Raw genomic sequence first — 70,429 nt, 5'->3', positions numbered from 1 at the left:
AATTGAGCCTTCTAGCTCAAGTTTCTGTCAAATTTCTCATTTTGTTTTCTTAGTTCCAACAATTGGTATCAAGAGCTCATTTTTTAGTGGACCTGTCATCTTTTCTCAATCCTCAAATCATGTCTTCATCCTATTTCTCTCCAGCTCCACCACTAGTGTTCAATGGTGAAGGCTTCCACATTTGGGTAGTGAAAATGAAGACCTACCTGCAGACATTTGACTTGCGAGAGGTTGTCAACTCGAATGTTAAACCACCACCTTTGAGAGCCAACCCCACTATGGCTCAGATTAGGCAACATTCTGATGATAGAGCAAGAGATACAGAGCAATGTCATGCATCCAAACAGTGTGTCAGACTTGATCTTCACAAGGATCATAGCTTGTGAGTCTCCAAAACAGGCCTGGATAAGCTCAAGGAGGAGTTTCAAGGGACTGAAAGAACGAGACAGTAACAACTCTTGAACTTGAGAAGGGACTTTAAAAGTTTGAAGATGAAAGAAGAAGAAACAGTGAAGCAATACTCAGACAGGATCATGTTTGTTGTGAACAACATCAAGTTGCTTGGGACCAGTTTAGTGAAGCAAGAATAGTTGAAAAGGTTATTGCAACCTTACCTGAGATATATGAAGCCAAAATCTCTTCCCTTGAAGACTCAAGATATATGTCAAGCATCACTTTGACTGAGTTGATCAATGCTCTTTATGCTCAAGAGCAAAGAAGAGCTAGCAGACAGGAAAAGCGTCAAGAAGGTGCCTTCCAAGCCAAGAGCAGAGCAGCCAAGAAGAAAATATCCACCTTGCCCACACTGCAGAAGGCTCAGTCATCCAGAAGCAAACTGTTGCTTCAAACCTGATATGTAGTGCAAGATCTGCAAGTAGATGGGCCATGTTGAGAAAGTGTGCAAAAACAAGGCCAAACAGAAGCAAAACCAGCCTCAGCAGCCTAGAGTTGAAGCTCAAGTGGCAGAAGAAGGTTGTGATCAAGAAGAGCAAGTCTTTGCAGTCTTTTGCTCAGTTGCCAGAAGAAAAGCTAAGAGAATGTGGCTGATTGACAGTGGTTGCTCAAACCACATGACTCCTGATGCAGCTATTTTCAAGAACTTAGACAAAAGCTTCAACACAAGAGTAAAAGTTGGCAATGGACACTACACAAATCAATAGAGAAAGAGGATGTTTATAAAGTGTGTCTGCTAGGAAAGCAAACTAGACAGTCGTTCCCTTTGAACAAGGCCTGAAGAGCCTCAAAAAAGCTACAGCTAGTCCACATTGATGTGTGCGGCCCTATGAAGACACAGTATTTGAATGGTAGCAGGTATTTCATCCTCTTCATTGATAATTATTCGAGGTTTTGCTGCATTTACTTTCTAAAGCACAAGTCAGAAGTGGCCTCAGTATTTTGGAAATTCAAAGCTGCAGCAGAAATAGAATCAAAGTGCAAGCTGGAGACATTAAGGTCAGATAATGGCACAGAGTACACTTCAGCAATGTTTCAGGGCTTTTGTGATGAAGCAGGCATCAAGCACCAGCTCACAACACCTACACACCTCAGCAGAATGGTGTCAGTGAGAGGAAGAATAAAACCTTGAGAGATATGGCTCGATGCTTACGTTTGAAAGGAATTTGCCTAAGAATTTTTAGGTTGAGGTAGTTAACACTGTAGTTTACCTTTAAAACAGGTTGCCAACCAAGTCTTTGTTTCAAAAAACTCCATTTGAGGCCTGGTTTAGTTTCAAGCCATCAGTTACTCATCTGAAGGTCTTTGGCTACATTTGTTATGCACACATTCCTACAGTCAAGAGAGGCAAGCTGGCAAAGAAGGCTCACCCTAGCATCTTAGTAGGCTACAATAGTGTGAAGAAAGGCTATAGGACTTTAGATCCTACATCCAATAGAGTTTTTGTGAGCAAAGATGTAATGTTTGATAAGAGATCGAATTGGAACTGGGATAAGAATGAGCCTGAAAGTACTGCTGAAGACTTGATGATAGATCAGACTGAAGTTGATCATAATGATCCTGAAATGGACATTGATCATGAGCCAGTCAGGGGAACCAGGCCTTTAAATGAGATATATGAGAGGACTGTAGTGGCTACTGTGGAACCAACTTGCTTTAAAGAGGCTGAAACTCAATAAGGATGGAAGCAAGCCGTGCTCGATGAAATGAGCATGATTAGCAAGAACTAGACTTGGGAGTTAGTTACAAGGCAAGTTGATAGAAAGGTCATAGGAGTAAAGTGGGTGTTTTGAGCCAAGCACAATGCTGATGGAACTCTAAACAAGCTGAAGGCTAGGCTAGTTGTGAAGGGATTCAATCAAAAGTTTGGCATTGACTACTTTGAGACATTTGCACCAGTGGCCAGACTTGATACAATTAGGCTATTGGTTGCTTTGGCTGCACAGAAGCAATGGAAGATACATCAACTCAATGTAAAATCTACCTTCCTCAATGGTTTACTTGATGAGGAGATCTATGTTGAATAGCTTGAAGGTTTCAAAGTAGCAGGCAAGGAAGAAAGTGTGTACAAGCTGAAAAAGGCCTTGTATATCTTAAAACAGACACCAAGAGTCTGGTATGATAGAATCGACAACTAGCTAGCTAGTTTGGGGTTCAAGAGAAGCATCAGTGAGCCAACCTTGTATGTGAAAAAAGAAGGTGAGGAAACTGTGCTCATAGTCTCCTTGTATGTAGATGACCTATTGGTAATTGGAGGAAATAAAGTCATGTTGACCGACTTCAAAGATAAGATGGAAAGCATGTTCGAGATGTCTGACTTGGGAGAAATGTCATACTTCCTTGGCATGGAAGTATCTTAGACACAACATGGAATTTTCTTGAGTCAAAAGGCATTTTGCCTTGGAAATTCTAAATAGATTCACTATGCAAAATTGCAAGGCAGTAAGCACACTAGTTGCTGTTGGAGAAAGTTGTCAAGCTAAGGTGATTTCGAAAAGGTGAATGAATCAACCTATATAAGTTTGATGGGATGTTTGCTCTATTTGACAGCCATAAGACCAGACATCATGTTTGTTGTAAGTCTCCTATCCAGGTTCATGCATTGTTGCAATGCAAGTCATTTTCAAGTTGCTAAAAGAATTCTCATGTACATCAAAGGTACACTGAGTTTTGGAATCATGTTTACCAAGATTGATAGCATGAAGCTTTTTGGTTATGTTAATAGTGATTGGGTTGGATTGATAGATGATATGAAAAGTACTTCAGGGTATCTGTTTACCTTTGGTTCAACTATTTTTTGTTGGAGTTCAAAGAAGCAAAGTGTTGTTGCTCAATCGACAGCTGAGGCAGAGTATGTGGAAGCTGGAGGAGCTATTAACCAAGATATTTGACTAAGAAAAATCATGGCAGATTTGAATCTACACCAAAGGGAAGCAACAGAGATCAAATGTGATAACCAATCTTCTGTTGCAATTGCAAAGAATCTAGTGTTCCATGGGAGTACAAAGCATTTCAAGATAAAGTTTCATTTTGTTAGGGAAATGGAACAATCTCAAGAAGTTAAACTGATTCATTGCAATTCTGAAGATCAGTTAGCTGACATCTTGACAAAGCCTCTTTGTGTGTCAAGATTCAAAAATCTGAGAGCAAAGTTGGGAGTTTGCAGCATGCATGACAAGGAGGAGTATTGAAGTTGGCTTCCGTGCAGGACAATGAGTAGCACAAGGAGCAGACCATGCAACCCGATCCATGCATGTTATAGCTAGAGCCTATGCTGCTGATTTTTGTTACTTCAAGGAGATATTTTGTTACTTAGTTAGATTTGAACTAAGTTGGTAACATATTTGATGTAATTAGGTGCTGATGGATTGATAAATCAGCTTTCCTATTTGTGCAAGTTATGTTTTTCAATTTACTAGGTTACTTAGTGGTGTTAGGTAAATGTTTAGGTGACATTTGCATATTTTGACCAGCTTATTGACTAGTATATGTAATGGCTTCATGCCTCAATTCATTTGGCAATAAAATCTTTCAGAAATTCTTCTTCATTCTCTGGTTTTTTACTCAAGTTCTTAAGTGGATTTTTAATGTTTTCTTAAGCAAGACATCGAGCTAGGGGTGAGCAAAACTCGATTCGACTCGAAATAATTGAAAAAAAATCAAATTTCGAGTTAAACGAATCGAGTTATTCGAGTTAATCGAGTTATTCGAATCAACATGAATTTGTTTTTCAAATTTCGAGTTCGAATCGAGTTGAGTTTTTGAATTCGAATAACTCGAATAATTCGAATATAAAACTATAATATTTTACATTTTTACCCCAAACTCTCAAATTTTTTTACTTTTCCCTCAAAACTTTTACTCTTTCCCACTTTCCCCCCAAAACTTTTACTCTCCTCCCCTCCCAACCCCCCAATCTACCCAAAATCCATTTCCCACCAAAATTTTACTCTCCCATTTACTTTTTCTCAAAATTTTACTCCAAAAAACCCTCAAAACCTTTTATTTTCCCCCAAAATTTTTATTCCCTCCCACTTTTCTCCTAAAACTTTTATTCCCTTTCCATCCCATCTCTCATCTACCCCTCCAAACCTTCCCCTCTCCAATTTTTTTTAATATTTTCCCTCCAAAATTTTACTCCTCCTATTTACTTTCCCTCAAACTTTTATTCCCCAAAACTTTTTATTTTCCTCCTAAACTTTTACCTCTCACCCTTTACTCTCAAATAAAAAATCAAAATTATCCAAAAAAAATCACTAAACATAAATAGTAATAATTTTATTTGTATCTACTATTTATATTATTAAATTAAATTTCACATTTTATATTATTTATATTATTGAATTGTTTAGTCATATTGAATATTTATATTAAAACTGAATTATTAATTATGTCATAAAATATCCGTGTTAAAATTTTATATTGGTATCAATTTCACATTTTATTTTTAAAATAAATTTTATTAAAAAATCATATTTTTTACATTTAATATATTTTTTAATTCTAAAATACATAGTGACAAGAATCTGAAGATAATTGAAACAACTAAGCAAGCAAAGAAGCTAACCAGTATATAAAAAATTAATAAATAAATTATGAGGTGATGAAAGTTAATAAAAAATTTGATTAAGGTGGAAAAATTTTATTACGATGGATGACAATGGTTACAAGGACCCAAAATTATTTTTTAAAATTTAACTCGAACAAATATATTCGATTCGATTCGATTTGATTCGAATTCCATCTCACTCGACTCGATTCGAGAAATTTTCAAATCAAATTAGGATGATAAAATATGATTCGTCAACTCGATTAACTCGAAATTTTTTTATTTGATTCGATTCGATTCGATCGAACGCTCACCTCTACATCGAGCCTTCTAGCTCAAGTTTCTGTCAAATTTCTCATTTTGTTTTCTTAATTCCAATACTTTTCACTAAAAAAACCCAATTGATTGAAATTTTTTATTGAATTGACTTATTAATTAAACTTTTCTTTTAACAACATTAACTTGATCGTATGACTTATTCAAACAATGAAAATGTCATGTAGCATGTCACAATGATATATACTTAAAATATAAAAACCTTAAAATTGTAACAAATAAATTATAAAAATTTAAATCTAGAATGAATTTGAGTAAATATGTTCAAATTCTTTTTAATTTAAACATTCATTTGTTGGGATTTATTTTGAACTTGATTTTTTAAATTATAAAAAATTAAATAATTATAAAAATTCTTAAAATTTATAAAATACAGAAAATTTGTAAAAAAAAGAAAAGAAAAGAAAAGAAGCTAGCTAATCATGCTTGTATGGTTTTCTTCTACTTGTTGTATTTCAATCCACCATGATCAAGGCCAATACTGTTCCTCTTCCTCCACTTCAGTGCAGACCAGTAGCGATTGGCAACTTAGACCGGTTTCAATACACATTTCTAAGTACTTGATCATATTTACACCAACTTTTTTTGTGTTCTTTAGCTAGTGTTGGAATCGATGAAGTATAACCAGGTTTGGTCCACAGTCCCATTCTCACTAGAGTCACTCTTGCCAATCTCGATAACGACACCCATGATGTTGCTCGGGAATTTGGTTTAGCTGGTGCCGGACATCCCAGGTTTCGATCCTTAAAGGATGGATGAATTTATATGTAGTAGTATATACACACTGGAGGGAAGTTCTTTATTGTTTGTTTCTAGTTGAATGGTATTTTGATTTATTTGAATCCTTTTTAACTATGTTTAAATATTTCTAATTTTTTTTAATATTTTTATAGTTTTTTTAAAAAATTAATAATTATTTATAATTAATAAAATTGTTTACAAATTTAATTGTTTATATTTTTTACAAAATTTAAATTTTTTAAATCCATGTTTAGAATGAACTTAGATAAGATATGTTCAGATTCAAATGAATTTGAACATTTTTTTGTCTAAGTTCATTCTAGGCTTATATTTTATTTATATATATTTGTTCAATATATGGCATGATCAAACCGGTTAACAACAGTTTATGATAACAAAGAGACTTAATTGATCTTTTTATTACCAATAATTGCTTAATTGGGTGAAATTTTTTTATAAGGGCTTAATAATTTTTTTATTTGTCGATAGCAGGTGAGAAACGGACTCCCTCCATACCAAATTTCATGGTTTCATCAATCAAGCTGATGGAGAAAAATTGAAATTGGTGAAACACTTATTCTCTAACAATGGAAGACTATGGAACATGGAGGGTGAAGAATGTTTCTCACAACCTCTTGAAGAAAACCAAGATGAAATAACTTCTAAAAATCACAAGATATCTTGCTAAGAGAGAAACTCAAAGAGTTGTATTATTCAAAGAATGAAAGATGTGTACAATAAGGGGAGCCATAGGCTACTTATAAGGAAAACTAGAGTGAAACTAAACATAAGTTACCTGTTTCATAAGTAGCAGATAAAAATCCTACTTAACTAACATGAAAAATAAATTAAGTATAAAGACTAAATGATGTTCGACCATGGACCGAATTTAACAAATAAAATAACCTTATTGGGCTTAAATAAAAGCTATTCATAAAACCCATTTAACAAAATAAATTAACTAAGTCCTAAAGATGACAAAAACGCTCCAAATGAGCTAAATAACATAGGCTAAGTGTGTAGGCTTGATTGGGACTATTGAAGTGTACCGCCTAAACTTGTTAACATCTTCCACATGAGCTTCTCTTTCTGGATTGAACTTTTAAGGCCACGAGCAGTGCTGCAACCTTCTAATTCATCTTCGATCTTTACTGAACTCCAAAGGCCATCATCTTGAAGTTTCAACTCCTTTTTCTTGAAATCATTTTGTCACAAAGTCTTGTACAAATAGGTTAATTTTTATTTAAATTGTCTGGATTTGGATCTCATGATTAGGCTTTAAGGGAAACTGAGCCCATTGCTATCATGGGCTTGAAATTGAGCCGAGCACTTTGTATCAACCGTAGTGGCAACAAATAGATTGGTCATCAGCATGGATTCTTAAAGCACCATAGAAGATTTAAATTTTCATATGGAAAGCATACTTGCTTTGAATGAAAATCATTCTAAGAGGCATAACTCATGATCTTCGGGATGTGCACAACGTGGAGGGGAACTTGAATCAATTGAATACATTTTCCTTTTGCTCGATAGCCCAAGCCATATAGAGAGCCTTAACGTTTCATTACATCCTAGCACTTGAAGGATTTGGATCCTTTACAAAGTGGCGGATGAAGATTAATCATGAACTACTTGAATTTGGATCTTGCTCAAGAACTAACTTGATCGCTTAGCTATGTTGGAGTTTATGGATCTTTCAAAATAATTGGATATTTTGTGGAAGCAGAGAGGATCTTGTTAAGGTTTGGAACTCTACTGCAGAAAGATTCTTTGAATACATTAAAGTCACAATGAGTCTAATTCAAAATGGGATAAGAATCATCAACACCAAATCCTTATGGCCGCCTCCACCCTAAAATGTCATAAAGATCAACACTTCTTTCATTGGAAGCTCGAACACAACTAAACTTGCAAGTCTTATTAGAAATAGCAATGGAGATGTTTTTGATGGAACTAACGCTCAAGCAAAGTCTTCTAATGCATTTGTGATTCAAACCTTGATCATAGGGTTAGGTTCCTTTTTTATTAATCACAACGGCTAGAAATTTGTTATTGTTGAATCAAATTGCTTCAAGGTTATCCAAATGCTTTGAGAAAACCCTAGTTGGACGTGCGACATGGCCACGATTGATAGGGATATTGTTTTGCACACTACTAATATTGGTTCCATTTGCTTTAATAATGTACTTAAGACGCAGTGGCAGAGCTAGAAAAATTTTTAGAGGTGGAATTAATTGCAATTTCACTATTTTTGTAATCTATATTTTTATACTTTTAAAAAGATTAAATTAAATTTTTATTATTTTTGGGGGCTAAAGTATAATTTTACCATTATTAATTTAAAATTTTATAAATTATAAAAAGGCCTAAATAAAAAATTTTCCATTTTAGGGGCTGGCCAGGCCCCTTGGCTCCGCCACTTTTCCTAAGATGTTTTAATATTACTAAATCTTATAATCTTAGTTATGGAAATCTTTTATATCATTAAGATTTTCTCTCCACTTTCGAACGAGTAACTTAACTCCAAAAATAAATAAAATTTGTATAATTTCTAAAAAGTTAAAATATGATATAAGGCTTTGTATTTTTTTTAAATATATAATTTAGTTTTTATATTTTATATTTTTAGAATTTTAGTCCTTTTATTTTACAAACTTCAAATTTCAGGTCTAACTGTTAAAAAAATTATTATTGTTTTGTTAAATTTTTTGACATGACATTCTAAAATAAAAATACATACTTGATAATCATGTAGCTGAAAACGACCTTATAATGAACTTGAATTTAAGAAAATAATTTTAATAATATTAACAGTTAGACTTAAAATTTGAAATCTAAAAGTAGAAAGGCGAATTCTTAGAAATAAAACTATAAGGACTAAATTACAAATTTAAGAAAAGTAAAAGAATTTATGTCATATTTTAACCATTACAAATTTAAGAAAAGTAAAAGAATTTATGTCATATTTTAACCATATTAAAATAATTTACTGAAATTACTTGCAATTAATTATCGCTAATTTTAATAATACGTGCTTTGGAATTATCTAAGAGCAGTTCAGCTCTCATGTGTCTATATATATTTATACTTTCACCCTAATAGTTGGATAATTTTCTAAGATTTTCTTAGTAGTGAAGATTTTGGGAACACAAATGTCGTAACGACATACATTGAATTTTTGCGCATATCCCATCATTTAAAGCTTATTTCAGTATCCTCCATTGACAGTTCCACCAAGCAAGCTTTAATGAATCAACCTCGAATTCGTTAAGGAATTCATAGGATTCGACTTGCAAAAATGATATCAACAATCGACTCGCTTGAGGGTTCATATCAGAGAAAAACAATTGTTTTTGAATCACCAAAACGCTATTTGATCCGCCCATGTTTTCAACAATATGTCATTTCAAGCCTTCAAGCAACAGTGGCTTAGGTGGATAAGAGGTAATGGGTCTCTTGTTCTTGTTTTTTTTTCTTGGGTGCGGCGTTTCCTTTTCAATCGGCTATTCTTCTTCTCCTTCATGAAGATTCGCTCTTGCATTTTTTCTTACTCGACTCTCACATCTATAATTGTCCATTCCTGTTCAATCCTTATGTTCTTGAAATCTTTAGAACTAAGAAGCTTCATTTTTGTTTTACATAATCATATAGCTATTAGGGTGGAAGTATAAATATATAGACATGAGAGCCGAACAGTTCGTGTAGAGTTAGATTTTTTGTTTTTTGAAAAATATTAAATTAATCCAAATAGGATTATTGAATTTAAATAGAAATAGGATTTGAATTAATTCAAATCAAATCCTTATCCATAGAACAATCCTAATAGCCCTAATGCTCAGCCGCATTCGAATACATCATGCGATGGAACTGCTAAAGCCAAATCAATCCCTGCAAGTAATGGGGGAGTATTGTGGGACTCCAGTGACAGTCATTGATTGATAGTTCAACAGAAATCCGAGAAACACCAACATTGAAAACGAATAATAGCAACTACAAGGAGAAATAAGCACCAATTTGAAACAAGAAGTTACCACACTCAGAGCCAAGTAAAGGTTGCTACAATTGGCCACAGGTCAAGGAAAGGCTGCTGATTCTTGACACACAATAGGTTTCTCCAAACTATCGGCAATGTCATTATACACGCTGGGAATGATGCAGCCAAGTTGACATATAAGGATCTGAGAATTCACCCTCATGTTCTAACTTGAATAGAGTTAGATTTAAGATCAAGTAAACCTCTTTTAAAAAGCTTAAATTTTGTTCCCACTTCACCTCTTACAAGTTGCATCACCCACCGAAAATATGGAAAACATTTTATCCAAAAAAAAAAAAACTTTACGATTGGTTTTAAGAAAGAAAATAGAAATACAATGTCTGATTCAGGTATTTCTCAACACAAATCCAAGAAACTATTACAATCAAAAGAACCACTGGAGAATGCTTTAACCCATTTTCCCAAAAACCTGCAAATATGTATCCAGAAACCTGACAAACTCAATTTTTCTACGGAGATTGACAGAATCAGAACCAAACAGGAAATCCAAACTAAGAATTACAAATATATATATATGGTTCCGATTTTCTTGAAGTTTATATACAATAGATACCCGGGAAATTTTGATAGAACCTGGAAAATTTGCCACGAAAGAAAACAGAGAAGAAAGAAACCCAGAGAAAGAGAGAAGAGACTGAAATTTCTTCAAATTTTTTGATAACCGTAAAAACCCATGCAGTACATGCAGATATTGAAGAGAAATAACAAACAACTAACGTGGCACAATTCAGTTGCTACAAAAACGCACCGTTCCACTAATTCACCCCAAAACTCCCCGTTTTACTAAAGCTAATTAATTATTTTCTTCCTGCTAACATTTTGACTCGTAACAACATGTCCCTCCCACAATAATTTCCTTGACCTCAAGGAAGAATCCAAGGAAATTTGGCCTGGATTATCGGAAGTGGTTCCCACGTTGCATCCTCTGAAAAAGAGTTGACCCACTCAACTAACACTTCTGTTGCTGCAGAATTACCTCTTTTGACCATCCTTCTGTCTAAAATGCGAACTGGTTCTTTTGGTAAGACACCTTGATCATCCACCATAGGCAATTCAGCTTGCGTAGGAGCCGCGCCAACGTGCTTCTTAAGTTGAGAAACATTAAAAGTAGGATGAATCCGCGAGTCTGGTGGCAATCGGAGAGTATAAGCTACAGCTCCCACCTTCCCAATAACCGAAAAAGGACCATAGTACTTGGGAGACAATTTCTAATTAATAACCCTTCGAAGAGACTGCTGTCTATAGGGTTGCAATCTTAGGTAGACTAAATCACCAATACGGAAGTTTCTTTCCGAACGATGTTTGTCTGCATAATGTTTCATACGGGTTTGAGCCCTTTTGAGACAGGAATGAAGCAACTTTCGTGCGGCCTCCCTAGCTTGTAGACTGCGATCTACCACGGCTACCGAGGTTGCCCCCACCAAATAAGGCACATGTGTAGGTGGGGTTTGATCGTACAAGGCTTCGTACGGGGTGAGCTGGATAGAAGAATGGAATGACGAATTGTACCACCATTCCGCAAGTGGCAGCCAATAGGACCATTGAGTAGGTGTTTCCCCCGACATGCAACGTAAGTAATTTTCAAGACACCGGTTTCAGACTTCCGTCTGACCGTCGGTTTGGGGGTGGTAGGCCGTAGAGAGAAGGAGTCGAGTCCCCGAATGTCTGAAAAGTGCTTGCCAAAAATGACTGACAAAAACTTTGTCTCTGTCCGAGATAATAGACTCGGGCATACCATGGAGTTTGTAGATATGCACCATATACTCATTAGCAACATCCTTAGCCGTATATGGATGGGATAAAGCTAGAAAATGGCCGTATTGGTAAGGTGATCAACCACCACGAGAATAGAGTTCTTTTTGTTGGAAGTGGGCAGTCCATCGATGAAATCCATGCTAATTACCGACCGAGCACGATTAGGAACAGGTAACGATTGTAGCAACCCAGGAGAAGCTACTGTTTCCCCTTTACACCTTTGACAAACAACACATTCCCAAATCTATTTCTTAATGTTGGTGGTGAGACCCTTCCAATACATGACACTAGAAAGTCGCTTCTTAGTAACATGAACTCCGGAGTGACCACCCATAGTGCTGTCGTGAAAATGAGAAAACAATTCATGTCGCAGGGAAGGAACCTGTCCAACTACAATCTTTCCTCTCCTAAACAAGAACCGACTATCCCAAGAATGTTTTCGATCCTGACCTGGACATTGTTGAATCTTCTGAATGATCTTCGTTAATCTATTGTCCCCTGCATAAGATTGTTGTACTCGTTCAAGGAGACTTGAAATCACAGAGCTAGCTGTAAGCTAAAAATGCTGACCAGCTTCTAATTGAGGTTGTCGAGAGAGAGCGTCCGCAACTCTATTATTTATTCCCCGCTTATATACCACGTCAAAGTCATAGCCCAACATTTTCGCCACCCAACGCTGTTGAAACGGTGTAATCGCTACTTGATCAGACAAGAACCTCAAGCTCTGGTGATCCGTACGAATTGTGAAATGTTGCCCTATCAAATATGAATGCCACTTCCGAATAGCGAGCAAAACCGCCAGCATTTCCTTTTCGTAAATCGACAGGGCCTGATGACGCACCCTTAGTGCCTTGCTAAAGAAAGCAAGAGGCTGACCTTGTTGCTGTAATACCGCCCCAACTCCAAATCCGCTTGCATCCGTATCCACTGTGAATTAAAATTGAAAGTTTGGAAGTGCCAGTACTGGAGCTGAACAGAGAGCATTCTTAAGGGTTTGAAAAGCCTCTGTAGCTTGTTCTGACCAAACCCATCCATTCTTCTTCAGTAAATCAGTTAAGGGCCTTACAATCACACCATACCCTCGAATGAACCTCCTATAGTAGCCTGTGAGACCGAGGAAACTACGCAACTCCTTAACTGACTTTGGAATTGGCCAGGAAGATATGCACTCAATCTTGGCAGGGTTCATGAAAACAGTACCCTTCTGTAAAATGTGTCCCAAATAATGTATTTGAGAAGAACCAAAACTACATTTTGATTTCTTGGCATACAATTGTTGCTCTCGGAGAATGAGAAAAATAGCTCTCAAATGATGTAAGTGCTCCTGCCATGAAGTTGAATATACTAAGATGTCGTCAAAGAAAACTAGGACGAACCTCCGTAACCATGGCTTAAAAATGGAGTTCATAAAAGCTTGGAAGCTGGAGGGGGCATTCGTGAGGCCAAAAGGCATCACGAGGAACTCATAATGCCCTTCATGTGTCCGGAACGCGGTCTTGTGCACATCAGGTTCCCACATGCGGATTTGATGGTATCCCGACCTCAAATCCAACTTAGAAAAAACCGTAGCTTCCCCTAGCTCATCAAGCAGCTTCTCAATAATAGGAATAGGAAACTTGTCTTTGATTGTTTGCTGATTTGATTGACGATAGTCCACGCATAATCGCCAACTTCCATCTTTTTTCTTAACCATGACGATCGGCGAAGCAAAAGAACTGGTGCTGTCACGGATCACTCCAGCGTTGAGCATTTCCTGAATTAACTTCTCCATCTCAGTTTTTTGAAAAACTGGATAATGATAGGGTCAGATCTTGACCACTGTCCCTTCATCTCTTAAAGGAATTTTATGGTCATGCACCCTTTTTGGTGGTAACCCTTTTGGAACCTGAAAAATATCATCAAATTTGACTAGCATTTTATTTAGTTGGTCCTCCTGCTTCCCAACCCCTAAGGATGCAAGCTGTAATTGTTCAGGCGAACTCAAAACAGCAGTAAAGGGTCCCAACGACTGGCCCAAAGAAGCGAAACATTTCGAATCACCATTACTCTCTGCCAAGGAACCAGGAACAATCCCTTGAATAATGCAGGACCGACCATCGAGGTGGAATTGCATGGTCAAGGAATTAAAATTCCACATGATATCTCCCAAAGACAGTAACCATTGTACCCCCAAGACCATGTCACACCCCTTAAGTGCTAAAACCATGAAATCAGTCTTGAACACACTCTCCTGCACTTCCCGTTGAACTCCTTTACAAAGCCCCCTAATGAACAAACAGTTACCATTCGCTACTGACACTTTAAGTTGCTCGTGACTTAACACAGGAATAGCTAGTCGATGGACCAATTTTGCGTCAATAAAATTATGAGTACTCCCCGAATCGACCAAAATAATAGCCCAACATGACCCCAAATGGGCCGCTACTCGCATCGTGTTGTGTCCTTGAAGACCTGTCAACGCATGCAACGATACAACAGGAGCTTTAGAGTCCTCTTCGTCAGCAGCAGTTTCATCTAACCTCTTGGGGCACTCCTGAAATTCCTCAGCTTCACTATCTGAAGAAGGTTCCAATAAAAACTGATACAGTTGGGATTTCATACATTTATGGCCCGCATGATATTTTGCTGCACACCAAAAACAAAGACCCTTTTGTTTTCTCTCAGCCATCAATGCAGGTGAAATAGTTTTGAACCCCGGTCTACTAGATGGTATATGATTGACAGATTGTACACCCGACCCAGATCTAGTTAGAGGTGCATTAAAAATAGATCTTGCAGGCGAAGAAGAATACCTTGAGGCAGTCGTCGTGGTTGGAAAAGATTTAGGAGTACTCGTCCCCATCACTGTTACCCCCTTTCCAGAAATAAGCACCTCTATTTTCCTAGCCAGCTGGAATGCTTCCAACAAAGTAGAAGGTTCAAACAAATCCAAATAGTGACCTATTTCGGGCTTCAGGTTGCTGATAAAAATGCTAAGTGCATAGGGCTCAGGGAGATGCAACTGATTCAATACTCCCACGAATAGATCCTGATAATGTTCCACCGTCCCTAACTGTTTCAAATGGACCAACTCTCTCATCGGATTCCCAAACTGTCCAAACCCAAATCGATCTTGCAAACTTTTCAAATATGCCGGCCAAGACAACATATGTAATCCCCCGTTCCTCTGCGAATAAAAATGGTGCCACTCTAAAGCACGCCCCTCCAAGTTCAACATAACCATTTGAACTTTGTTATCGTCAGGAGTTCCATCGGCTTCAAAAAACTGTTCCAGCTTGATCCACCATCCCCTAAAATCTGACCCATTGAACTTTGGACATTCTAACTTGTTACTCTTTCCCAAAACTCCCGAAACAAGTTGTTGCTCACTAAAATGCACACTGCCTCCTTCTGCCAAATATGGATCTGGCTGTACCTGAGGTGGGATGAAATCTTTGGGAGGAAACCCCAGAGGAGCCCCTAAAACACCTTTCCCTTTATCAGTTGTTCCTACAACCGGTGGACTCGTCGGAGGTGGCCCAAAGTATTGACTCAACAGAGTTTATAGGTCGCCTCAAAATTCCTTTTTGAACTCCTTAAACCGATTTTCCATCTTCGTTTCTAGGTGAGCCATTTCCTCATGCATTTTGGAAATTTCCTGCTGTAGACCTCCAACTTCTTTCTGTAATCGAGTGGATACGCCGTCACCCGCCATAGAAGGAGTCGCTGAAGCTCTGATACCTTTGATAGAACCTGGAAAATTTGCCACGAAAGAAAACAGAGAAGAAAGAAACCCAGAGAAAGAGAGAAGAGACTGAAATTTCTTCAAATTTTTTGATAACCGTAAAAACCCATGCAGTACATGCAGATATTGAAGAGAAATAACAAACAACTAACGTGGCACAATTCAGTTGCTAAAAAAATGCACCGTTCCACTAATTCACCCCAAAACTCCCCGTTTTACTAAAGCTAATTAATTATTTTCTTCCTGCTAACATTTTGACTCGTAACAAATTTCAATATGCTCTTTGAAAGATTTAGAGAAAGGAAAAAAATTCAAACAGGGAATCTGTCGGGGAAAATCGAAATATGAAAAGAGAGAGGTTTAGTTACTGTTGGTGATTATATACCTTTCAAAGATATCGTTTGAGTTACTTAACTTGGAAGTAAAGAAGCTCACACTCTCTATATATATTCATATTTTTGTAGGATTAATCCATACTTTTCACCAAACTCAACTCTTTTTATACTTGTAGCATATCAGTTGCTTGATTATCTAAGAAAAAAAGATGATGGAATTCCTTCGGTTTAAAGATTTCAAGGACACAAACATCGATCCTAAATGGAGTGCTTTCAATTATTTGTTAGAGGTTACGATAGTCGATCAAGAGAAATCACAACAACGAAGCTTCAAAATCAGAAAAGTTAGAAACATAAGTCTTGGTTTTTGGTGTTTAGGCTCCATTCAAAAGAAGAAAGGATTGAAAAGGAAGCATAAATTCAAGGAAGAGAATAACAAGAACAAAAGGCCCACTATTTCTTATCGACCGCCTTTGTTGCCCCAAAGCTTGAAACAACATATCGTTGTGGGTGGATCGAATTGTGTTTTGGTGATCCAAAAGATCCAAAAGAAACTATTCTTCTCCAACGTAAACCCTCAAGCAAGTCAATTCTTGATACCGTTTTCATAGCTCAAATCCCATGAGTTCCTCAACGAATCTGAGGTTAAGCATTTGAAGATTAAAAAAGATGCCATTAAAGCTCATTCGTAGGAACCATCAATGGAGGAAATTGAAATCAACTTTAATAAGTGGGTTATGGGCAATAGTTCAATGTACGTCATTACAACTTCTTAGAATTCTATAGTGAAAAACCACTTGAGGTTGATAACATTGCGCAGCTATGGTCGTTCTGAGTCAATTCACCTTTATGCTTTGCACTTGAGGTTATGGGCAATAGTTCAATGTACGTCATTACAACTTTTTAGAATTCTATAGTGAAAAACAACCACTTGAGGTTGATAACATTGTGCAACTATGGTCGTTCCGAGTCAATTCACCTTTATGCTTTGCACTTTAGAAACCCTGAATTTTGAGTCAGGCAAAGAAATTAATAACATGTAGAGATGAAGTTAGCAAGTAGTTAATGGGGTTGTATTTGATATTATGTTGTTTCGGGAATAGTAAATGATAGGGGGTTATGTAATAAACCAAGGTGCTGATAGATAAACAGAATAAATTCAAGTAATATATATGTTTTGTACTTTACATGTTTTTTATTCAATTAATAATAATATTTAACCTTAAAGATAGTGCAGTTTTACATGGTTTGAAATCGCATATTATTTCCCTCCTCAATATCCTTCAGCAGTTCCGGATAGAACCGTTTGGAAAAGAACCTCATCAAGATGTTTATCTATTAAAAGCGCTTATCTTAAGGTTAAGGAGTGTTTGTGGAATCCTTTGGAGGAGGTTTGGAAATTGCCTTGGAAGGTTGAGGGACCTCAAAGGGTCCGGATTTTCCTTTGGTTGGTCCTCAAATAGAGGCTGCTTACTCAAGTAGAAAGGCTTAGGCGTGGTGTTAGTAATGATGCAAGATGCACAATTTGTGGTCATGGAGTTGAAGATGTGCTTCACACTATAAGGGATTGCAACTCAGTAAAGAAGGTATAGTACCGAATCATTCCTTCCAATAAATTAATTGCTTTCTTTTTAGGTAATTTGCAAGAGTGGCTTGAGTCTGGAGAGCTAAATTATTATTGATTAGGGGGAGGTTGTTTAGCCTTTTTTTTTTTTGCCTTTTCGCTTAGCGAATTTGGAAAAATCGAAATATCCATACCTTTCAAGGAGTGTCATGGAGTATAGAGGGGATTATCAAAGGCGCTTACAGTTGGGCTAAACATTACGGTTCTATTCGTAAGAGAGAGAATTGGTAGACATACTTCAAGGGAAGACTTTGTGGGAACAGGAAAATAGATTTGCATTAGGTCTGATGGAGTTGTTAAAGTTAATACAAGATCCGCTTTGGCGGGTGGAGTTTTGAGAGACCAAAATGGTGATTGGATCCTTGGTTTTAATCACGGAGTGGGGATCTGTTCTGTTTATGAAGCTGAATTATGAGGCATTCTTGATGGTGTGACATTGGCACAAGGAAGTTTTCATGACATATTACCGATTAAAACCGATAATATGAAAGTTATTGGGGACATTAAAGAAGCTTTTTTGAAAGGGTCAAATTTTGTTTTAATAAGGCGCATTACTTATCTCTTACGGAATGAAGCATTCTATTCCATTGATTATGTTCCTAGAGAAGATAATATGGAAGCTGATCAAATTACTAAGTTGGCATTTAATAGAGAGGAAGGCTTACAGTTATATGTTGACTCTCCTCGTGTTACTTTCTAGTTTTTTTGTAATTCTTCTTTATTCACCAAAAAAAATCTATATTGTTAAAAAAAAGCCATTTAATTCCCATATCCACGTGCCAGGTCCAACTTGTGTCGTCATTGGAAGCACCTATAGCTGCAAGCTTTGAACGACAACCAGACATACGTCTCTAGTGGTATCTCCACCAGCGAAGTCACCAATAATTGAAGAAGAACGCCCATCACAAGATTCAGCCAAGCTTTCATCAAATTTAACTTAACAAAATTTCAACACTCTACATTGCCTTGTATATAGTAGCATGCATGCATCCATACGCGAACACAATTAGGGGAAAAGCCAGAAAATTTGTTTAAGAGGATTGGAATTAAATTGTAATTTTTTACGATAGCAAAAATGCAATTTCACAATTTTAATAGTCTATATCTTTATAATTTTTAAAAAAATCAAATCAATTTTTTATCATTTTTAGGGGGCTAACATGAAATCTTACCTTTACTAATTTAAAATTTTAAAAATCTTAAAGGACTTAAATGGAAAATTTTCCATTTTAGGGGACCCGGGTCCCTGCCAACCCCTAGATTCACCGAAATAAGATGGTAGATTAGATAGCAAAGAGAACAATTAATGGCTTTTACCCCTCAACTTGGCCAACTATATCCCAAATGAACTTAAGAACTTCCTATAACATTGTTGTTGTTGGAATGCATGAATGGAATTATGTTTGAACACAAAAAACTATGGCCCTATTATATTTCAAAAACGCCGCTAAGTCACCGAATGCTCAGAAAACGGCACCATTGGGCTTAGGTTTCTTTGCGGCGCATTCTTAAAAACGCCGCTAAATCCCTAAGCTTTAGCGGCGCTTCATAAAAAACGCCGCTAAATCCCCGAATGCACGGAAAACGACGTTGTTGGGCTGAGGTTTTTTGCGGTACTTTATAGAAAACACCACTAATGCTTATTTTTCAGCGGCGTTTTCCATAAAGCGCCGCTAATGATTGATCTTGAGCGGCATTTGTTATCAAAACGCCACTAGAAACGCAGCTAAAAGCCTGTTTTGGTGTAGTGATTATATATAGTCATGCCACTTTCTTGGGAAAATGGCTTGAATAATAATTTCTGTGAAGGTGTAATAAATCTTGATCTGAACTCTCTCCAACGAGAGGCAAGGCTAGAGATTTTATTTAGTGAGACCAAATTAAGAGAAAAGTTAAACAATATTGTAGAACCGATATATATCCATTCTGTATCTAAATATTTAAACAAAAATAAGTTGTTAAGTTATAGTATTTGTATAATTTAATTGATTGCTCAGTCTAAATAATTTCACTAAAAATTTAAATAAAGTTGGATCTATTTTTTAATTTTAATTAAAATATTTTTAAATGTCAGATGGGCCAAACTAGGGTATGCAAGAAAAAATTGTTCTTGCTTGTTTAGCGAACAATTTCATAAAAAAGTGTCATATTTAAATCTTATATAATTTTTAAATTATCAATAATATATAAAAGTCTTACAATTGTTTTTTTCCAAATTTAAAAATTGATAAAGAATAGTAGGAATTCAACGAGTGATTTCTCAAAAGTTTGTTTTATCTAGCGGTCCAATCACTAGAAGCAAAACGCATCAAAAATGAAATCGAAGTTTAATATTTTCATCCAAAATTTTATTTTTAACCTTTTCCGGTTGTGAGGTCAAAATATACAAGAAAGAAATTTGTTGGATGTATTTGATTATTCTTGATAACTTTTCATTTTAGGAAATTGTCATTTTTGGTAAACTTTTCATTTTTGGAATTTTCCCTTTTTTTTGTATTTTAGTAATTTTATCATATATTTTATTATTTTGTTTTTTAGAAACTTTTACTTTATTATAGCAATTTTGAAGGTAAAAATTCTAAGTATGCTTAATGGACTTATGTTTTTTTTATAGGCCATTGAGAGATATTATGGAAAATCAACCCGCGGGCAAATGGAAGCCTAAAATAGCATGAGAATTTTGGCTAAGTAAAACACATGTGATTTACCATAGATTGTTACTTAGTGACGAAAACATTAGAAGAGTTTGAGGTGCCGTTTGATAGAAATCGACCAAGATTATTTAATTTTTATTAGTTTTTAATCTCTTATAAATCATAACTATGTTATAATTAATCTATTTATCTTGAACTTCATTGGTTGGAACAAGTCATAGGTGGTATTTGTATTCCTTTTTTATTGGTTTTTAAGTGATATGTGAAATATTTACTTAGGAGTTAATTTAGATTATTATTCACTTTAATTACTTGTATTTTCAGCCAATTTTTTATTCATGGAATAAAATATATTTTAGGGTGTGAGATGCAATAAGTGTTTTAAGGGATTGAATGCTTCAACTCTTGGTTTCCTTTTAATACTTGCTACTTTCCAACCTTCAAAGCTCGATTACTGATCTTTCTAAAAGTCCTTCTCTTGGAGGTTTCATACGAAAGATTTATCTGATCATTGGTGTTTTTGGGTGCAAGCATCATAAGACAATTTTATTTATTTTTTGTTTAATTCTTTTTTATTTTATATTGTTCAAATTTTACTTTAATATTAATTTACTCTCTTTTTTTTCCAAATTTGAATCATTCGATTTGGGATTTATTCAATTCTATTTTGTGGTCGATTAATACAGCTCTAAGCCCTTTCTTTCTTTTCTATTTTCTTTTTCTTTTGAAATATTTATTCCATCACTTAAATTCTTTTTTTTTTTGTTTATTTGTCTAGATCTTGCATTTCTCTATCAAAATTTTAGAATGTATGTTTGGTTAAATATATAAAAAAAATTATAAGTATTAAAGTTTTGATTTCTAAGAAATTATAACAAAATTAATAAAATAATTTAAATATTCACAAAATTGTTTAATATTATAAAATAAAAACATAATATTACATTAATTTAGAAGAAGTGAAATAAGTAATTTCCAATTTGTTGTAAATATTATTATAGTTTGTTTTATTTTTCATTATGAGCAAAGAATGAAAAATATTGCTAATAAAATAACTAATGTAAATATATTCATTTGATTAAATAAAAATGTAAATAATTAAGCTAAAAGCAATAAAATATAAAATTAAACATATTACAAAATCTATTGCATTGAATTAATCTTTTAACTAAGATTTAATTCAAAACATTTAGAGGAATCAAATATAATTGTACATTATTGTTTTTTTTAATAAAAAGTGGCCTTAATTGAAAAGAGATGATCACCTCAAGAACTACAACCCACTATCGATCGTTTCTTGCCGCAACCTAGGCGATTTCTCGTAGCTCCTCCACCCAATCTCGTTGAAATCGAAGCCTTTGGTGGCCTGCTGATGCGCCACAAGGTTGATGTTCTTGCTGCAAAATCTGAACCGAAAAGCACCAAAACAAGCCACAACTTGCTTCCCATCAATAATATAAGTGCCGATATTTGATCGGTCCGTCTGGGCATCTATGAGTCTCCTAATAATCATGTGTGCATCTCCTTCAATCTCCATCGATTGGAAACCCATGTCTTCAGCGAGCTGAATGGCCTATACGCAAGTGAGGACTTTAGTTGAAAAAGCTTCAGGTATGTTCTTGTTCACCAATGTTGTTGACCTTAATATTAAACCATCACTGTTCCCAATAACGATACATGATCTTGATTGTTTTAAATTGTCTTTAAATCCCACGTCAAAGCTAACTTTATCAAACGAAGTTGAGGGGGGAGACCAACGCCTATGCAACCGACAAGATTGGGAAGGTATGTTACCATCTAGCATTTTTAATTCCCTTACAAAAGACTTTATTCTACTTAAAATATCAGTAACCATAATTCATCGATTCTCAAGAAACAAATTGTTACGAGAATACCATATGCTCCAAACAGTTACCACAATTGTACACCAAACTTCATCATGAGCATTATTAAAAATATGGACCATTAGATCCCTAAATTTGTCTGTATTGTTCAATGTAGGCCAAGAAATTCCCAAAACTTGTCATACCCGTCTGGCTATTTCACATTCAAATATAGCATGTAACGTTGATTCTTGACCTATCCTACAACATGGGCAAATTGGTGAAACTGCAATCCTCTTATTGTACAAGTTCTCAAAAGTGAGCACAAAATTTTGAAAGAACCTCTAATTTGTAATTTTAATTTTGCTAGGAACTTTTATCCGCCATAATTTTTTGTAAAGAGATTTGTATTCAGTAGAGTCATTAGGGGGCATAGAAATGTCGAGTAGGAGCTTGTCACCACTATGCACAGTATATTCGTCAATATTTTTAACCTCCCAGATCAACATATCATTCTGAACTGATCTTGCAAGTGGAACACTCAGAATTCTCTCCGCATCAATATTACTAAGCAGGTAATTGATGATATATGCTTTCCAAATCCTATTTTCATGATCAATAAGATCAAAAACACCATGGAAATACTACCACTAACCTCCGTACCTCATATTTTGCAATCAGTCGATCCTGGAAGCCAGTTGTCCATCCAAATGGAGATATTTTGCCCCGATTCTATCTTCCAATGGAGCCCCAATTCCAACAAAGCCTTTGACTTCCAAATACTTTTCCAAGTATAAAAGGGGTAAATACCTAACTATGAATTAAGAAAATCACTAGATGAGTAATACTTAGACATTGAAACACAAGCTACCAACATCTACAGATTTGACATTAATCTCCATCGCTGTTTGGCTAAGAGGGCAATATTGAATTTACCCAAATCGTAAAAACTCATGCCACCATTTTCTTTCAACTTCCAAATATCCGACCATTTGCACTAATGAATCCCTCGCCTACTATGAGCTTTTTGCCACAAAAAATAATTGATAACACCTTCCAACTCCATACAAAAAGTAATTGGGAGTAAAAAATAAAACAAAATAAATAAGGATGACCTATAAAATAAACTTTATAAAACTTCCTTACCCTTGCGATAATACACGAGCACTACAACTATTGATCTTCTCCGAATATGGAATTCGAAAAAGATTCCTTTTTTTTTCCTCACAAAGATAAGTTTAAAAGGTTAAAATCGTTTGGTGGACTGAGATATTTGCTCAAGAACAAAATTCGACCATAATTAAATATCAATCCAAAATATATTCAAGGGTAATGTTCTAATCCAAGCGTTTAAAAACTTAACTCAGATTATTTATCTCTATTTAGATCATTCAAGTTAGTGTCGAAAGATGTATTAGTTTTTTTTTATTTTTTAATGGAAGAGAGGGTACAGGCCCTATGAAAACATCAATTATCTACTAGAATCAGAATCAGACCTTGGAGACCCCAACAAATGCAACACCGCCAGCGGCGCCGAATTATAAACAAGCAACTCATGCTGTCCGTTTCCGGCTAACTTAGCCATCATATTCGCTATCTGATTTGCTTCCCGAGGTATATGGCGAATTTCCACCTGCATAGTTCGAGCACAAAATTGCTTAATATCCCGAACTAGAGAAAAAGGCGAGGTAGCAGCCTGATGCCGTTGCAACATCCGAATGCAACCTGACAATCTATTCTTAATGTAAAGAGTCTTAAAATTACGAGTAAAAAAAACCATATACTGATGTTTACTAAGCACTTTTTAAATGGACAATAATCAAAAACATGAAATGATCAGCCCACTAAATCAGATATTGAAGATTACGCAGTAACCCAAAACTTTGGTCTAAGTAAAGCCCTCTATTCTATTGTATTGTGATGGTGTGGCTAGTAACTGAGTGGGACATTTTAAAAGTGTTTGTATGAAGATTAACTTTATAGGATGGTATTTTGTTCATTGTCATTGGAGCTTTTTTGACTCCATAAATAAGATTTAGTGTATGACACATATTTGTTTTAATTTATTTTTAATATTTTCTCAAAACATATGACACTAATTCATTCTATTTAGTGAAATTTTTAAACTCCACTAACACAACACCAAATAATTTTCCTAACTTTATAATAATATTATTATCGAAACCATTTTTTTGAAAAAAAAATTGGGAGTCGACTTTGAAACGAAAATGGAGTCGCCACCGATCCTTTATTAAGGTGTGATCGGATCACCTAAAAAAATAAATTTGGTCTACGAATTAAAACAATGGGTTCGGGAGTCGGTTACGCACGAGGAAGGATTAGCACCCTCGATACGCCCAAAATTGGTACCTAATTGATTATTTAATGTCTTAAGGTCGAATATCGATAAAAGGATTAGAAAGCAATTCCCCTTTTCAAAAATTTTTATTGAAATTCATTATTTCAAAACCTATAAGATTTGGTCATCTTGCTTCAATGAAGAAATCGAAACCCAGTAAGTTAGGGTACGATTCTTTGAAGTTTTGATGACAACACGCGAATTAAAAAACTTCGTCTCGAGATAACAAAATATCGTATCCAGTAAGTTAGGACATAACATTTCAAATTCCCGAGATAAGCTTTGGTTTAAAATTTTTATGCCGGAATTGGAAAGAGTACACTTGGTTACTTAAATTCAATGAAGAACATTGAAGCCCAGTAAGTTAGGGCACAATCCTCTTTGAGAATCTAAGATATCGAGTATTGCTTTATTTTGAAAATTTTTGAATAAAACAATTTCAATATTTAAATGAAATGTAATCCTTTTGATAAATAAAATGCAATGGAATAACCCGTATAATGCCAAAGAACAACTCCTAAGCCTAAAATACATGCAAATGAACTCGAATAATCTATCAATACAAACAAATAATATAATGTACATAATAGCCATAATCACACATACATATAAATATTAGCGCTAACTTTTAAAAACCAATGATCTAAAAGTCTATTACTAATACAACGAAACTAATTTAAAATAGCTAGAAAAAATGATGGAAAAAAAATTGAAATTATCAAGGTATATTCCCAAAATTACATATATAAAAAAAATTAAAAAAAGGTAATAACTAATGGGAAGATTTGAAATAACATAAAAATAGAATTTGAGATATATATGAAATAACATTTAAATGAATTTTAAAATGAGTATTGTATAAGAAGAAAACCAAAACACATGAAATAATATATACATTTAAATAAATATCACATATGAATTGGAAAATTTCTTATAATAAAATATGTATAATAGTGTGTATAAAAGGTTGATATAAATCAAATATATAATAAAGCAAAGTTTTAAACGAAACAATTTATATGTGAAATAAGTAAAAAACGTAAATATAAAATTGATGATATATTAGGTACATATAAAAATAATAAAAACTTAATACAAATTATATATATATAATAAAATTATATATAAAAATATTATTAATTTTTAAAGCACAAAAGTATATATATAAATAAAAATTTTAAGAAAAATGTATTGTAAAAAAAATAAACTCATTAAAAAATGTATAGATAATATTGGATCATAAAATATATACTAGTGCATTAGATAAGAAAAAAAATTAAAATATCAGTATAAAACAAAATAAAATAATGTATATATATAGAAATAAGTAAATATACAAACTAATAATAATAATACCAATAATAATCATGGTAATAATAATAAACTAATAATTTATAGCAATAATAACAAACAAAAGACTAAACTGGCATTAAAGCAGTAATTCAGGGGAGAAATCTAAAATAAGTAAGGAGAAAAGACCAAATTACAAAGCGCAACTAACGTGGGGGATTAGAATAGGAAATATTCCTCTGCCTTTCGAAATGCTGCGTTTTAAAGGGATTAAAACAATAAAATTGGAAACAGGCGGGGCAAATTCAGAAAATAAAAAGCCGAATTAAAACAATGGAACAAATTAGGAGGACCAAATTCATAAATAACCCACGACACGCGCAGTCCTGGCTTGTACGGCACCGTTTTGTGATGGAATTTAAACAAAAAATAATTTCTGAAAAAACACTAGCAGCCTATATTTTAAAACATTTGTTCCCTTTCCTCTGCTAGGTTTTCTTTAAAAATAAACCCTAGGCCGCCGCTCTCCAACAGGGTCACCCTTCAGCTTCCATCGTCGCCTCAGTCTCCAATTGCGATGGAGAGGACAACACCAAGTAAGCCACGTCTTTTAACTACTTCTTTTTTTTTTATACAATTAAAAATATAAAAAGAAAAATACAGAAGAAAAAGGGAAAAACACCTTTCCGATTTTGATTTTTTTCGAATTGAATTTTTTTTGTTTCTTTTCAATATGCGTAACCCCCTTTACATATTTGGAACGGCCTTTTTATGGCCAAAAAAACAGACAAAAAACCTCCCTTTACAAAAAAGAAACCCCTTTTATCATTTTTATTTTTCTGTTATTCTATCGTGCTTGCAGTTTTTTCATGGCAGGTGCACTGGAGAGAAGACGTGCGCGGCGTGCGGAGTGCATGCGAGGCTACTGTGCGTGGGAGCAGCAACGTGGGGGCGATGGGGCAGTTGCTACAGCACCGAGGAAGGGAAGCTAGGGTTTCTGTGTCTTGTTTTGTGTTTTAGGGCCCGTTCGCTTAAAAAAAGTATTTTTGACTCCAAAAACACTTTTGAAAGAAAAGCTGTGAAGAACAAGCTGCTTTTGGCTGAAATTTTTAACTTTTCAGAAGTGCTTTTCAAAAGCACTTTTGAAAAGGAGTTGAAAATGAGAAGTTAAAAATTTTAGCTTTCCTCTCCCAAAAGCACTTTTGGTGCTTAATTACTTTTTCACCCTACCAATAACATAGTATTTTTTTTTTCTTGGTGCTTAATTACAATTGTATTAAAATCATTAATTAAAAATAAAAAAAATATTTTTTAAAATACTAATTACAAATATTTAATGGTTATATTTAAATATTTAAAATATAGTTTATATATTCTAATTAAATTTTATAAATAATTAATATTTATTGCTTAAAAATATTTACAATTTATATTTCATATATTAAAATATTAACAAGTTATGATATTTTTTATATTATTACTAAAATATAATAATATTAACTAATTTAAATATTATTTAAATATATATTTGTTATTTGATAATAACATGTCTAAAATGGACATTTTATTTCTAAAAGTATTTTTTGACAGCAATGCTAAACACTCAAATTTTAAATTAAACTTTTCAAAATCACTTCTAAAAAGCACTTTTTCACAACATTTTTTAAAAGCACTTTTTAAAAGTGATAAAGAACTAGCCCTTAGGCTAGGTATTGGGCTATCGGTATTGGGCTGGATTATTTGTAATTTTTATTTATATAAATTTGGTATTCATTTATTGTTTTGGGCTCGGGCTAAAATTGGATATTACAATTATCCTTCATATTTATTTATGATTTGAATTATTGGGTAATTGAATGATTGCCTACTGCTTGTTACATGGAAGCTTCGATTCTTCTTTTTCTGGGGTTAATGCATAATTACCTGAATTTGATTTTTTTTAATATGGTATTTATGTATATATTTTTTGGTTTAATGTGGTACATGTATTTGACAAAAGTTGAATATTTTAGTTTTTGAAGATAACAATATTATTTTTTTAGTGTTTAATGCGAGTATTAGAGTTGATTTGATGAAAATTCATAATTAGCTAATAATATTAATAAATAAATTTCATCAAATAAACCTTAAACTCTGAATTAAATCACACCTATAAATTGTATTTGACAAATTATACACAAAATTAAACAAATTCAAAATTAACATTAATTTTATTCTATTAACAAAATCATGAAAAATTCAAACTTAATAATATTATCAATTAACTTTCATCAAATCAACCCTAGAACCCGAATTAAACACTAAAAAATTAACATCAATACTTTTAGGTACTAAAATATATAAATTTTATCAAATACAAGTACTAAATTTGACTAAAAAATAATACAAATACAATAGTAAAATATATATATCCAACTTAAAGTACAAAAATAATATATTTAGACATTAATATTATTGTCCATTTCACATTAAATCCATATTCCTCTATATTAGTTCTTTTTATTAAAAAATGAACAAACCAAAAGGTTTGGCATTGTCCCATCATACACGCTTTAGATTCATGTATAAATAATTATGAGGTGTTTGATAAATTAAAAAATTAAGTGTTATAAATTTTAATATTAAATTTGTATTATAAAATTATTTGATATATTAGTAAAAATTAAGTATTAAATATAATTATTTTGATATGATATTATTTATTTTATTTTAATTGGTTTTAAATAAAAGTTAAAAAGATAAAATTTGAATATTTTAACTTTTAAGAAAATGAGAAAATAATTTATTTCAAAAATAAGATTTTGAAAAATAAAGTCAACTTAGGGTCCGTTTGATTACCAGTAAAATGTTTTCCGTAAAATGATTTCTGGAAAATATTTTCTGCTGTTTGGTAGATTTCCTGAAAATATTTTCCAGAAAAGCTGTTTTTACATATATTAATATATATTAATAAATTTTTATATTTTAAATTGTTTTTACATATATTGAAATAATTTATTTATAAATAAATAAATCAAATTAAATATATAATAATACTCAATTATTAAAATATAAAAGCATTGCAAACTACTTCCAAAATTTACTAATTAGTAGTGAATCAATTATAGTGATCTCCTGATGAAATTACGCTCAGCATAAAAGCAATTACGAGAAAAGAATTCAATGCCAAAGTACAAGATAAATGGAACTAGTCATTACTTGGTTTGAGGTTAATGCTTGCAATAGAGGGATCAACACATTCGGTTGATAACTTTAAGAAATTGATTCGAGGTCAATTATTCTTCTGAATCATAAAATGGGAAAAAGAACAATAAAATTAATGATACTGAGACAATAAAAATTATAACAGATAGAAGATCGTTGATCTTGGTCTTCCAGATGTCGATGTTTGCACCAAAGATGCGGCAACTCTCATTAACAGCCCATTACCGCACAATTATACACAAAAGCACCTGCCTGTGCCTTGACAGCAAGCACATTCCACTCTTGTCCATCCCTGTTTCTCTCCTCTGGATTCTAAGAATGCAGAACATTTACTCCATCATCATGCCCTCCATGACCTCCAGCTCCTATTACTAGTAAATTGTTTCCGCATGCTTTAAATGCCAGCCCCCAACTGTAGGAAGAGTCCGCCCTCACAGGTAGTCTCTTCACAACACTCCATGAGTTATTAACCTTATCATATTTCTTAACTTCATTAGTTTCTTAATTAGCAGAGTAAAGCTGATTATTTACAACAACAACTAAAGGAGGTGAACGCATAGCAAGATGAAACGTACCTGCATCGCGACCAGGGTACATATTTTCTATCCTCCTCTATGACCTTGTCTCAATATTGTCTCTAGACCTCTGCCAAAAAATGCAATAGAATGTTCTTATAGTCTCGAGACAAAAGAGTAGAAGTGCAGAAAATAGAATTTCAAGATATGCTAATGGTCTCCTACATGCTCTTAAACATGTTCAACATGTTACCAACTCATTTCACAAACAATTGGCATATGAAAACGAGTCCAAAATATAAGATCTCAGACCAAATCATCAGGCAAATATTTGCAACATGTAATATATACTTAAAACATGTCAAAACCTTTACCAAAGTTCAACAAAGATATACATTAATAGAAATTTGACACTGAAACAAACTGAAGCAAATCAGTAATTTACAAAAACAAATACCATTATGCACCATTATATCTACAGTAGTTAATCAAATTCATGAATATCCAATATGCATTAATATTTCGTCAGTTTTTTCTTTCTTTCTAAAAGGATGGTCCCCCTTTGTGTTTTCACCCATTGATAAATGCTATACTTCTTCCTGCGGTCTTGACTCCTCCAACAGTATATACATACATATACATGGCTCATATTATTACTATAATAAAAACTGAAAGACATATGCATAATATATATAATTAAAGCACTTGTTTTTCTTACCAAAGTTGCAAGCCAAACTAACCAAATCAGGTCTTAGTTTAACCAAACTAACCTAGTACTTATTTCTGAAAAAGTAAAAAATTTTATGTCCATTTTGAAGAATAACCCCATCTAATTGAAACCACCAATTTTTAAGCTGTAAACCCACAAAATTCCTACATCGTTTAACCATCAAAATTCCTACATCGTTGCAACCAATTACAATAGCTTATTCCATTAAAATAGTCATATAAAAAGGTATTTAATAATCAGCATAATGGCAGAGATCTTCTAGTAGTCAAACTTATTTTAACATTGAATTTTCTAAGGAAATTTGGATTGAATTAAAAGTCTTATTGGTATTTTTGATTGGTTTGTTTCTCAAGCATAAAGTCTTTATATATGAGCTGCTAACAATTTTTAATATTCAAGAAATAAAAGATCAAATCTCAAGCATAAAGTCTCTCTATTTGACATTTTTAAACAAAAACTTAACAGTAAGGATAATCACCTCAATACTTCTTTTTTATCCATTAACTCAATGCTAAAACTAAACCATGGAATCAATTATAATGCAAAGGAATAAAAGCATTAACAATTTATTCCAGTAAATAAGACCCACGGCATTCAGAATATCATAGTATATTTAAGGAAATATTAAGAACAACCTATATACCATTCCAACAACATTAGCAAAAAAATAGTTTATTGCTGAAAAAAAAAACCTTAGCTAAAAACTGAAGCTTTGAAGGTAGAAATATAACAATGAGTTTATTTTGTTAAAAAAACTTGAAAGGAAATGTTGAGATTTTTATAGAGAAAATAGCAAGAAAATTAAAAGGGAAAGCTTCCCTTAGTGAAGAAGTGGGGGTCGAGTGGTGTAGGGAAGAAGAGGATGAGTTTTCATCCTTTTTCCGATTTCTGGAAAATCCAGCAAAAACCACCAATTTTAAGCTGTAAACTCATAAAATTCCTCCATGGTTTAACAATAAACAATAACCCCATTTCATTGATCCACTAGCAATTACTAAAAATCTAGCTTAAAAAGTCATAAATTATGAAAAAAAGGAAAAGAAAATTGATTTTGTTGATCATCATATCAGACTAAAGAGAAAGCGAAATTGAGCCAAAAAAAAACTTGAAGCTTTTGGGTGACTCACCGACAGATCTATGGAGCAGAAAGATGGAGAAGGAAGACGAAGCTGAGAGACAGAAATGGTGAGGCAGAGATGAGGAGGAGAGGCGGAAGCTTTGAGGAAGGGAGAACCACTGCTGCTTAGAAGAGAATGGAAAATGTCTTACGGCTTAGAAATTGGTAAGACATTTTCCGGAGGAATGGCTTTGATTTTACCGTGTTTCGGAAAATGTTTTCCTAAAGGAATTCATTTTCCCCCAAACAAACACCGGAAATTAAGTAAAATGTTTTCCGGAAAACATTTTACACCAAACAAACGCACCCTTAATATTTTTTTTCTTTAAGTGATTAGTAGGTATCTACTTATTTACCATATTTAATTTTTTTGTTAAATTTTATATTACATAAAAAGAAGTTAATATAGTTATTAAATACATTGAAAAAAAATTAAATGTTCAAAATTTTACTTTCAATAAAATAATCTTTTAATGATTTATCCATCTCTCTCTCTTCCTTTACCTTCAATCCTCTTGAGGAATCCCTATTCTGACCATTTTTAATCATTTAAAGCTTTTAGCTTATCAAGTAAAGCTTAAGAAAAGCCAACATTCAAACATTACATCAACAATTGGTGCAGTAAATGTAGATCAAACATACTCTTTTTGCACCATCAACTATCTTTTTCTCAAGTCCCTATTATTAGGGTTGAGTAAAAAAATCAAAAATTAACTCGAATTGAGGTGTTAAACGGTTTATGGAATATAAATTTTAAAATAGTGATCACTTAAAATTGAATTAATTTTACAAATAAATAGAAATATTTTTGTTTATGAGTAAATAAATAACGGAGGAAATCGGGATATGCACACGTAATTTCACGTGCACTACATCACGAATCATTTCTGAACTCACTTGTGACGTGATTATTTCTCACGAATCAAAGGAAAGCTCGTTGGCAAAAATTGAACTCGTAGAGTAGTTGTATTTGAGCTGTCCTTTCAGCACCTCACGTGCAACTCCGTAACTGTCTCGGCCCCACGGTTAAATAAATTGAATAAAAAATAATTTTCTTCTTTTCCCTTTTTTTTTTAGTTTAAGTAGAATTTCACATTGGATCATGGATTCCCAAATGAACGGCTATGATTTGTTACCATCTTCGAGACCAGATCGTGCCACGTTAAGTAAGGCACCACCATCATTACGTCCACATATGGGCGTCCGTTCCATCGTTAGGACCCACTAATAAAATGGATAAATATTTTATTGGCCCATCAGCTATATATTTGATTTGATATAGTGGCTCAGTTGTTAGAGCTGGGTTGAGCTTAACCGGATGGGTGTCCACTAGAATCAAGACACGAGTCGTTGTCAAGTAAGAAGGATGTGATGGTCTATCTTCCTAATAAACTCACCACCACATCCATTTCCACCACATGTGGGGTCGTGGGTCACCTGCATGGAATATATTTTAAGGGTAAGTATTCAATCGAATCAAGTGAAAATATTTTAAATTAATTGAGTTAATAAGTCATATTTTAACGTTATAACTCGATTTAAAAAATTTTCGAATCGAGTTAAGTGAAATTGTTCGTGTTAAATTAAAATCATGTTACATTATCATTAATTTAATGTTAAAGTACATAAATTTGAAACAATATATATTTGAAATATTTTTCAAAGCAAAAAAAAAAATGATGAACTTGAATCATTAATTAAATTATTTAGGTCTCAAAATTATTATTTTAGAAATTTTTAAAAATTTTAATTTTCTTTATATATTTTTAGAATTTTTTTAATTTTTTAATTTTAAAAAATAAATTTTATAAATATTTTAATTTTTAAAAATGATTTTGAATTATTTTGTAATTTTTGTTGAGAGAGACCAATTTGTTTATTTTCAATATTAACAGGGATCAAAGGGACACTTACATCAATATGTTATTCGAATTGTAATATTCAACTTAAGTTGAATTATTTGATTCAATTAACTCGAAATTTAATTTTTTTTAGATATTTTCGAATCGAATCGTAATTTGATCACCCGTAATATATTCTATTTTCATTGTTTTACAGGTTAGACTTGACTTTTATCAAACCCTAAGAGTTCACCACGTGTAAGGAGTCGATTCAAAATTCTTATAACTTACCATTTCGCCATATATACGAAGAAAAAATATTAGATAATTCCTTCTCACTACTTATATCATAGCCCTAATCAAGTAAATTAGTATTCATCATATGTCATAAAAACACATAAGCAAGAATTCCAACTGTTTTTTTTATTCAAAATACTTAAATGTAAAACCAAAAAAAAAAAAATCTGTTTCATATCAGAAAATTTCACGTCATCAACCTAATTCCTTTCCTATGCTTGTCATGGATTCATACTTTTATGAGAATTGGATGCTTGCAAAATTAGCATAATTCTTTGATACCTGAATAGATCCATATTCAAAGAAGACGATGAAAGGAAAACATGATAAAATCAAACCCAGAACAAATCACGATGAAAGTCAATCGAAGAAAATTAGTTGTTGGATATTTGCAAAATCAAGCTTAATATATTGATACTTGGATTCTGATTTTATACGATCCACAATTAAGGAGACAATGGAGTAAAACAAGTGATAAATTTACATGATTCAGAATCAAAGGAGACAATAGAAAAATTGTTGAAATTAAACCCAATATGGTGAACCCCAAGCAAAACACAAAAGTAGAAACCTTTTTTGGATAGCTTTTCCTTTTTGCAACTTCTTCTCATATTTACGGGTAATAACCAAGGTGAATCCATGGTTAGTAATGGTGGCAACGAAAAGTATAAGAAAAAAGTTAGGTTAATGATGTGAACTTTTTGGAGAGGAAACTTTTTTTTTTTTAGAACCCAGAGTTGTATAAAGTTCTATCGGTAGGATTTTGTAAATTCTTTTCATATTGAATTCTACCGATACTTATCCACTTAAATATAGGTAAGACTTCAAAAAAAAGCTCGTTAAAAAATAAGTTAATTCAAGTTTTTTAACAATTTATTTTGTCAACAGTTTGAAAATATTTTTAAGGACTTATAAATAATTTTTATAGATTTAAATAGAAAATTTTTAATATATTTTTTTGTTATATCAAAATACTAGAACTAACCAACTTAACAAAACTTCAAAACGATTTTCACACTAACCGACCCCATCACAAATCCACAACGAAAAATAAAAGAAGATTGGTTAAACAGCAGAATCGCTATGGCAAAAAGAAAACTTTTAATGTAACAAAAGAGGAATTTGGAAAAGAATGAAGAAGAGAAGAAGAAGACTAGGAAAAAAAACGTATAGAGGAAAAAGAAAGAAAAGAAAACGTGCAAAAAGGGAGTGGGGAAATTGACTTATAATTGGAGAAAAACTAGGGAGGTTGCTAAATCAAAAATAAAAATAAGATATTTCGATAATATCCCAAACTTAAACTCAGAACCTCATACACACTATCACAACACTCAGTCATTAAACCAAATTAAATTATTTAATATAATTTAACAATCTAAACTTAAGAAAATTGAGACGTTATAAATATAGTATCGAAATGAATACGAAATGAGTTGATGGGCTCCAGAAAAAGGGTTGGGCGATAAGTTAAACAAATTTTGATATGAAATGAATTTGATATTGAATGTCATAATGAACGGATTTTGAATGTTTTAAATTGTGAATTAGTGTTGATAACTAGAGGCCTTAAGATAGGTTTTGATATATGTAATTGAATTTGATTATTCTTTTGTCATGATAGTTGAATTAGTTTGCCTTGATAATTGTATACCTTCATATGTAATTGATTGTATACTTATGTTACCATATAAAATATGTATTAGTAGGCATTGAGATTATAAATATTATATCATGTTATAAATGTTACTTTATGGTATATTGTCTTGAATCATGAAAGTACCATTGAGCTTTATCGCTTAGTGTATGGTTGTTTGTTCCATGAACAGGTGTAGGTAATTCTCAAAGCCCTAGGAAGTGAAATCAACATTTAGACCATCGTTTTCAATTCAAAAAAGCTTGTATAGTTCATTTCATTTTGATCTTATAGCATGTATCTAGGGATTTTGGTTAAATGCTTAATGGTCAAATTGTATATGTTATAATCTTATGCTAATGCTTTGAAATGGTGTTTTGGATGTGTTCATCTAGTTAACTTTAAGCCTTAAGGTTGTGGATATAGTTTTGAATATGTTTTGGTTGGTTTTTGGAAGCACGAATAGTATAAGCCAAATTGGTTAGTTGAAATTAGAACTTAATCATTTGATAGTACTTGGAAGAGCCAAATTTTGCACATTTTGTGTTATATGCTTTGGTAGGTGGTTGAATTGGTTTTAGGGAAGGTGTTTAAAAATATTTTCAAGTCAATCAAATTTGTACTAGGTTCATTCTTGTGATAACAGTGAGTCACATCACGATGAGGAATCTCTAATGTCAGGATGAGAAACAGAGCAAAATTCTAGGTGGCGATGTCATTGCTCAAGGTCACAACAAGCATCGAATAGAGAGTTACGTTGCAACGATGGACCCTTGACATTGGGATGAGACAAGAAGTGAGTTGCGTCATGACAAGGAACCCCCAGTGTCGCACTGTCAACCCAAAATTTTTAAATTTTTACAATTTGGTCCTATTCAATTTTGGATTAGTAAAAGAGCTTCTATAAGATCATATAAATCCTGGAAATGGTTATGGATAATTTTATACACTTGCTTTAGTACATTTGCTTGTTTAAACGATTGTAAATGAATGATTTGACCGTAATTGCTTCAGCAATGAATGTGGCACCTAGTAACTCGGACTTGGCAATCGGGTCGGGTAACAAAGTGTTACACAGACATTGAATATTTAAGCCTAAGCTTAACCCATATTTTAAACAAGTCTATTTTTGGGCCAAACCCAGTTTTATAAAAATATAAATTAATATAATAAAATTTATTTAAACTGTTAAATAACTTATAATTTAAATCTAGCCGTAAAATTTATGATTTCACCCTAATGAGCCTCTAATTCTAAAATCTCGAGTGCATGACTTTTCTTTTATGAATCAATGATGTATTGGATATGATATTGTACCAAATCCATCAAAAATCCAATACCCACCGAAATAAGTTAATTCAGATTGATAGGGTGTGAACCAATTTTATTTTTTATTCTTATAAGGGATCAGATGTCAACTTTTTTTATTCATCCCATTTTTAAGTTCAGAATTTAATCATTTCCTTAATTTTTTCCAAACTTCAAAATTGCTATCTATCCTTGTATTTTAGTAAAATATGAGATCTAATTCTACCTTTAACTTTTTTATAGTTAAATCATTAACATCCTAAAAATTATCAATTTAATATTTTTTGTCATTAGTTATATACTGCATTATAGGAAAACAACTTAATTAATATATCAGGTTGACAAATTTTGAAAATTATGTTACAATATTAATGATTAGATTACAGTTTTTAAATATAAAAATTAAATTTCAAATTTTTATAAAAAAAAATACAAAGACAAATAGCATATTTTAATTTTTTTAAAAATAAAAAAAAACGTTTCATTCCTAGGATTCTTTTAATATGCTAGACGTGATAACATAAAAAATTTCTGTAGAAATACATATAAAAGCATTAAAGACATCTTCTTACTCACATATATTATATTGACTACAATCAAATCAGAAGTAGGTTGGTTAATCCCGATCCCACATTTGGCGCCTGTGATCTTGCTGGTTTTGATTGCTTAGCTGTGATTATCATATCATTGCTTCATCAAGAATCTAATTCTTCCTTAATATTCTTATTGTCCAAATAGTCAAGCAGGTTGTTACCTTCATTTTTGTTTGGACTGCTTAAATTAATATTAATGATGCTTTTTTTAAAAGCATAATTATTTAACCGCGTGATTGAATGATTTGATTATTGAGGAATTGTGCCACTAATTAGCACCTTTTAGTATCAAATTCAAGGTTGCCAGGCTGGATGTGTAGACTGTGTATACATTATTCCAGATCAAACTCTTCAGACTGGAACCCTAAATTTAGCGATGAAGAATCCTTTTCATCATTTACTACCTTTGATTTAGTTCACGTATTCTAAAATTTAATTTAATTTAATTATTATCTTTATTAGTAGTTTCTATTAAAATTTAACAATTTATCATGTTTATTTTCATGATAGACAATTTAATTAACATGACAAATTAATAAATTTTTATTAAAAATGATATTTTTAAATTAAAACAGATGAAAGAATTAATTTCTAATTTTTTAAGTACGAGATTAAATTTTCATATTTTACCACCCAAATAATGATTGCCAAACAATTTAGCAAACTTAATCCTATTTGGGTTATTTTTATTGGCATTGAGGTGATTAGGAAAGGACAGGCCATTTTGACAAATTTGGAAACACAAACGTTCACACGAGACACCCATCACCATCAAAGTTCCCATTATTAGACAAAACCAGAAGTGTCTGTCGGAGAGACAGTCTGTTTCTACGCGTAAATCGTTTGGCACTGTCCAGCCTCAGAGCTCATGCGGTAATGTCCCCATTTTTCCATCCCTTCAAGGCACTTTCTTCCACTATGATTGGATTCTTTTTCAGCTTTCATTCCTTCTTGGAAGCTCATCATTACCAAAATTTTCTCCATACACCTTCTTCCTCTAAAGCTTTTGATCGCTTGCTATTATGTTTCATGCTTCCTATAATTGAATTACGTTTGTTTTGTAAAAGGATTTTTTTATAGTAAGAGTATGTTTCGACGACAAATTTTAAATGTTAGGATTTACACTTACTTTGTTTAGATAAATAATTATTTTAGAAAAATTAACTTAATGGAATTTTATAAATTAAAAAATAATTATATTAAAATTAAATTGTAATAAAAATAGTCAATACCGAGTTATATTTGTAAAAGATATTATAAATAGTTTTAATAAAATAAAATTTAAAATATATATTATAATTAAATAAAAATAATTTTTGAAGTTTAAGTTTTTATCTTATAATAAGATCATGTCTACTAAATCAAATAAAATTAGAAGGAATTTTGAAAAACCACCTATTTAGGTGGAATTTAGAAAAAGAATTTGAGCTACTAAAATACCCTCTTAATAGGTAAGGGTGAGTATTTGGTTGAGTCGAGTCGAATCGAGTTAAAAAATTTCGAGTTAGTCGAGTTGACAAATCCTATTTTAGCAACTGAACTCAATTTGAATTTTTTTAATCGAGTTGAATCGAGTCAAAAAATTTCGAGTCGAGTCGAGTTAACAAATCTTATTATTTATACTTAATGTTGCATTTATATGGATCAGTTATTTAACTAGTAGACGAAGTACATGCTTTTAGATTAATTTTGTGTAAAAAGGGAAGGTGGGGCGATTCGGGAAGGAAAGTAAGACTACTGGGTAAACATTTATCAGAAGAACGTAGTTTTGCCTTTTAACTTATAGATAAAGTAAACATTTATCAAAACGCCGTAGTTTTACCTTTTCTTATTTTGATTTTTGAATAATTCAAATTAAGTGTGAGCGTTCGGTTAAATCAAGTGAAATTGTTCGAGTTAAATTAGAAAAATTAATAATGTCAAATTAAAATCTTATTAAAAATATAACTATTTCCATGTTAGAGCACATAAATTTGAAACCATATATATTTGAAAACTTTTTTAAAACATAATAATAACAATAATAATAAGATATTTTAGTATGATAAACTTGAATCATTAATCACTTATTTAGATTCCAAAATTATTATTTTATAAAATTGTTACATTTTTAAAATTTCAAGTTTTTTTATATATAATTTTAGATTTTTTTTAAAAATTTTAAAATTTTTTTAAAAATAAAAATTTTGGAATTTTTATAAATATTTTGAATTTTAATTTTTTTTCAATTTTTGAAAAATATTTTGATTTTTTTGTAATTTTTGTTAAGAGAGACCAATTTGCTCATTTTCAAAATTGATAGGGACCAAAAGGGTATTTATACTAATCTGTTATTCGAATTATTCGAGTTATTTGAATTGTAAAAATTCAACTTGACTCGAACTCGAAATCCGAAATTTCGATTCGACTAACTCGAAATTTAAAAAAAAAATTTAATTTTTTCGAATCGAATAGGATTTTGTTCATCCCTATTGATAGGTGATATTATCTAGAAAATTTGAAATTCCCCAATACATTTATCTAAACAAATAAATTTATTTTTAAAACTTTGAAAACCTTGATATAAATAAATCCGTTCTACGAATTCCTCGCTTAAATACACCCTTAATATTAATTAATATAGTGTTTATAGAAATATTATATAAGTTACAAAAATAAATCTATTTAAGAGTTAAATTAATCATTGGTCTAAACCAAATTATTATGCTATGAATAAAGACTACATAAAATCGAGTTAGCCTAATTCATATTTCGTAATAAAAAATAAATTTATTTAAATTTAATTATAATATATATAATATTATCTACAAATAGTAATTTTATTTATTATTTTCAAATTTGAAGATGATTTTAAAATATACATTTGAGGTACTACTAGTAAAATTTAGTTAATTAAAAAACTTCACAAATTCAATTAATTATTATCTTATTTTGTTTCATATTATTTTTATTTTTTTGTTAACCTAATACGAAGGCGCTTTTTTTTTACTTTTATATTGTGTATTCTAATATTAATTATTATTATATGTTTTGAAGTTATTTTCTATAACACATTTTTTTAAGGATATCTCAATACTCACAAATGTTGAGTTTGATGCATATCAAATCACTACACTAAAATGTGTTGTGAATAACAAGAGGCAATACTCTTAGAGGGTATTTATTTGGCTGTTGCCCCTACCAAACCAGTTAAACCTAGTAGAAATCAACTCCATAGATGCTGACTTTCACTCTGTAAATACTTACTCCCGTTCCTCCTTTCTTCTTATCCAAACTCTCCAACTCTCTCAAGCTCTCGAACTCTCTACAACTCCAAAAAAACTTGCCATTTCTTTCTTATTTTTAAGGGGGGGGGGGGAATGGTGGAACACATTGCCAACCACTCCGTCAATATGGTGCAATCTCTAACTTAATTCTTTCTAATTTTTTTATTGTTGCAAAAACATTTTTATGATTTTTTAAATTTAATGCAATTGCTTTGTGATTTTATTAACATTTAGTAGATCGAGTTTTTTGGATTCAACATAATTTACATTTCCTGAAGTCCGATTATTATATCAAAGAACTCTTAAAGGAGATTGATTTATATGTGACATATATGATGACAAAGTTGAAAACCATTACAAATATGATTGTCGCCTAGGTGGAAAGATGGAAGTAGAAAACATTTATATTCCATCTTTCATGCAGGGAAATAACCATTACACTTGAATATGTCACTTTACTAATCAATCTTCCAATAGATGGGGAGGCAATAGCCACAACTAGTGGTATCGATCTAGAGTATGAGTGTGCTTGATTGTTGGGTATCGTGTCATCAAAGGAGAAACCAAATAATGATTTAGATGGGTTCCAAGTGCCGCCCACCCTAGTCAATCCTAAAGGGATTGTATATTTTCTATTAAAATATATTTTATTTTGTTCAATTAAGACTCTTGTGTTTTTCTCTATAAATAGAGACCATTGGCTAGGCAAAAACACACCTTAACACATTACTAAGCGTTGACACTCTATCAAAATTCAATGAGATTTATTTTTTTAAATAAATTCCAAATTTAGAGAGAGTTCGCTTTTTGGTTTCTAGCCTTTAAGAGATATTGATATTCAGTATTAATAGGAAGTTTTCATTGTGCTCACTAGTTTGTGAATTAGAGCTCACACTCTAAGCAAGCAAATGTTTGAGAATAACGAAGAAGATTATGTTAGACAAAAGACGGGAAACATCCTTTATTGCCTATTCCAAAACAAAGACACGAATTTAGTAATGAATTTATTGCTATAAATAACGCAACCACTTGATATTTAGAAAATAAATAAATAAATTTTTCGCTATGCAACAAAATTATTTTCCAAGTCAAATTTTTCGAACACAACCTATTGTCCAAGTGGGTCCTCGTACCATGTTGGCGAGGGATCTGGTCATCACAATTTCCCTTTATCATTGTTTGTGACTTTGGTGATGAAAATGACATAAAAGAATCCAAAGTTTACATAGCTCTTCAGTCAAATGAGCTCAACCACACACCTCATCCCCTACATCCCTTATATCATTTATCTTCGATATGGTAGTCGGGTGCATGGTTCGAGTTCTTCGTAACGTCGCTTGAAGCAAATGATGAGGAAGACAATGATTTTTTGATCTAGGATCTACCATGACGAAATTCTATCTCAAAATCGACATCCACCGAGTTGTGGAACTCATCCACCATGTCGGCGTTACTAATGCAATCTTTTTTTATTCAATTTATAAAAAAATTGTAAATTTTAACACTTTTTTGTATTTATATTCTTGTTATTTGTATTTGCATTTACTTAGCGACTTTTAAAATTGTTGAGTTAGGTTTTTTGCATGCAATAGTAAAGAAGGTAGAATATTTGCAAAGTAAATAAGGACGATACATTCTAGGCTTTCTAACACTAATAATAATAATAATAATAATAATAATAATAATAATACAATGGTTGAAATGTAAATATATAGTTAAATTGTAAATCCACACAGTTCAAATTTAAATGCAATATCATAATTAATGCATATGGGAGAAAATATAAAAATTTATAAAAAAATGAATATCAATATGATATAGTGTGTGTGCGCGCGTGTGCATATCAATAACATCGTAATCAAGTGACGCTTTCTTCTGAAATTGGAGGGCCTGATTGTGGTTGGGAAAATTGAACCTAATTGAGATGAAAATGGGGAATGGATTGCAAACTAAAAGGCATTTGACTTTTGGCGAGAGCACCTCGACACCAATAACGAGATGAATTAGAAATAGACGAATATATATTTTGCTTAGCACCCGTTTCTCATATTTTGTATTGATATTAATAATGAAGGAATCTACCAAACTAAATGATTTAAGACTAGTATCACTTGAGGTCAATTGTAGATGAAACAATAGTCCCTTTTCCTATTCCTTACAAATGGTAGATGCAGAGAACCCAATAGTAAATCATGAACCAACAAAAAGTAATTCATGAATTAAAAAATATTTATTGAACAATATAATTTTGTAAAAGGATTTAGAGTTATATAGGAATGTTGAATACAACCTATACTAGGTTAGATTGTATTTATAGCTCTTTGCATCAAAGAAATCAGAAACCTTAGATGTCATCTACAAAAAAAAATAGTGAATTTAGCATCCATGTATGTCGAATTCATTGAGTTTCATTTCAATATGTAGTAGACAATGAACTCAACATCCATGGGTGTCAAGTTCATTGAGTTGTCATTTCAACATGTAGTAGACAATAAACTTGACATCCATAGATGTCGTGTTTATGCTACTTTTTAGTGCTAAAGATTCTTGAAACCCTAAGCTTAATAAGAGCAAGTGATTTGATATTGAAGATAGCTGAATTCAATCTTTTTTTTACCTAACTGAGATTCTTGATGGGTGTCAAGATCAATTACTTTTTCAACATTGATAAAGATATTGAATTTAAATTTCTTTATGATGTAGTATTAATTAAGGTAAACAAAATTGATCACATAGAACACAATTTACCAAATCATTGTATTCTCTATCAATTACTCTTTGTATCGATACCAAATCGTTATTCTAATATATTGTATGGTCATGATGCCTAGAACACCTATTAAATTACAAAATCTTAGTAAAAATATAAAAATTTTAGAAAGTAATGGATTTTAAGGATTAGAGTTCTACTTTTACCTTTTAGCTAAAGGGCAACTAGATGTTTAGAGGGAATTGGCACAATGAATGAAAGTTGATACCACCCTACGACTGTAAAATCATAAGGCCTTTTTACAACACCTTGCATAGGCAAACTAAAAAGGTAGGGCCCTAATTATATGTACTAATCATTTAAAAATTTGATAACGGTGGGAGGTACACAATACAACTTAAGTTTCTTGGCATAGGCACACCTCCAGTTAAGCGAAAAATGTATGCTTGAGCATGATAATCAATATCAACAGGTGTTGGATTCTCTGGGAGATGCTTAAATCACCTTTTCAACCAATCTAACTTCACTCAAAGCCCTTTAAAATAAAACAAAAGGTCGATAATTATTCTGAACAATTCAATAAAAACCTATACTAGATTGTGCTCAAAACTTCGCATTACATAACACATTCACTGGAAGCCACATCAACAATACTACATCTTCTAGTGTTATTGTCACTTTGTTGCATGGAAAATGAAACGTATAGGTCTCCATCTCAATCATTCAATTAGAGTGGATAGGAATGACGTTATATAAGTAACTTTCCTAATATAACTTTTTGTGATAGAAATCAACGCCTGTTAATCGAGGAATGATTTTTTTTTCGTAAGGCAGACCTATATTCATATTGTTGCAAAGTCGAGCCATAAGAGAATACTCCAATGTTATTGTATTTTTGGCAATATGTCCTCATTCGAATCTCAATAATTCGGCAGCCATTATGGTATGCTTGGAAATTATAATTTCAAGTTATTTAACTATGTAGGGTTAGGGTAAAATGTAAAAGATGATTAGTTTTATTTTTTTTATGAAAAACTAACAAGTTTAAAAGGCTATTTATAGATTTTAAAATCAACGTTGACACTTAAAAATGTGAGTTTAGGATTACATGTTATCCATCATCGTTCAAAATTAAATGGGAAAAATACATAATTAGTACCTGAACTTGTTCACTTCTCTCAGATTGGTACCTATAATTTTTTTTTCTCAGATTAGTACCCGGACTTTATTTTCATCCATGAGTTTGGTACCTGAGCTTAATGGCGTTAACTTCAGGACAGGTGGCAGAATAAGACTGCGACACGTGACATAAATGATGTCATGATGATGTCATAATCTAAAAAATATTAAAATCAATAAAAATATATTTAAAACTATTTCTTTTTTTTTCTTTCTTTTTCCCGTGATCTTTCTTCTTCCCAATTTCCTTCTCTCTCCTTTTCTCTGCTAAACATGTTTGCTTTTGATGGCTGATTTCAATTCCTCCCCTGTTTGTTAAACACATTTTCTCTTCTTTTCTCTGTTAAACACATTTGCTAAACACATTTTTTCTTCTCTCTTTTCTATATTTCGAGTCTTGAGTTCATTTTCTTTTTTAGATTTTTGCATTAAATTCTTTTTCTCTTTTTTCAGTTGTTGGGTAGTTGAATTTTTTTCTATTTGTTTCATGAGAAAATATAAGAAAAATAAATGGGAGATGCAACTCCATTAAAAAAAACAAATAACTCAGCACAATCAAAGAACAAATAACAAAAAACAAATAACCCAACACATTCAAACAATAAATAACAAACAAACAACCCAAAATCTTAAAAAAAAAGTTACAAGCAAAAGAATACGCAAAAGATATGAAGAGATCTTTTACATATGAATATATAATTCATGAAGGCTAACAATGAAGAAACCATTGATTTTTGTGCATTGGAAAAGAATAAAAATACAAAAAAAAACTAACAATGCTTCCATAAAAACAAAAAAAAAATTCAGTAGAATCTTAATAGTCAAAGCCCTTGTTTTCTTTATAACAAACAAACCAAAAAAAAAGTAAACTAATGAATTTTTATTAAAATTTATAAAACCCTAGAAATCTTATGGATCTAATGAACAACAGGGGCAATTCCTCCTTTGAATTTGTTGACTCTTTTCTCCATGACTTGAAGAACTTCTACTAGGCTTTAAGAAAATCGATTCTCTGTTGTTGCCATGGCAGCGTCACTACTATTGCTTCCTTTGGCTCCTCAACTCGCTCTAAGCTTCACCAGAAGCCTCCTTAGCCTTTCATCAATAGATGGAGAGTATAATTTCAAAAGCTCAAGGATCAAGCTTTTAATTTTTTGGCTTTAAACATATTTTCTTGGAAATACAAGACAATATATGAGAAGACAAGGAAGAGAGAAGGGTTTTGATGGTCGGAGAAGGCCATGGATGGTGGTGACTCATGGCGGCAGCGGTTAGGGTTAGAAGAAGATGAATAGGGAGAAGAAGAAAATGAGATAGAAAAGAGAAGAAAGGAACAAAAAAAAGGAATAGAATCATGATTTGTTTTGGATGAAAGGGAAAAATATTTTATTATTTTTTAAAGGAAAAATAATTAAAAGAGAAAATGAAAGAAGATTTAATAAATGAGCTTAATTTGCAGCCAAAGAGGGTGACACATGGCAGTGTATGAATGGCTAGCGTTGCCATGTCAGCAAAAAAATAATGCCGTTAGACTCAAGTACCAAACTTGTGGACAGAAAAAAAGTTTGAGTACCAATCTGAAAAAAAAACTACAGGTACCAATATGAGAGAAATGGACAAATTAAACTAGTAATCTTATATTTTTCCCAAATTAAATTAAAGTGCTATCATTTAATTTTAAATATTTTACCATGGACTTAACAAATACAAATGTTGAGGTATAATAATCATATCATAATAATTATCTTAATTCGAAGAATGTACGGAAAACAAAGCATGGACACGCATTTGAATTCGAGATCCATAAGTGTAGGTACTGAAGTATAATTTTCCCACGCATGACAACTTAAAATAATAAAATCTAAAATATAAAGAGAAAACACCCAAAGACGCATGACAACTTAAAAAAACTCCACTAAGGACAACGTAATTGTCCATTAATTAATATATAAAAAGGAATCAACAAATAATTGAAATTATGCACCAAAGAGACTGACTCACTAGCTGTGCCAAGCCGAGCCGAGTCGAGTCTATGTAACATAGACCAAAACACAACACACCACCCGAGTCTAATCCCTCTCATCTCATCTTTCAGTCCGGTGCGGTTCAGCTTAGAAAGCCGAGCCGGGGAAGGAAAAGTTCTAAGCTGTCTGCGAATAAAACTTTTTTCACTTGCGTATTATTTATTATACTTTCTCCCTACTGTTGAAGTCTTCTCTCTAATGGAGACGAGTTTTTCCTCTTTTTAGCTTTCAAAAACTTATCTTAAATCTCTCTATTAGAATCAAAATCCTCTTCTAGTTTGAAAGCGTTTAAACAAGATCCGGAATCGGAATGGAAGAAGAGAAAGGAGTGCTGGTGCAGAGCTTGATCGATGCGGTGAACCAAATAGCTTCAATCAGCGACTACAGATGCTCCGTTAAGAAGGAGTACTGCAATCTCGCTAGGAGGCTCAAGCTGTTGACGCCAATGTTCGAGGAGATTAGAGAAAGCAAAGAGCAAATCCCCGAAAAAACTGTTAAAGCTTTGCTCTCGTTGAAAGAAGCTCTCATTTCGGCTAAGGAACTGCTCAGTTTCGGCAGTGAAGGCAGCAAGATTTACCTGGTGTGTGAGTATTACTGTTCTTTTCTTCTTCTTTTTTTTTGGATCTGTTCGGCTGCTGAGAAAGTGGAGGAAAATTAGCTTGTGAAGTGCGTGGAGATGATCCTATTTTTTTCTGGAAATAACATTATCTAAAACTAAGCGATCAATTTTATGCTAAAATTTAGCTTAGTCTAGTGGAAGATAATGGAATTTAAATCTAATATGATCTCTAGTGCTACATTCCTTATTAATTCAAAAAGGAAATTGATGTGGTTCCTATTTTTACCTTTTTAATAAAATATTTGTAGATATTTGAGTCACAATTTCAATCGATTTTCTTGTTCATTTTTATCTATTTATTTTGCATCTTCAAATAACTATTATGAGTAATTCTTATCACAAAGATTTCTAAGCTTCAAGTGATCGACATTCGACATATGCAAGGGCTAAAGTAGAGGCTGTAGAGGGGGAAAATGATATAACTTTGTTGATTTATTTAAGGATTGTCGATTTGTGTCTGGATTATCGTCAAATCCGAATCGTTCATTTGATATAACCTTGTTGGTCCTCTTTTGCTCAAGTCTGCCCCTATATCATATTGCATATAGTATAAGGTAGAAACTCGCTAGTTTCATCATTATACTTGTTATTGGCGGACATGGTATGTCTGGAAGCCTGTACTAGATGAGTATGACCCTTTCATATGATTATGGAGACACTGTTTCTGCAATGGTAGTTTGTTAAGTTTGGGTTGCGCTATTTCTGGTCTTGGACTCAGGAGGTTATTTGAGGTTGTGAAAATTAGATTGAGGGATGGAGGAGGAGGGAGAGAGATAAAAGGGGAGGGGAGGTGGTGATTATTAGCGGCCATGATACTGTCTTTTTACGTTTCTGCCTTGATGCTATTCTAAGCAGTTCTTCGCAAGCAATTATACTTAACCGGGTTGTCATATTCATTGGTTTTGAGTTCTTTCTTGGAACCAATAGTTATTGCTCCGTGCTTTTGTGCTTTTTTCAATTCTTTTGGTGTTATTTTTTGAGGTTGACAAAGAAGTTCGCCAGAACGGTTCTTCTCATGCCTGTACTTTTAGATAGGCAGTAGATAGGGGACATTGGTAGTGGCTGCAATTCATGGATGTGCTAGTTTTATGGTACAGATAGTTTGTGAGGAAAGGAATGCGCATGGTTATTTTTCTCCTTTCTTGAGAAGCCAAGTTCTCTTTTTGGAATAATTTTTAGCCGGAACTGGTTTGTCACTGAATCTTACTATGTACTGATAAACTATTTGTGTTCTGCTAACAGGTTCTAGAGAGGGAGCAGATCATGCATAAATTTCTTGAAGTAACAGCACAATTGGAACAAGCTTTGCGAGGAATTTCCTATGAGAATCTTTACATATCAGATGAAGTTAAGGAACAGGTATAGATCTGTTAGTTGGCAGTCTTTGGAAGAACTACATAGTACTTTCTTCTCCTCTTGCTTTGTCATATTAGGTCCTTTCCTGTATGATCTAAGGATGATTACTTGAATCATAGGCATCTTAGACATGGAAGAAAGTGCCATCAAGCAATTGAAGTATTCTTTCATTAATTGTGTTTTCTTGGAGTTGCATATGATAAGCATTGAAAGACTTGATGATAGCAACCAAAACTAGAATTCCTCTCTGAACACTATTAAATTATAATTTGAGAGGCTTAAAGCAACTTCAGCTTGCTTTATTATATCATTTTTTTATATATATAAAAGAGTTACATGTATGATATTTCCATGTTTAGGTGGAGCTTGTACTAGCTCAGTTCAGGAGAGCTAAAGGAAGAGTTGATGCGCCTGATGTTGAGCTGTATGAGGATCTATTATCACTGTACAACAAGAGCGATGATGCAGAACTAAATCCAGATGTACTATGGAGATTGGCTAAGAAGTTACAATTGGTCGGCATAGCTGAACTTACGCAAGAATCATTAGCTCTACATGAGATGGTTTCTGCCAGTGTTGGAGATCCTGGTGAAACATTTGAGAAGATGTTGAGCTTATTAAAGAAAATCAAAGACTTTATACAGACAGAAAATCCTAACTTGGATGCTCCTGCAAGAGAAAAGAATCTTCCTCCAAGTAGCAGTGGGCAAGCAACTACTAATGGAAATCGCAAGACTCCAGTTATACCAGATGATTTCCGCTGTCCAATATCCCTGGAGTTGATGAAGGATCCTGTCATTGTTTCGACTGGGCAGGTATATTTTTTGTAGATTTCTAGTACATGTTATAATGAGATTTTTCGTTTTAATTTCTTTTCAATCATTCAGTCTTGAAAACAACCTCTTCATCCTTTATTTACTAAATGTCAGTAAATGCTCAATTTTGCTCGATAAACTTATTTGGTTATTGACCTGCAAGTTGCATCATTTCACATTGTTGTGCCATTAATTTATTGGGCCAAAAGTTAGCTCGGGACATGGTCGTAGTCATATTGTGATGTTCAATATACATTTGCATGAGTAAATAAATTAATGTTGTCCCTAATGGATGCTAACTAAACGTTTATAAGAACCTTGTGTTTTATACTACATGTTTTGGAAATCGCACATGTATGCAGAGGCTGAAGTCTTGTTTACCATTACCCTTGTGCTATATCCATAACAGGTTTCATTACTCTCTTCTGTAGACTTATGAACGTTCTTGCATTGAGAAATGGCTGGAGCAAGGGCATGGAACATGTCCAAAGACGCAACAGGCACTCAGTAGCCCTGCCCTTACACCTAATTATGTATTGCGTAGTCTAATAGCTCAATGGTGTGAGGCAAATGGTATTGAACCACCCAAAAGACCCAGCACTCGTCCCAGTAAAACTACATCTGCCTGCTCACCAGCTGAACGTACTAAGATTGAAATTCTCCTCCGTAAGCTCGCATCCAGCAGTCCTGAAGACCAGAGAATGGCTGCAGGTGAAATCCGTCTTCTTGCCAAACGCAATGCAGATAACCGTGTGGCCATTGCTGAAGCTGGGGCCATACCTCTCCTTGTGAGCCTTCTTTCAACACCTGATTCACGCATCCAAGAACATGCTGTTACAGCACTTCTTAACCTTTCTATTTGTGAAGATAACAAAGGAAGTATCATATCCTCTGGAGCAGTTCCTGGTATAGTCCAGGTGCTTAAGAAGGGGAGCATGGAAGCTAGAGAGAATGCAGCAGCCACTCTTTTCAGCCTTTCAGTAGTGGATGAAAATAAGGTGACAATTGGTGCCTCGGGAGCAATCCCTCCATTAGTGGTACTGCTAAGTGAAGGAACGCAAAGGGGCAAAAAGGATGCAGCAACAGCACTCTTCAACTTGTGCATTTACCAAGGGAACAAGGGAAAAGCAGTGAGGGCTGGTGTTGTGCCTATATTAATGCGTTTGTTGACAGAACCGGGTGGTGGAATGGTGGATGAGGCATTGGCCATACTAGCAATACTTGCAAGCCATCCTGAAGGGAAGTCTGCCATTGGAGCAGCAAAGGCAGTGCCGGTTTTGGTAGGTGTTATTGGAAATGGATCTCCAAGGAACAGAGAGAATGGAGCTGCAGTTTTGGTTCACCTTTGTTCCGGAGATCAACAACATTTAGCAGAGGCCCAGGAACTAGGAGTGATGGGTCCTTTGGTGGACTTGGCACAAAATGGTACAGATAGGGGCAAGCGCAAGGCTGCTCAGTTGTTAGAGCGCATGAACAGGTTTGTTGAGCAGCAAAAATTGGCACAGGTGCAAGCTGAGGCCGAAGTACAGCAGCCCGAGTCTCAGTCTCAGACACAACAGCGACGACCACCCTCTGTGGAGAATGCTATTGAGGGCTGAGGTATATTTTGCCATGATATTTGTTGGTTTCATCATCTTGTTTCTTTCTATGTATTGAAGAAGGCAGCTTTGCTTGGAAAGAGGAGGTCGAAGATCACCTGTTGAACCTGTAAGATATTCATTTTGTTTGAGTGGAATTAATTTATTATTCACTGAATCATTACGTTTCATAAAAGAAGGGTGGGGGAAGAAAGGGATGAGTTGTACTTTACATGTATGTGAATTTGTTAATCCTCAGTTTTTGTTCGAGGAGATGTTTCTTTTATTGTACTGAAATTAAACCTACTAGTGATAGGCAAAGCCAAAAAAGAAAAATGAAAAAAAGGTACGCAATATATCTGGAGTTTGAATTTCCGTTTCCCGAAGACTATTATTTGTACCAACAACAGGAGAATGAATTTATAAAAAGGATGTTGAATCTCTTTATTACGCCAACTATAAACTTCTTAAAATTCTCTACAAGCTTTGTTATTTACTCCATAAATTAAACAAAGATGTGAATTCTTTGAGGAATTCATTTTCTTTCATGTTTAGTTTATTGGATAATATAGATATCATATATATATATATAATAATTATATCATAAAATAAAAGTATTTAATACGGTTAGGTATGATTGGTTCAAAAAATTTATGTTAGATTATTTTGTTTGGTTCAAATAAATCAATCTAAAATTATTTAGAAGCATATTTATGAAATTATCTTTATTATTATAGAATTTATTTCTTTTTAACAAGTTTAATTTATTTAATATTTTTAGTCTCAAATTCCATAAAATTATAATAATTATTATAATTATAATTATTTATTACTATTTATAAGTAATAAGTAATTATATGATTTTTAAAAAAATAAGTATTTATATGATATTAATATATATATATATAAATCAATTGCATCACCAACCGTAATTATAATTTATAATCATAAATAAAATTAATATACTAATAAATAAATCATTAGAGTAAAGAAATAAACAATAATTATAAATTTAAAGTATAACATCTGTTGTTTCACTATTAAGAAAAAGGAAAGATTTTTTGTTTGTAATTAGACTTAAATTTTAGGATAAATTCTAGAATTAATCACTCAACTATTAGCATGTTTCTGTTTTGGTCACTCAACTATGAAATTTTTTAATTTAATCAATAACATTTTAGATCATTTCTATTTTGATCACTCATGTTTTAAACCATTTCTATTTTGGTCACTATTAGTTAAATGGTTAATGGAAGTGATGATGTGACCTTTTTCTAACTAGTATAATAATGCATTTAGTCCTTAATATTTACACATTCTATCAATTTGATCCTAATTCTAAATAGTTCACTAAATTCAACCCTCCACATTTATAGATTTTATCAATTTGATCGTCAAACACATATAATTGTTAATTATTGTCAAGCACACTAATAGTTGGCTACTCAACCCATTGATAGGTCTATTAATTTACTCCGTGAATGGTAATAAAGTCTCTCCAAATTTTGAGCTATTCATTTGGTCCATATTAAATCAAATTTGAACAAGCATTTTTTTATTATTTTCAACCAAGTTAATTATATATAAATTTTTTATGTAAATTTAATTATAAAATATATAAAATATTAGTATGAAATAAATTTTAAATATGATAGAAACTTTGAATCGGCTCAACTTGGGTTAAGCTTGGACAAGGTTTTTATGTCCTAGCCAGTTGGCCTGAATTTAATTAAATAATAAAAATATTTTTAAAATTAAATTAAATTATAAAATACATAAAATGTTAATAAAAATATATTTTTAATATTTTATTATTTTTGAACAATGAAATAGGTTTTTTGGTTGGGTTGAGCCGAAATAGGCTTGGACTTGAAATTTTTTTTGGACCCGGGCAATAGCTCGACATATGGATAGGTCTTAGTAAATAACACAATTTTTTAAATTTTTGAAAAATTTTATATTTTTCATATATTTTAAAATTATTTTTATTTTTTAAAATTTAAAGATTTTTTTTTTCACATTCTTTTATATTTTTATTGAGAATACAAAAAAAAATATTTAGCTTTTAAAACATATAATTTTTGTAATAGTTTATATACTTTTAAAGAGTAAGGATTAAATTGACACAAAACTGTAAATAACGAGAACTAAAAGAGTTATTTTACATTTTCTATAATAACCAAATCAACCATTTTCATGACTAAACGAGAACTAAGTGCATACAAATGAGTTAGACATTTCGACATATCCAAAACACCACCTATTCTTTCCATTTCATGCAAGATCATCACAATTTCATATACTATCATCAATTCACAAGTTCATACCATTTCAATCTAATTCAAATATCAGAATAGCTTACCAAATTCAATTAATTTCATTTCCTTATTTCATAATTGAAATTCAATGTTTCGCCTAATGCAACCCTAGTAAAACGAACACGGATACACGGGTGAACTACACCACACCAAGATAGTTCATATAAGTTTAAACTACACCACACCAAGGCACCAAAGTGCAAATCTTGCAGGCATCAAATGTTTAAAAATTTTCAATTACATCTGGCCACCACATCAAGGTCTCCGTAGAGACAATAAATAGTCGATGATTCGCAACAAATACTAGATCCCAAAAATAACATGTCATAATCTTCATATCATTAACTATCCCGTACACAAGTGCACATATGAATCCATTGGTATGCCAATTGTATCCTAACATTCTACTAAGTTCACATGGGTATCAATATTCATTTTTGCATATTCATACCTTGTAATCATTCGCATTTGCATTTTATACCCTATACAGTGTACTACCTTATAGCAATCACTTATCTCATTTTATTTCAAATTTCATCTCATTTAATAGCCATGTATGCCAATTACCACCAACATATTAAATTATGTTCAAGCATAATTATAACGAAATAAACACAAGCATACATATAACACAAAGAAAGGTAGTAAGTTTCATATGAACTCACCTTTTCAAAAAACAAAATTGATAGATTCTTTAAGGACTATTCCATATTTTTTGCTTTTCCTCTACTAGCTCCACTATTATCGAGTTATGGTTTTAAACAATTATATATATCAATCACCACATGTTAACACACAATAGCCATTTAATGACTCCTAACAATGATGTGCTGGAAAATCGATTTTGGAAAACTCAGCGGGAAATAGGTTTAAGGAAAAACTAGAGTTTAATTTTTTTTCCAAAACAAGAACTTAGTTGTGATATTTAAAGTAATAAATACTTAATTAAAATCGTACCTTTATGATTCGTCTAGGATGAACGCTTCGACCGAGTAGTCTTCTCCGCTATCCTCAAGCTCATGTCTGCCGAGTATGGGCTTGTTCCGAATCAGAAAATTTTTCACAAAATTACTAGTGGGAAAATTTTATAATTTCTCTAAACTTTTGGGGTCAAGTTGTAAATAACAAGAATATCTCTAGCAATTTTCTAAAATAATTTTTTTAGGGAACATTTTTCTCCACAACTTTTATTAAATTCAAGTGTATATGAATAATGACCAATGTCCTCTTTATATAGGAAGAGTTTAGAGAGAGCTCAACTAGGATTAGAATTAATCACATTGATATTAAATTAATAAAATATTATCTAAATAAATATTTAATTTAATTTAATATCTCATATTAATAACTAGATAAATATTAAATTAAATTTAATATTAAATTCATTACAACGATATTATCTTCGAAAAATTTAATTTGAAATCAAGTTACCCAATAGAGTCCCACTAGGAGTTTAATTTTTCCATTGTTCTACCATCGAAAAACTGCCACCATCGACCATTCGTTGGCTGTCGAATCACTGCTGTCGACCATTTGTCGGCCACCGAATCGCCACCGTCGTAAGTGCTGTGCTCATTGGTGCTATTGTCAGCATGAATTCCCTAACACCCTGAATTACCGTTGTTTTTCCCGAATAGGCTTGGCTGGTTCGACTGCTACTAGTTCAGTCCGGGCCAGTGACGGCCTGGTCAATCTGATCCAGCCATCGGTTGGACTAGACCCAGTTTCATATATAGGGTTAATTTAACTAGTTTTGGGGTTTGGGTCTCGAGTTTGGGTTCTCGGGTTCAATTCTCGATCACGAATCCAATTTTCAAGTTCAATTATCTATCGGGACAATTGTCTAACTTAAACTTTAATTTCTAAAAATATCATATTTATTTTAATTAATTTGATTAATTTAATTTTACTTGATCAAAATTAATTTTCTAAAAAATCACTAAGATTTTCCAAATTAATTTTTCAAGAAAATTTTTTAATCAAATTCTCTAATTTAACAATTCACACGACTGCCTAATTTAATTTCACATCGAATAAATCGACTCAATTAAATTATTTCCTAAGTCGTAGAATTTTCTTCTAATTCAAATGTAGTTCGATCGAGCTTTTGTTAAGCTAACGGAGGGACCAATCATACGTATACAATTAGGCTCGAGCAATTGCAATTATGTCTAAAAGAATCATTTTGATAATTTACAATTTACTTAATCATGGAGTCAGTGCACAAGAAGTACCATGATTGAAAACACCTTATCCGACTGCTTTGTCCAATGACCTCACCATGTGTGTGTTACCATCATATGATATCATTGATTCCTTTGAGTTAAATCCCTTCAGTCTTTACAATCTTATTTTATCTCATTGTCACTGTTGTGTCTTCTTAATGATTAATATGTTCGCTGTTAACTAATGACTGTGATAAATTGCTCATTCGAGAACAAGCAACCCATGACCACGTTCTTATTTATCAATCCAGACAATGCCAATGAGAGGATATTGTTAAATTTTTAATCAAGCTATGAATTCTATTGTTGCTAGTAAAGTCATGCTATACACAAGTCATTTACCCAACATACCAGATATTGGCTCAATCATCTTTAGAGCATAAACATCCACTTATATCAAAACACATGGTTATATAAGCATGGTCAGTAACTAACTCAGAATTTAGGTAAGTCACACCATGAATGTCACAAGTAAATTAATTCACAAATAGATTCAAAATTAATTCAACTTGGGTCTAGTCCAATGTATCATTCTTCCAATGAGTACATTTATGTCATTACTCATGGAGTCAACTGCTTCGATAGCCAATACTAGTTATTTCCCTAATTGAAATTGTAGATGGCATAATAGTCCTTCAATGTATTTGAATCAAATGTTCACTTTGATTCTTTTACGGGATTATAGACTCATTTAGATTATCTACTAAAGTAAGTTATCATTCTCACAATGTAAATGTTCTTATAGTGCCACTTATCAACAGCTTGAACTTAGAGAATCAATGAGGTAATATTTATTTGTCACAATTTTGCTATGTATGTAAAACACGAAAGATAGAAACACAAAAGATATAACAGTGAAATGTGAAATTAACTTTATTTATTTATCCATCATTCAAATGCATAGGAAACAGTTACATGTTTACTACAATATTGACACATTTCCCAATATAATGTCATGAAATGCATTATTCAAATTAATCCTTTTTTATTAGAAATATATTTTGCATTTTATTCAATTTAGTCCCTAAACCCGGGATAATGATAACTTTCAATTCCTAGCTTCATATTAAAATTTGATTTCACATTCTATCATTAGTGACTCTATAATTTTTATTCCTACAATAATTTCATAACAGGTTTGTCACACCCAAAAATATTTAAGGACGCAAATTTAGAGGAGTTTTGGGACTTTATTGAACAAAGTAGAGAGTTGGCAGACCCTACCATGAATTTTGGAAAAGTTTGTGATTGTTGGGTAAATAGTTGAGTTCCAATTCTGGTTTTGGTTAGGATAAAACTGGCTAGTTCCATAGTAGGAGACATAATGATTTTCGGTGATCGGCTAAGAGGGTTTGAGAGACCGTGTAAAGGATATATATACATATAGGTGAAAGTGGGCATTCAGGCAAAGAAGAAAAATTCTCTTTAATTAAGTCTGTAAAATTTCTTTTTACTTGCTTTGTTTTCTTTAGTTGCACCGGAGACGAAAGGAACTTAGGAGAGCTCTGCGTGGGGTAGAAGTTGTGAGAATTAGAGTTTGGAAGTAGAGAAATTTTGAAACTGGTAAGCTTCCTAACTCTTTATGCTCAAGAATTTGAGAAAGAAGGAGGGTAATGACTCCTAATAAGTTTCTGTTAAGTGAATTCCGAGTTAAGGTTTGTGTGATTTCCATTTAATCGGTTTATGTGGTTGTCATGCTTAGCTTCCAAGATGAATGAGGCTCTGGCGTAGAGGTAAGCTAAGTTGACAAAGGGAAAGGGTTTTAAAATGAGTTTCTATACTTCACTTTTGGGAAATGGACACTGTTGTGTTGTTTGCTTGAACTATATTAACTGCCTTTGGATGTACTAACGTCTAGAGTGTGAATACTGAAACTAAAGATGTGGACTTGAGGCGGTGTTCGCAAGTATACGGGCCAGGTTGTAATAAAGTTACAACAAAGTAGGTGAATACTCTGAGGATTGTACCCAAGGGAGGTGTGTACTAGATTAATTCTAACCTAAACACCAATAGATCTAATTAGTATTTTAAATAAACTATATTACGAATGAACATAAATAAAGGGTTTTTGGTTTTTATAATTAAATAACTAAAAATAACATAAATAAAAAGAGTTTTCGGTAAACTAGATTATAAATTGGATAAAATGTAAACATGGGCAATTAGCTCGCTTTGGTAGTCATAATCAATTGTCGTCTCGGGTTTTCTTATTCAATCAACTAGTCAATAACTCAACAGGATCTTTCGATATGTCTATTAAAATACTGATTCGACAAGAACTACTTATCTTCTGACCTCATAGTTTAGATCGATGCAGGGTTAAGGTGTTCACAGATAGGCCATACCAAATTTGGGTTAATTCTCACCTTGATGACTTTTCACGGTTGTTAGACCTAGGGTTTAGGTTATTCTTTTCCTGAATAGTTGATCCATTAAGAAATCCTTACAAAACAGTTAATTATCCATACCTTCACTCGCTAATCCCCCATAAAAGAATTAGTTCCTCATGGAATCAATAAACATCATAAACTTGATATTGAATATATGAATAAAGAATAAAACAAGAGTAGAGTTTACAGAATCATGTTTGTATTTGATATATGAAGTGATGAAATCCTTAGACGTTTGGTTGAGTTTACAAATTAAGCTCTTTGGAGTACAAGGGAATTTTACCTTGGTGGCGTAGATGAAGTTAGGAATAAGTGACGGAATGGGTGGATTGTTAAGAGAATTTAAGGGAGTTAGGTTGCATCTTAGAATGTTATCGACTGGCTCGTTAGAGCGACACAATGACAACAGTCTATCGACTTTATGAAGCGACATCATGATGACAGTAAGGTCTTTCAAGATGACACCTCAAAAGAGGTTACATGTGTAAAACCATAGTTCGACTATGGCAACATAGGTAGCCTGCCAGGATATCAAACATAGTGTATAATGTGTAAGATCATAGCTCGGCTATGGCAACCAATAGAGTCCGCTAGGACATTAAACATAGGGTTAAAGGTGTAAGACCATAGCTTGACTATGGCAACTAATAGAGTCCGTCGGGATAGTAAATAGGGGTAATCCGCAAGGACAATAAATATGAGGCTACAAGGCGTAATACCATAGCTCGGCTATGGTAGCGTATGGGGTCCATAGGATGGTAAACCAAGAGTCCCACTAGGGTATAATGAAGAAGTTGCGATGTGACTCGCGCAACAAGTTGCAAGGCAGAGTGGTCTTGGAATGTTTGGGAACACAGGTAAACAGGTTAACAAGGGGATTCACCATAGTGAAATGGTGAGTGAAGCCAAAGAAGTGTCTCAACAGTGGTATGCATGAAAGAAGGGAGAAATTTATTAAACAACTAGCATATATAGTACTTGCTAGTAAGAAATTGTAGAGCCCATTTTGGATAAGCAAGTATAGAAAAAATTATTATAGGTTAAGATCTTAATTCGAAAATAAACCAAGAGGTAGTTGGAAGGGTGAGAAGTTTGTCAAGAGACCTCATGGGAGGAAATGTGTGACACCCTTAACCCATATCCGTCGCCGGAACAAGGTTACAGAGCATTACCGAAGTTTACAAAACAATTACACTTAATTCATTTCATTTACTATTCATATCTGAAACCAATCATATTCAATCATATTGTCCTTTAAATGGACCCTCGAGGCACAATTTATGCATTTGAAATAAGTCGAGACTAGATTGGGAACTCAGAGAATTTTTCGCAAAATTTCAAAATTTTTCTTAGGTTCAGGGGACACATGCCCGTGTGGCTCACACGGCCAAGTGACACGCCCGTGTGGCTCACACGGCCAAGTGACATGCCCGTGTGGCTCACACGGCCAAGTGACACGCTCGTGTACCATGTTGTGTGGACATTCGATGTGAGGCACACTTTCATGTCCCAGCTCGTGTCCATACCCGTGTAACTCTCTAACATGGGTCACACGACCAACCACACACCTGAGTGCTAAGCCGTGTGGACAATTTAATTTTTGAAAATTAGGTACAGGAGACACACGGCCACACCACATGCCCATGTGCATGGCTGTGTGTCACACACGGCTGAGACACACGCCCGTGTGGAAAAAAAAAGCCATTTTTAGGCCACTTTTCTCACCTAATTTGCCTTTCACCTACAACAACACTTAAACATGTTCACCAACCAATTCAAACCATTCAAATCAAGCCAAATTCATGTATTAAGTATGACGTAATATCACCTATATGCATATTGGACTTAATATGCTAACTCAATCTTACCATTAATATAACGATATACTTTTCAACACTTAACCATTTCAAACACATACCAAGCATGATAAAGCTACACAAAAATATATATACTTTTGCTTCAAAATATAACTATTACAAGTCATTTCAATGGCTAGTTCCAACCAAAATATTTCTTCATTATGCTTAACTTAGCTTATACATGTCATTATACCACAAGTTAGTTTGCTTTATATACCGAGAAGTCCGAGGGATAGTGTGATGTGTCTCCAACCAAGTACTAACCTTCATGAGTTTTCGAGTACTATAAAACAGAGAAAAGAAAACAAAGTAAGCATATTACGCTTAGTAAGTTCGTATAACAAAAAATTAACTTACCAATCATTTATATTTAAGATAAGCATACAAAATTCATCCAAAGAAATTTGGCAATTTGCCTAAACACATATAATATCAAGAAACTTGTTAGTCATGTATTACATGTAAACATCAAGAATCAAAGATGAACTCATAATGTAATAACTTTCATATACATATGTTTTTCATTTCATATTTCCATATAACATGCGTGATGCGGTCGTTGAAAGCACCAAAAATATCCTATCCCTAATAAATAATGAAAAAGAATAGTAAAAGGGAAGTAGGGTCAAATCCTCAGGGACTGGATTTGCACAATATCTTGTTCCGTGAAATCCCGTCAGAATCTTGCTCAAGAAAACCTGCATGCCTGGAAAAAAAATAAAAAAATAGAATTAAAGGTTTGAACTAGAGGTGTCCATGGGCAGGCGGCCCGGGCCCGAAATATGGGAGGATTCAGGTAAAAATATAGGCCCGAAATATGGTATTGGGCAAAAAATAAGGCCCGTTTAGAAAACGGGCCAAGCCTCGAGCAAAATTTTTTTGGCCTGAGCTTGACCCGGACCGGCCCGAAAATATATTAAATATATATATTTTATTTTTAAAATATAATAGTTTTAGTTTTATTTTAAGTTTTAAGTTTTGTTTCATTTACTTTCACTTCCTCGACACAGTCTTCCAAAATCCCTAACCCTATTGTGCCTTTCTCCCTTTTTTTCCCATTTCCAAAATCAAGTTGTCTGCCTGTCTCCACCGATCCACCTCCACCGTCAAGACCTCCACCGATCCACCTCTGGTCCTCCACCCAATTTTAGAATCAAGCATTTAAGGGTTTCTTTATTCCCGAATCGCCAACAAATTCGTATTTAAGGTAAACCGTTTGTTTATTCGTTAATGTTCAATTGTTCATAACTTTATATGAATTTTTATGTTAATAATATTTTCAAATTTATGAATGGCCTAATCTCTGTGAGTCTAAACAAGATTGTTACTGTCAAAAGTATGATCGAATACCCATAAAGTGTTGTGCATTATAGTGGGAAGAAATTGAAAGTTGGGTTGCTTTCTGGTTTCTTCCATTTGTGTTAGGGTGATTTAACTGTATAATAAATTGCATGTACATTGGTGGTGCTATGCCATATTTGTATGTACCCAATATCTGTATGTAACTTACAAACCTTGAAATTGAACAAGGATTTATTTAGTAACGAAAGTGGACAAAACGAGATGTGTCTGAACTCCTGTTCTGATGCATTTGAAACATGTGGTGAACACAGTTAGTTGTAGCAATATGAATAACGTGTCTGAGCTCGTTCTTTGCTAGCTTGCTTGCAAGATGTTGGAAACATGATATGTTTGCTTGCCTGTAATATCATGAGAAAACATCATTTGCAAATAATTCTTTGGATGATGGTGGAATGTATATGGCCTTGTTTGATTCCTGAGGTGGTTTTATTTGCAGGATATTAGTTTGACTTTATGTATGACTGGACCATACTCAAGTATCCACAGCTCACTGGTAGCTCCAGACAACGGGTCAGTGCTACGTAACCTTGAGGTGTACATTTCTCCTATCAGGATTATTCTTAATCCCTTTCTTGTGTATTTTCAGCTGTGTAGTGGAAAAGCTGCCTTAAATTCCGGAGTGTCTGCGAAAGAACAGATAAGCTATCAGGTGTGCTCTGTTCTCTAGAGAGGCTTTTGGGGGGGGATAATTTTTTTTTTGTGATTAAAATGTTTGAATTTTTTAAGAAATCATTAACAATGGATCCCTTCCATTATCTGTCTGTTTGTTTTTGGTTAATCCGGGTAACTTCATTTCCTTCTTCTTCTTCTTCTTTTATGAAATGAAATTTGTCAATTAGCTTTCCGTTAATCTATGATTCAATCAAATAATTAAGCGATAAACGTTTGTTTTTATGTTTATATATGGAAATGAAGTTATTAGAATTTTGAAATTGCATGGGATTCGAGTTTAATGAATTTATTATAATGTTTACTGAGATTACAAGCTTAGTTTCTTCATTTAATCTCATCTTTTTTGTTTTTACTTTGTTTTATTGCAGAAACAATCGACATTGAAATCGATTTGGCTTACCTTAGCTTTCTTTCCCGTAAGCTTTCATTTACATTTTCTTTTTACAATTTAATTTAATTTAATTTGATTTTCCTTTATTTTACTTTGTACAACATTTTGCAGATTAGCAGATTTTCCCGTAAGCTAAAATTGCTTATCTACTAGTAGGAAAATAATGAGATTGAGAAATAGAGATGCTTCTATTTATGATTTTGGATTAGATTTATGCAGTTTGAATTTCATTAATTTCTTTTTTGGTACATATGTAATTTAGCTTATAGAATAGGTATGACTATCTCAATTGTTTAAACGCAAAGGATGTTTTCTAGTTTAGGTTTATATTATATATACAATAGTATGCTTTCTACGTTTATATATAAATTTGAAATCTAATAAATGTTTTTGTTCCATTCAATTCTTATTCCTTTTTTGTTTGCATTTTAATTTTGTTTGCGTTTTCCTCTACATAGCGGACTTTCAAAGTTAAATTATTTTATCTAGTTTTCATTTTCAATTTCATGATATCTTTTTAAAATTATTTCAAAATTTTTTTATACAAGGTAATTTTAAAGATAACTGATTGTAGCTTAAAATTATTTTAAAAGTTAATATGAATTTTATTAAAAAAAACATTTAATAACAAATTATATATTTATAATTTTTAAAAGATTAAATTAATTTTTTATTATTTTAAAGAGTTCAAAGTACAATTTTTATTATTTATAACAAATTAAAGAGTTATTAATTTAAAATTCTATATATTATAAAAGTGTGCATCTAAGTGGATGAGTAGTGCTTTTTTTGTTAATATAACAGCAAGTTAATTAGTAGTTTAAAGTGTTATTAATTTAAAATTCTATATATTATAAAAGTATGCATCTAAGTCTAAGTGGATGAGTAGTGTTTTTTTTTTTTTGTTAATATAACAGCAAGTTAATTAGTAGTTTAAAGAGTTATTAATTTAAAATTCTGTATATTATAAAAGTAAGCATTTAAAGAGTTCAAAGTATGCATCTAAGCTTCTGTTGGTGACTTCCTATAAAGCAAGCAAATAAAATATTATGCTCAACCTTTTAAAATTATAAATGGAACATTAGCCTATTGTTTATATAATGGTAATAATGATTCTTAATATGAAGTAGATGAAAGAAAAATCATTGCCCTAAATAAAATGTAGGTACATTAATTAGAGTCGTTGCATCATCCTATTTGTTTTAACTTATTTGTTTGGCATAATGACACTGTTGTGCTTGAAATTTCACATTATTGCCTTGCTCTCCTTCATGCTTGGCTGCTCAATCGTGGCTGTTATACAATATTTATGTTCAGTTATTTAATAAAATATTTGTATATATATTCAGTAACTGAGTTATAAATAAGATTATTTTTGGATTTCAGGACTTGAATTTTTATGACTATGGCTAGTTCGAACACTCCTATACCTGTGGACGATAGGTTTAATGAGTACTAAAGTTCTGTCAAACGTCAAAAGTCTACCACTTCAAAGGTGTGGGATGAAATGAAAAAGCTTGAATGCGAGAACAAAAATGAATTGAAGGCACAATGTAATCACTGTAAGACTATCTTCTCTACTAAGTCTTCTAGTGGAACCTCTCATTTAAGAGGTCATCTAAATAGCTGTTTGAAAAAAGTTAATAAGGACATCACTCAGTACACCATAGTCACTCAACCATCACCAGAAGGTGTTCCATCACTACACCAAAATAGACTTTTAGCAGCACTTTTAATGGCACTTTTAGTGGCGTTTGGACAAAAAATGCCAGTAAAAATCGAGCATTAGCGGCGCTTCAAAGAAAGTGCCGCTAAAAATTGAGCATTAGCGGCGATTCTAAGAAAACACCGCAATAATATGCATTAGCGGCATTTTCTTTAAAATTGCCGCAAAAAACCAAACCCAACGACGTCGTTTGGTGACCTTTCGGGGGCTTTAGTGGCGTTTTTGGTGTAGCGCTGCTAATGGTGGGACTTTTAGTGGCGTTTTTCATAAAGCGCCACTAATGCTCACTACACCAAAATAGGCTGTTAGCTGCGTTTGGACAAAAAACGCCGCAAAAGATAGGCATTAGCGGTGCTTCTGTAGAAACGCCGTAAAAAAAGAGTCAAAACGCATCGTTTTGATTTGAGATGTAGTGGCGTTAGTGGCGCTTTTCCGAAAAACGCCGCTATAAGTCGATCATTTGCGGCGTCTTTCTTAAAACGCCATAAAATGTTGGCCGAAACGACTTCGTTTTATTGGAATTTAGTGGCGTTTTTGTTAAAAACGGTGCAAAATGTATTTTATTTTAGGGTTTAGGATTTTGAATTTAAGATTTAATGTCTATTGTTTAGAGTTTTAGGGTTTATGGTATGGTATAATTTTTATTATTTAGGATTAAGGGTTAATGTGTTAGAGTTTGGGTTTGGGGTTTAATTAGGGTTTAAGGATACTATTTGAAAGTTGAAGAACATTTGGATTTTAGTGGGACATGCCATTTTGTACTACACCTATATTATTTAATATAAGAATATAAAATATATGTTTTGTACTACACTAACATTAGCCACACGAATTCCTGAAAATATGGTTTATAATTAATTATGGTTAATTTAGGGTTATGGTTTAGAGTTTAGGGTTTGGGATATAGGATTTGAGATTTATGGTTTAATGTTTATGGTATGTTGGGGGTTGGATTTTGAGGTTTGGTGATTGGTGTTTGTAGTTTACGGGTTTAATATTTACGGTTTACAGTTTACGGTTTAGTGTTTAGGGTTTAATTTAAAATTTTTATATTTTCTGAATCTAAATAAGATAGATATAAATTATCAATTTAAAAAATATAAATATATATATCAAAATGGGTTAAATCCCAAAAGCGTACATGAATAATAATTTAATGTTCAATTATATACATGAAGTTTAATTTGATCCAGAGCTTGTAAAATATTAACACATGTTATAGATATAATTAACATCTTTTTTTATTTATATATTGCATATATACATAAATATTTATATTTATTCAAAATAAAAATATAAAAGTATAAAAATATATTGATATAATTAACTTAATTTTTTCAAAATTTTAGTGGCTTTTTATGCAAAAATGCCACAAAATTGTCCTAATTATCAGGGAAACGACTGCGTTTCACGATTATTTAGTGGCGTATACGTATAAATGCCACAGACGGGTTAATTTAATCCCAAAAATGGTGCCGTTTTACTATGTTTTTAGTGGCGTTTTATGCCAAAACGCCAAAACATTTACATAATTGTGTGGGAAACGATGTCGTTTCTGCGGTTATTTAGTGGCACAAGTTTATAAACGCCGTGGATGGGTTCATTTAGTCATGAATACGTCATCGTTTTTCCAGGTTAGTAGTGGCGTTTTAAACCAAAACGCCAGAAATTGGTCATAACTGTTCGGGAAACGACATCGTTTTCGGGGTTATTTAGTGGCGCTTATGTAGAAACGCCGCGAATTTGTTAGTTCAGTCATGGAAAACGTCGTCGTTTTTCAATGTTATGAGTGGCGTTTTGGCATAAAACACTAGAAATAAGACTGTCTGTTTGTGAAACGACTTCGTTTCTGTGGATAGTTTGTGGCGCTTGTTTATAAACGCTGCCACCAGTGGGTTTTTTAGTTATGGAAACGGCGTCGTTTTCTTTCCAGCCCTTTTAGCCAGGCAAAACCCCGATTCTTCTTCACTTTCCCCCAATCCTAAAGCCGAAATCCCTAGCATTCTCCAAATCTCCCCAAACCCAACCACCTTCGGCATCACCGTGACAGTCACCGTCGCCTGCTGCATCACCATCGCCGTCTCATCTACTGCATCACCGTCACCGTCGCTCTCCGCTCCCGCGACCACCGGTAAGTTTCAGTCGAATTATTAGAAATTTGGAGAAGATTAATATTAATGCATGTTTTAAATATTGTTCATTTTCTGCCTAAATTTCAGTACTTATTGTTGTTTTGATGGCTTTATTATATGCTCGGTTGACATAGATTTTGTTATTCAGGTTTCTGTTAGGTTGCTGTTGTTTAGGTAGTGTTGAGTTATTCAGATTTTGTTATTCCAGTTTTTGTTGGATTTTGTCATAGATTTCGGTATTCGGTTGACATAGATTTTGCTCGGTTGACATAGCTTCTAATTGGTTGAAGTTATTAAACTTTTAGCCGTAATTTCTTTTGATTTTACAACTGCTATATTCTCCATCTGTTCAAAAATGAATAAAAGCAATTTATTTTATAATATAAATTTAATTCTTGATAGTCAGCATTTACTAGAAGCATTATTTTATATGCATATGAATATAAACTTCACATATCAACCTGCCACGGCACTGCTTCCATTTGTAAGATAGGGGTTTTTGGCTTTGATGTTCAAGAGGCAAACCTATGATTTTGACAGTTACAGAATTCATACAAAATTTATCTTCAAGCAAATTGCAGTTCTTGTATTTGTTTAATGAATTTTAAGCAAGTTGCAATTTTTATGTGGATATAGTGACAGACAAATCTGAAAGATATGCATGGTGCTTACAAATTCAAGATTGGTTTTCTACCTTTCGTACTTGATTTTTATAGTTGCTGATCAATTGTTCTACCAAGCTAGCTACTAGGTCGGTTTATGTAATCTCGCAAAGAAATATTGTTCATCTTATTTTATTAAAATAAATTTACCTATACAATTGCATAAAATTTAAATGAATGTCATATTTTGAACCCAATTGCAACTTGGGACCAGCTTTGATTTGATTATTCAACTTGAGCCAACTTTACTCATTTTATACAAATTTTAGAGTTATATCTGAGCAATAAATTTATTTATTTCAACGGCTGGCAGGCCAAATTTTTAATTTATTTTTTATATGAGAAATAATAATGAATTTTTTCTATTCAGTTTTTATATAAATAATTAAATTATGAGTTAACAGTTTTTATATAAACAAATAAACAAATTATTATTTAGGAGTCAAATTATGGGCTACAATTAAATTTTAGTCTGTTAATAAATTTTTAAATTTTATGGATAGTTATATTTTAAATATTTTATTTATAATCACGAAAACATTTGAAAAATATTAATTTAGATTAAAGTTCAAATTTGGTTAACTGACATAATTTAAAGTTCATAACTTACATAATTTATATTTTTTTAACAAGTCTTTATCTTTTTTTATTTTATTTAATTTTAATAACGAAAAATATTTTGTTTTGTTTTCTTTTATTATTAAGACAGCAAATTTCATAACTTACGTAATTTACATAACTTACATAATACATAACGTACATAATTTAAAGATCAAATATCATAACTTACATTTCTTACATAACTTACACAATTTACATAACTTACATAATACATCAATTACATAATTTAAAGAGCAAATTTCATAACTTACATAATTTAAAGAACTTACATAATACATAACGTATATAAGTTAAAGATCAAATATCATAACCTACATTTCTTACATAACTTACATAATTTGCATAACTTACATAATACATAACGTACATAAGTTAAAGATCAAATATCATGTTCTTACATTTCTTACATAACTTACATAATTTAAAGATCAAATTTCATAATAAACAACTTACGTAACTTACATAATACATAAGTTACATAATTTAAATATCAAATTTTATAACTTACATAATTTAAAGATTTTACATAATACATAACTTAAATAATTTAAAGATCAAATTTTATAATAAACAATTTACATAATACATAAATATATATAATATCATAAGAAAATCCAACTTAATTACACTTACAAAGCAAGTACTTACCCGTGGAATTTATTGTCAAGTTTAGACTTCAACAACTTACATAACTTAAATAACTTACATAATACATAACTTTCATAACTTACATTATACACAACTTACATAACTTACATAACTTACATAGCTTACATTCTACACAACTTACATAACATACATCATACACAACTTACATAACATACATAATACATAACTTACATAACTTATATAAGACATAACTTACATAATTTACTTAATACATGAATATATATCATATCATAACTTACATAACTCATTTATACTTATAACTGAATAACTTACCCTTGTAATTTCTGGTAAAAATCAGACTTCAAGAATTAAGAAATGGACTGGTCTTGGATGAATTTGTCAAGGGTAAGCAAGATCAATTTGGTTTTACAATGGTGAACTTTGCTCGATTGATTCACACAGGATAACAACTGATAGATGAGCCGTATGTATTCTCTTCACAAGTGAAACAATTTTTTTACTCAAAAGATCCAACTTGTGAGGGTTGGTACGTTGTACTCCGTAACATCCCTACACTTGTTTAATTGTATTTAATATCATAATATAAATCTTGGTCTTATTATATATTTCAACTATTTTATATGTGTTGTTATTGTTGTAATTGGTTACTAAGTTTTCAACTATTTTATGTGTATTGCAGATAAAATGCCTAGACGAAAAGTGCGAGATCTAAGTATTGTTCAAAATACTCCAAACTCGGCAGAAACAAATAGTGAACAACAGACTGCTATTGGATCTTCGAATGTTCAAATTACACCTGACGAACCTACAAAAATTCAAAGTAATTTAACATTTAATTTACATGCGTGTTGACTTATTGTTGATTTATTTTTAAAATTCTTATGTTATAATATAACATTTTTCAGCTGAAAGTGGTGAGACGCGCAGAGTTCGAGGACGTACGGTAATTAGGGATTTATACGAGTTAGATCCAGTCGAGCGTGTCAAAGTATGCAAAAACAGTTGTGGTCAGCCTGTTGGATTAGAAGTTTGACTTTTAGTAGGATACTTGGGCATTCTAGCACGAAATGCAAATATGTTGCCTATCAACTACGAGTCACGGCATAAAATGCCCGATAGTAACAAAAACCAAGCTCTGATAATATTAAGGTAACAAAACGTTAATGTCATTTATAATACTTGGGTTTAAGTTTCATTTACATTTACTTTCTTAACTTGTGTTTTTTGTAGGCGAGGTTTGCTTTAGAGATCTCAGATACTTATGTAATGAAGGCACTGGGAAAAAGATGGAGAGACCATAAAAGTACTTTAAACAAAGACTATTTTAAGACAAAAACAACCCTCGAAGAGAAATTACAAAATGTCCCACCGGGAATGCTGAGGTACCAATGGGAAGAAGCGATTAGATTTTGGATTTCGAATAAAGGAGAGGTATAACGTACTTCCAAACTCTTGTAATTATTTTGGTTTATAGTATTTACTATTTATGTACTAATAATTTCATAACGTAGGATCGTTAACGAGTTGGAAAAAGCAGCAGGCAGCAATAGAAATTCACTCACACAGCTGGGTCGAAAAGTTTTGCTTGTGTAGTTGAGGCCGAGGTATTTTGAATTTTTTAATAGTGTCATATATTTATTACTTTCCATTAAATAATATTTTTACTACTATATTGTAGGAACTGTCATCCGATCAAAAAATTGGACGCCTTCAACTTTTTGACATTACACATAGGAAGAAAGATGGATCGCCTATGACTCCTGAAGTTGCAGAAATTATGGTACGTCTACTTAATAAAATTTTACTTGTTTTAAATATTTATAGTGTTTATTTTATAATGGTTTAATTCATTGCTTGGAATGCAAATATTGTTAACTTATGTTGCATTTGTTTTTTTAATATATATTGCGTTCCTAACTATGTGATTTATTTATTAGGACAAACTAAAGGATAAAAAGGTGGAGTATGAAGCGATTGCTTCCATTGATAGTTCTGTTCATCTTGACAACATTGATAACCGGATTATTACTGAAGTTTTGGGTCCTGAAAGGTATGGTCGGGTTCGATTTCAAGGATCTTTTGTTAACCCAACCCAATATTTTGGATCCAGCTCGCAACAATACATGCCTTCGGGGAGTCAGGCTCAAGCTGAAGTTCAGAGGTTAAAGACCAGATGGCTCAGATGCAAGCGACCACAGTTGAGGTTCAAAGGAAATATGAAGAACTCCAACTACAACTTAAAGTAGAGGCGGTAGCGAGGGAAGCAGAGGCTGTAGCAAAGGAAGCAGAGCAGAGCAGAGCAGAAAGTACGATGAACTCCAACAGCAGCTTCAGAATATGATGAAAATGTTTCAGAGGCATTTGTGAAAAAAGCGCCGCTAAAAGTCATGATCTGTAGCGGCGTTTGTTCAAAAAGCGCCGCTAAAGGTCAAGATCTATAGCGGCATTTGTGGAAAAAGCGCCGCTAAAAGTCATGATCTATAGCGGCATTTTTTTTATAAGCACCGCTAAAGGTCATGATCTTTAGCGGCGTTTGTGGGAAAGGGGCCGCTAAAGGTCATGGCCTTTAGTAGAGTTTTTGGAAAAGCGCCGCTAAAGATCCTGACCTTTAGCGGCGCTTATTTATAAAAATGCCACAAATGTTAGCAACGATGCCAATAGTGGCTTTTTTTGTGAAATACTTTTAGCGGCGCTAAAGGCCTTAAAAAGCGCCGTGTTTTGGTGTAGTGCATCTATAAAAAACTACAAGTTTGATGTTGATGAGTGTCGTCAAGCTATTTCTACTTTTCTTGTATGTGGCAAGCATTCATTTAGGACAGTTGAAGAACTGGGATTTAGATACATCATGAGAATTGCTAGTCATAATTTTAAGAATATAAGTAGACAAACAGCTACTAGGGATGTCCTAAAGTATCATGCAAAAGAGAGAAATCGTGTTAAAGAAGAGTTGGCTAAAGCAC

At 32.6% G+C, this 70,429-nt stretch overlaps 3 protein-coding genes and 2 long non-coding RNA genes across 6 annotated transcripts; 3 read left to right on the top strand and 2 right to left on the bottom strand.

The window, feature by feature from the left end:
- Positions 1 to 2,877: 2,877 nt before the first annotated feature.
- On the top strand, positions 2,878 to 3,344 carry LOC121219136 (secreted RxLR effector protein 161-like). Its single transcript, XM_041096814.1, has 2 exons — positions 2,878 to 2,951; positions 3,047 to 3,344. Exons 1-2 carry the CDS (start codon positions 2,878 to 2,880, stop codon positions 3,342 to 3,344), a joined length of 372 nt encoding a protein of 123 aa, XP_040952748.1.
- A 7,652-nt stretch (positions 3,345 to 10,996) lies between these two features.
- LOC107956036 (uncharacterized) lies at positions 10,997 to 11,698 on the bottom strand. The gene is made up of 2 exons (XM_016891791.1): positions 11,354 to 11,698; positions 10,997 to 11,296 (listed from the first exon to the last, which is right to left on the bottom strand). Exons 1-2 carry the CDS (start codon positions 11,696 to 11,698, stop codon positions 10,997 to 10,999), a joined length of 645 nt encoding a protein of 214 aa, XP_016747280.1.
- A 14,172-nt stretch (positions 11,699 to 25,870) lies between these two features.
- LOC121219415 (uncharacterized) lies at positions 25,871 to 27,638 on the top strand. The gene is made up of 2 exons (XR_005916137.1): positions 25,871 to 26,293; positions 26,560 to 27,638. It is a non-coding gene; the product is annotated as an uncharacterized lncRNA (long non-coding RNA).
- A 1,230-nt stretch (positions 27,639 to 28,868) lies between these two features.
- LOC107954148 (uncharacterized) lies at positions 28,869 to 31,645 on the bottom strand. The gene is made up of 3 exons (XR_001699435.2): positions 31,274 to 31,645; positions 29,477 to 29,546; positions 28,869 to 29,372 (listed from the first exon to the last, which is right to left on the bottom strand). It is a non-coding gene; the product is annotated as an uncharacterized lncRNA (long non-coding RNA).
- A 14,609-nt stretch (positions 31,646 to 46,254) lies between these two features.
- Positions 46,255 to 50,839, top strand: LOC107954147 (U-box domain-containing protein 13). 2 transcript variants are annotated; one of them, XM_016889621.2, is made up of 4 exons: positions 46,255 to 46,694; positions 47,976 to 48,092; positions 48,449 to 48,904; positions 49,336 to 50,839. In XM_016889621.2, exons 1-4 carry the CDS (start codon positions 46,425 to 46,427, stop codon positions 50,500 to 50,502), a joined length of 2,010 nt encoding a protein of 669 aa, XP_016745110.1. In that variant the 5' UTR covers positions 46,255 to 46,424; the 3' UTR covers positions 50,503 to 50,839. The 2 variants fall into 2 exon arrangements, with proteins under 2 accessions (XP_016745110.1, XP_016745111.1); XM_016889622.2 differs by having other exon boundaries at positions 46,523 to 46,698.
- The last annotated feature ends 19,590 nt before the right edge of the window (positions 50,840 to 70,429 follow it).

Source organism: Gossypium hirsutum, chromosome D07, assembly GCF_007990345.1.
Source record: "Gossypium hirsutum isolate 1008001.06 chromosome D07, Gossypium_hirsutum_v2.1, whole genome shotgun sequence".
NCBI classification, from domain to species: domain Eukaryota; kingdom Viridiplantae; phylum Streptophyta; class Magnoliopsida; order Malvales; family Malvaceae; genus Gossypium; species Gossypium hirsutum.
This window is presented reverse-complemented; position numbering and strand designations above follow the sequence as displayed.

Bases quoted from the DNA above. Each gene is read 5' to 3' on its own strand.
- LOC107954147 (XM_016889621.2), top strand. From the start codon at position 46,425: ATGGAAGAAGAGAAAGGAGTGCTGGTGCAGAGCTTGATCGATGCGGTG. The intron at 46,695-47,975 runs GTGTGTGAGTAT...TTCTGCTAACAG, and splicing joins AAGGCAGCAAGATTTACCTG to GTTCTAGAGAGGGAGCAGAT. The intron at 48,093-48,448 runs GTATAGATCTGT...TTCCATGTTTAG, and splicing joins CAGATGAAGTTAAGGAACAG to GTGGAGCTTGTACTAGCTCA.
- LOC107956036 (XM_016891791.1), bottom strand. From the start codon at position 11,698: ATGTCGGGGGAAACACCTACTCAATGGTCCTATTGGCTGCCACTTGCG. The intron at 11,297-11,353 runs GTTATTAATTAG...GTTATTGGGAAG, and splicing joins GACAGCAGTCTCTTCGAAGG to GTGGGAGCTGTAGCTTATAC.
- LOC121219136 (XM_041096814.1), top strand. From the start codon at position 2,878: ATGCAAAATTGCAAGGCAGTAAGCACACTAGTTGCTGTTGGAGAAAGT. The intron at 2,952-3,046 runs GTGAATGAATCA...TCTCCTATCCAG, and splicing joins GCTAAGGTGATTTCGAAAAG to GTTCATGCATTGTTGCAATG.